Source organism: Magallana gigas, chromosome 9, assembly GCF_963853765.1.
Source record: "Magallana gigas chromosome 9, xbMagGiga1.1, whole genome shotgun sequence".
Lineage (NCBI taxonomy): Eukaryota > Metazoa > Mollusca > Bivalvia > Ostreida > Ostreidae > Magallana > Magallana gigas.
The window spans coordinates 25,530,697-25,602,785 of NC_088861.1; the positions used below are offsets into that span (position 1 = coordinate 25,530,697).

Consider the following 72,089-nt stretch of genomic DNA (forward strand, 5'->3'; position numbering starts at 1 on the left):
AGTAAAAAAAAATATATACAATATATATATATATGACAATTTCAATTCTTTACCTTTCTACAATTTTCTGCAAAAACTCAACATTCTATTTTTTACCTTCACAATGGATATCTAGCAAGTTCACCATAAATTATAAAATTTGGTGTGGATGTCTTATGACTAAGTCCAAATTTACAAAATTTAAAATGCAGTTTTTCAATGATACATGTATACGTTTTAAAAACCCCACAATTCAGAACCATGCAATAAAATTAAAACAATCATTTTATCGAACATATCAAGTTGACAATCAATCAATAGATTTTGTTCTTTTGACTTTTTATTAATTGCTGTAGTAGCTCTCGTCGCTTCATATTTTCTAGTACTGTAGAAAGAGCCTGTTCTTGAAAATATAACTCCTAAATATTTAAATTCCTTGACAATTTCTATTTCGTTACCGTTGTTTTGAAGTTTTTCTCAACATTAACTTGTAATTTCCATTTTTCAGAGTACATTTGAACACAATGAAGCTGATATTGTAGATCATCTTTAGTTTCGGACATCAGCACAGTGTCGTCCGCGTACAACATAATCGTGATTCTTAGATAACAATTTTAATTTTGTTAAATTTCTTCAGACAGGCTTTTCTGTCCTGTGAGATTTTCATGTGATAAAAAATCTTCAACCTCGTTAGGTTATAATGCAAAAGAAAACGGAGATAAATTTTCTTCATAACGGACACCATTCTGACAAGGGAAATATATGGAAAAATTATTATTATAAAATATTCTTGATCTACAACAATTAACAACAACCCTTAAAAACTTCTCCTTAATTTGAAAAGTTTTTTTTCTCATAATCCTACTCTTCACATTTTGTCGAATGCAGCTTTAAAATCAAGAAGCATTCTGAGAGTATTGCATAAGCAATACAAGTCCCCTACCGGTTTGTGGAAATTGTGTTATGCAGAATATCGAACCCGAACATTAAAAAATTTGAATATAAAAAATTAATTTTCTCGAAAATATGTCAACCAGACGCTACAAAAGTGTAAACTTGATCAATAGTTTGACATTTTGAAGCTGTTCAGCAAATTTCATATTATTCCTCAAACGCTTAAAGAAAAAGTGTGGAAAACTGAAGTGGGACAGACAGACGGACGGACAGACAAACTGACGGACGCAGAGGAAAGATATAGTCCCCTCCGGTGAAAACCGGTAGGGGACTAATAAAAGCACTCAAATGGATTGAGTAAAAAAAAAGTATTATGTTATTATATAAACTCGGTGACTTTTTGATGGCCAGGAGATGAAATACATTAATTGCGCAATGTTGTTATAAGCAGTTAGAGATAAGCACTTCTTGGCAGTTACTTCAGATTTGTTATAAAAATTTTAGAGTCTGCAAGGTATTAATCGCTAATTCACTTTTTAAACATAAAATTCTTAGAATATGTGACAAAATAAATGTCGTATTTGGAAAGTCGGAAACAATTTTTATTAGAGAACAGTTAATTTTGCACTGTGATACTATATACAGTATCTTAAGATTAATTTATTGATCTCTACTTTTCACAAATAAATGAAAGTGACTGATCACATGGAAAGTCATGCCAGATGTTCACTGAATACAAGACTCCACAGTTTTCAGATATTCCACCATCTGGCTGCCCAGGTTTCCACGCTTTGAAGTTGGGCGTATTACGTGAATGCTCCCAGTACCATACTTTTTCTGACTCCTTATCTGTAACTCCTATCCAATAGTACTGTTTTGTAACTATGGAAATAAAAAAAAACTGGATTAGAATTTAGAATCTGTTAAATGTAAGCTGAAGATTTGAATGTATGTTAATTCGTCTTATGGTAAACATTTTTTATTCTTTTTTTTTTTTAACTTTTCTCGTCATTATTTAAGTAAAATATATACTAGGATTTCACTTGAGTTGTGAGTTTTGGCAAACTTATGTTTAAATTCCGTTTCTGTTCAAAATGTTCCTCTAATTAATAGGCTTTTTGATACGTCATTTCAAAAGAAATTCGTAAAATCAATTGTGATGTCAATACTACAAAATTCATTAAAGTGGGTGGTTGGTCTTCAGATTTATCTCAATTGTTTAAATATTGCACTTAGCTCTTAACTATAATATTAAAAAAATGCTCCTTGATTTAAAACTTTAAAATAGAATACATTGTATTTTCCTATATTTTCCAACATCTTTATGCAGAGCCCCACATTGCGATCAACATACTCTAAAAATGACAACTGTCATCCAGCCCTCAAAAATGGATAATATCCAGACAGGTGAACCAATTCTTTACTTTATTTTGACTAATTATGAAAGTTCACAAATACATTCACTGGTTATCAAACTAAGTTTTTGCAACAAGAGGAAATAAGAGGCTAGAAAGAGATACATGTAGTCACATTACATTTGGAAAGAATCCAGTCCTGCTCCGCTTGGCTTTCTATCTCTATGAGGTAAGCATTCATTGCATTGCATGTATTCTGTAAAATTGCAAATAAATACAAAATTAATATGACGATATATTGAAGGCGGTATTGTGGACTAAACTATGAATAACAATGTGTTCAATAGATACACGAGTCGATTAAATTAATTAAAGGTATTCTGTGAAGTAAGAACTTCTTTAGAAGGTTAATTACATGAAAAATTAAAATTTATTTGATGGGAGGTGTATTAAGCTCAACAATTAAATTAGAAATGATTAGCAATTTCCAATATTATTTTATCCTTTTTTAACTGTTAAATGTTAAAATACGGTGTTTCTAATGATCAACCAAAGATTACACTTGTAAGCGTTCTAAACCATTTCTGTTTTAAAATAGAACACTGTGCCGGATAATTATGCCAGTGCCAAGGTGGCATTTTTGCGCCCGCTTAAGGCGCATTTCTCTAAAATTTCATTTATGTCATATGATAGACCATAGCCTAGAGAGTTAATAACCACCTTTGACTCAGGTATATCTCACCTGACAGGTGAGATATTTACCTTTAAACATAAATATCCCATAGGAAAAAAAAAATTCCCCTAGGAGAAATCATGTTCCTGTGGGAATTTTACAAAATCCTATAGGATAAAGACATTTCCTACAGGATTTTTAAGTTATCCTGTAGGAAATATTTCTCCTGTAGGAAAATATTAAATCCTATAGGAAGTTTAAAAAAAATAATTTCCTATAGGATATTAAAATATTCCTGTAGGAAAATAATTTCCTCTAGGAATTTTATTTTCTCCTAAGGGATTTTTTTTCTCCCATAGGAAAAATATTATCCTGTAGGAGTAAATTCTCCCTTAGGAAATTAAAAATTCCTATAGGAATTATTATACTAGCCAACGATGTACATGGTTAATTTAGGCTATACATCCTTAGCATGACTTAGTCCTAAATTGGACAATTTATATATCTCATTGAAGTTTTTGTCTAAGTAAATGTAGTCTGTAGTGTTGCAATAAAAAAGTATGCTGGCAATTAAATAAAGAAGACAATATTTCTAAAGGAAAACACTTTTTTTTAATCCTAAAAGAAACTGGGTCAATTATGCAATGTTCAACTACAGCTTACCCATAGTCAGATACTAGTAGTTAGTCCGAAATATCTTACATTTTCCTGGCTTTTTTATTTCAATAGTCAGGAATACCTGGAAAGTAAATTTCAACTTCGTCAAAAAGCCCAGGTAAACAACAGATATTTCGGAATTACTCATAGTGTCTGAGATTTTCTGTCCATCAAGATGATGAACCCATGATATTATGAGAATGAACTACGAAACCAAGTTTCTCCAATCCTTCAAGCAAAGTTTGCAAATTATTCAGTACACAGCAGCACACAGGTGTCTTACATTTACAATACCAAAGATCCAAAATACTTACAGCAAATGAGTTATATTTGGCGATGTTTAGAGAACTGATTCACGACATCGAAAATTAAATTCTCGGAAAATCATCAACACGAGAAACAATTTACAAATGCATGATTCAGTCCAAACAGTGTGTCAGAGGATTGCATCGTGTTTGTTTCAGATCGTTCTTTCCAGACTAATAATAACGTAACAGTAAGCGCTTAAAAGACTACGACAGGTGTTGACTAAAATCCGAACATTTAATTGGGGGAGCTAATGCACGATACTATCTGTTTTGCAGTTATTTCGTTTTTTAAAATATCATAATAATCAATCAACAAATTGTCACGAGCAGCGGCGTTCGTCGTCTTCATAATGAAAAACAGTTGTTGTTTTTTTTTCAATTTTATTTAATTTTTTTTTTCATAAATTACATGTGCCGTTTATTAGAATACTACTGGATTGCAGTGTATTCATTGTTCAGGGCTGGAGCAGCAAAATGCGATTATGAACTCTGTTGTATACACAAACGTGAAGAGGGAGTCATACTTGGTTAGCGTATGTTGACAATTAACCTGGTATTTTACACATTGGGTATATCTTAGCAATAACTGCACTCGTGCAATTCTGTTATTTGATCAGGTGTAAAATTTTCTCTTACTTTTTAGCAAGAGGTTACAACTTTAAAACCCTGTTTTACGTACTTTCCACTCTAGTGTAAGTGCATGTATTTATACCAAAGTTAAAAGGAAAGAGGAAAACCCCAATGAAAATATTTAAAGCCCCCCCCCCCATTCCAAATCGCCAGCGCCCCCCCCCCCCCAATCCAAATCTCCAGCTACCATGGCTACTGGGGTGTGTTTGAGTTTTAATTGAATTAAGTACTAGAAACCAGAGTTTAGATCGATAACATATCCAATAAATATGATTGTTGGCTCACCTTTCATGGAATATATATTTTTCACTGAAAATGCTACAAATCATCCAATTTATTAAAAATTTATGGTAAATTTTTAGTATTGATGATCATATTCAAAATGTGTGAGAACTGACTCAAGGAAACTAATTGCCATAGGTTTTATGATACTATATGTGAAAGATTTTTAACCATGTTTAAACTGCACTTTATGAAAATCAAAAGATACAGGGAGGGTATTCATGCAAGGGTATTTCTTTGTGATGTGATGCTTTTATCATAATGATATCATGAAGATACTTGCAGTATTGCAGGTTTCTTATTAGAGGAGACTCAACGGCAATTGACCTCTTAACGATTATTAATTAAAAATGTTTTACTTAAGGAAAGCCTCATGAATCTGTGTTTATATATACTAGTCTAGTGAAGTGGAGATGGTGGGTTCACTTAAATGGTTATATTTTTTCTTAAACCTCAATGAAATTGGCATTATGGTGTTTACTTTTTCTTAGAACTGCATATGCTTTCTTATTCTATTCAAAATTCCCTTTTATAGGATGTTAGTGTAAGGTAAAGGTAGCAAGGGTCAGTTTCGGATTATTTATACATGTTAATGACTGTATTTGGTGAAGTATAAGTGTTGCTAAAAGTCATGAAATAGTTTTTAATGATTATAATTAGTTAGAGAGATGTCTTCTGTTGAAATTGGTATGCAACATATGGGTCCCTAATGACTAATATTAAGTTCATGAGAATCCTGAAAGTACCGGAAAACTTTTCATCTTGCAGCTATGACTGTTGTGTTGGCTTTACACAGTGACATTGCAATTAAATTACAGACAAGGGGTAAAATATAACATGAAACATTTCATTTGAAGGGGAATAGTCAATGTTTTTACATTTTTACAGGAATTTACGAATTCTTGATATAACTGATTGTAATAAAAATGACTTTTGAATAATTAAAAGTGGTCATTATTATCCTGAAAACCTTACAGAAACAGTTTAATTATTACAAGGTGATTGGTTCAGCCGGGAATGGGGGTGTTACTAAATCAGAATTAAATTAACTTTTTTATTTTTCAATTAAGTATGATCAAATTTAAAAATTTCTACTTTAAATTACACAACCTAGCTTTCTGATTGTAAAGTGTTTTTGTGAGAAATAAACTTCCAGACTAAATGTCAAAGGTGGCAGTGGATATTTATAGTTTTGTGTGACCGGTCAAATTTTTGAAAAAGGGGGGGAGGGGGACCTGACATTTGAATGGTTACTTTAGGGGCATATATAGTCAGAATAATTATTGTTCAGTACAGTTCATTTATTCGCTCAAAACCATTTCAAACATATGGTACATGAAGAAAAAAATAACATTAAAACATAGTATTACATATAAATTGAAATTGCAATCATTTGTTGGGGAGTGGGGCACATGTCCATTGTTGATCAATATACCAGTATAATTACACTTTAGTATTGGTAGTTTTTTTTATCAAATAGGGAAAGAAAATGCTACTGTAACAATGTTGTCAAAATTTTCACTTCTGGATTTGTGCTTGAAAAGAGGATGCATGGGTCCCCTCAAATAATCGATAGGTTTTTGCATGGGTAGACAATATCCAGAGAACAGTTGCTTGGGGCTTGTTCATGCCTGCCAGTGAAAAGGTAAAAAATGTAAAATTTTTAGAAAAAAAATTGAGATGGGGCTCTTCTAGTAAATGTAATCATATGGAAATCTTAAGAGTCAGGACTATGTTTACCTTTGCATGCAGAACAATTTTAACAATTTTTAACAACCCTGCCCCCCAACCCACATGTAAGAAATACACTACCCGGGCCACTACGTGTATATCTAATTGACATTTCTTTATTCAACAGAAAAAACTGTCACAGTGGTATTTAGAAAATTAACATACATTGTATCTCAATATGCATGTATGATGTATGTGATAAAATTATACCTGTATTAAAAAAGTACAACTAGTTCTAAATACTTGTATAGTTACATGTAGATTGCTTCAGACAACCCTTTATATTCTTTAATATATTATGAGGTGTAATTATATTTAAATTATCAAATACAACTTAACTGATCAAGAACTTCTAAAACCAGTAGTCACAAATTTCAATCTTCATATTAAAAAAATGAAGTACCTTAAATTGATTGGTATTAATACAACTAAAAAGATTGATAAAAAAGCTAGCCACTATGTCATTGAATGTATTTTCCTTCTCCTTGACATTTACATGTATGTTTACTTAATGAATAAAACCATGCATAGTCATTATTTGAATTTCATTATCTAGTAATCCTACTGGTATGAATCAGGAATATCAATTTTATAAATCTGAGTGACAAGTATTCAGTTGATTGTGAAATTCTATTGTGATAATACATGTACATGTTCATCTACATGTACCATCCAAATTCACCAATAGCCTGTCACTGATTACCTGACATAATAGCATATAGGAGGTTTTGTTTATTGCAAAAAGTATGTGTTTAATTATGATCTACAATTTTGTGTGACCCAAATAAAGCTAAAGATACATGCAAATCTTAGTTAATTATAGCTGATCAAGTTTATAGACTTTTGAAAATTTAACTTGGTCAGTTTAGTATTATATATAAATAATTAGATTATGAAAATATTAATAATTTTAAGAAATAACCTCATCACTACAAATTAATGCATTGTATGATAGCATATACATGTTTCAAAGATGACAAAAAAATATCATGGTTTTTAAATTTCTGTAAGCTCTGTTTTTTTTGGAAAAGCCATTAAGAAGCCTTAATTGGAGCAAAATTGAATTATTGTCGCCCTGTACAAAAATTGCTCGGCCATATATATTCCTTATAAGTGAAATATTTCTCCTGACAAAAATTAATGATATTCACAAATCTTATCTATCATAAAAGTTTAAGTTACAGGCAGACTTATTATACTAACAGGTTTTTGCAGTAAAATAAATCTCTAAAAAATACAGCTCATATTGCTTTAAATAGTCTAATATTCTAATAATCTAAGATTTTCTATCATTGAAAAGTGGACCTAGGTGAAATTAACGTGCAGAATTTGGCGTTTGTACCTTTATAATATCTAAATAATTAGAGTAAACAAGTTAAAAAAAAATCCGTAGACCCTTCCCAAATGAAGGAAATGCAGCAAAGAAATAGCTCCATGTGCTTTTTAATAATTTTACATTTGTCTTTCAATACTGTGTTTGATTGAATAATTTAATTAGTAGCCCTGGGTGTTTTTGTTACGTAGATGAGAGTGGGCTTGCCTGAGATAAGCCAAGGAGACACACTGTGTATACCTCATTAGTACCTATTGTTCTTTCACAGACCTTGCAATTAACTAAGAATTCTTAAGTGTCTTTGTAACGGGCACGTTCTGTGTATACCAATTAACCACCCTATTGTTCTCCTAATGCTACAATCAACAGAGCAAAGGCACATACACACGACTCGTGAGAACAGGTGTCCGATCGAGCAGTGCACACGTGAAAGCAGGAACGAGGTAATCGAAGGGGGGGGGGGGGGTCTGCCATTACTCTGGATGTCAAAGAACACCCTTTTGTAAAAAAAGAATGATTTATACACTTCTATTGAATTAATTGTTGTACATATATAAACGGAAAAAAGAGAAAGTGACCACCTTCTTCCAATTTTAATTTACTACATGTAAGTCACAATCACATTCTTGCAGTGTGCGTACCATAATTATGTCATCATCACCAATTTATTTATCAGGCACGTAGCATGGGGGGGGGGGCACTTTTTCTCGCAGCAAAGATTTTGTTAAAATTGAATTATCATGGAGTTGCCCCCCGCCCCCTCCCCCACTTTTTTTTGGGAGTATGTTAATCATTGAATATACATGTAGGTAGACTACGCGCTACCGCCCCCCCCTCCCCCACGGATTAAGATTTTCGTGATTTTGGGTAGTTTATAATGGACTTCTAGCTTTTGATATCTCAGGCATGAAAAGGGCGACGCATTCTAGACTTGCATTCATAATGGATATTAAAATATATGCACACTTGGACCTTTTCATATAATCTTGATTTGTGAACAAATCCAAACGGCTCTGATCAGTAAGCATATCACTTCTGAATTGGGGATTGGGATTTAAGGTGGAATAACACATCGTCATAAAATGGCTGACCTCTGATCAAAACGACATGTTGTTTTATTAAAAGGATTTTATCGACGGCAACATGTAACCTACTTCACAGCCGAGTGGATAAAGTGTCGGGCTTGTGATCCGTACATACCGAGTTCGAATCCCGCAGCTAGGGGCTTTTGTTGTTACTTACTGAATTGATTTTTTAAGATATTCCTTTTTTTATCCCCAATTTGCAAATTTTTCGCTTATTTGACATATGTATAGTTTATTTATCATTATATCTTTCATAATCAAAGAATTTAAAGTTAATTCGAATGACTTTTTCAAGGTGTGTTATTCCACCTTAAGGCAATGGGGGTTGGAAGTAGATTTAAATTTTAAAATAATTTTGTACTTGGTACAAGTATGCGATTGAAATTAATTCCAGTGTTTATTTAGTTGAACTTCTTCTCCTTTTGGTCACCCTCTTGATATAGGGACTATAAAAAGAGCGATATTTGAATGGTTGAACGACATGTTATGTTGATCATCTATTGTATGGCCTTCGTCGGATTTTTTCTGCAAAGATGTATCGCTGTTGACCAGTGCACCCATTTCCTTTAAAAAATAATTCGGCACTCAGAGCCATTATTTAATTAATTTATGTCTTTTTAATTGTTGGATCTCACAAAATATTCATACAAGTATAGGCACGTACTCGTAGCATCGTTATTGAAAATCGGGGCAGACTCATCCAGAAAATCTTAACAAGCAAAAAGAATACAGAATATATGCATGCATTTCCAGTCAAATTCGGTTTAACCCCCCCCCCCCTAAAATTTACCGCCCGGGTATGAATACATGTACCTTCCGACGCCCCTGGGTAATTAAACGAGAATCGATTATAAAATAATAAATCATAACTGATGAGTATAAAAATAGGTAAGGGGATTTTAAAATCTGCTAGTTAAAAAAACCCAACAACATTCATTTTTTCAATAATCAGTTAATGGTCCTTTATGATATCATTCAAATATCTAATTACATGTGCCATAATAAAGTGCGCCGTAGCGCATATGGTAGCGCGTGCGCCTACGGACCCAAGGGTCGTAGGTTCGGTTCTCATTGCCGGCGTTGATTTTTCTCCAAATTTTCCTTCTGTATAATGCCACAAAAATCAGAATTATATCAATCCAGCAATGTCCAGTAACAGTTCCCAATTCTCGGCTCGATACAAATTTGACAAATAAATTCAAGCATGCATTGAAATATGTAGTATACACAGCCTTCCGTTGATATATATATATATATATAAATATATACACATGAGGGTTGTTAGTTCGCAGACAAGTTCTTAATCTAAATCATGCAAAGTAAAAATCGCTTAATCTTTTGGAAAAAAAAAATAAAGTGTGAAAAAATTCGTGTGATTTTTTGCAGACTTTTTTTTTTCATTTGGTAGTCAGTTCATAAAACATACTTCATCCTGTACACAGTAATTTTGCCGTAAATTACTTTGTCCACGAACTTCTCTAACAATCCTCGTATAGATATACACGTGTTGAAATTAAATTGTCACACGCCTCGGATCGGCTTTGTTTCTTTGCTTCACCTCTGTATATAAGTAATTTTTTTCAGCCATGATATCTTTTTTTTTCACTTCAAACATTTTATATTCAAAGTAATATATTTATTATCGGTTCTGAGCATTCTATTATCTATTTTCACATCGTAACACTCTAATGAAAAGCAAAAATCCATCAAGTAATTAAGTACCCCCCCCCCCCCCCACACACACACCCTTTCCCCGATAATTCAACATAATTATACCGATATTTATACCTTAATATTGCCGCGGACGCCATGTAACAACCTCCTGCTAAAGTCAATTAGAACTAAATATTGGTTTTACTATAAAGATGTATGAAGCATTACACACTCTGGTACTGCATGTAACGTTATAATGTGCTATTTTAAAGCACCCCCCCCCCCCCGATCTACCCCTAATCCATCGTGTTCATAATTATAGATGTAAAATTGATAATATTACGGTGTTCATATGGACAAAGAAAGTAACTCTTCAGATTTTCAAGTTTTTTGAATGGCATTATTCTTATAGTACACCACAGATCGACTGTTCTAGCCGAAACGTTTGTGCCCCGATTTGTCTGTAATAATAAATTATTACATCCGGTTTTCAACTCGGGCAAACTTGTGTTGCTAAGTTTGTATTTCTGTCCAGTTTTAAAGGTAATTCAACTGATTGCAACTCAGTTGCACTTAAAATCTAAAATACATCTTTTTGTTCTTTATTGATTGCTAGATGAAAAATAGATACTTATAGTAAAAAAAGCGAGATTTATTTGTGGTCCGAATTTTCTCGAATTACAGTGTCGGAGAGCTGTCTAATAGATTTAATGTGTAATCTCAAGTTTATGATCGCATATAGATCTATCGTAATTTTATGTCTTATTTGATAAGATTATATAATGTTGGTATATACAAACAATACTTTTGTTTTTAAACAGTTAATTATTTGTCAATTTTATATACAACCTGTCAGTTTTTGAAGAGTTGTGCACTAAGCAGGACAAGGATCGTGTTTAATTCAGATATTACTTCTTAATATGATTTACCTACAAAATTTCTATAATATTTTAGGCACACTAAAGAGACAGTGCATACCTTTTTGTGCTGACTGTCACACTTGTCATAAGAAAAAGAGATGTTTTTGGAAGACAATGCCACCATCAATGGATTTTTCTTCAATGCAGGTTGGAGAAAATCTAGAGACATTGAACTAATGCAAACATTTATAAGTCAGTCTCGAGTAACTTATCATTGAGAATCTGATTTATGTGCTTGAATTAGTTTAGTTAACACCACCTTAGATTGTCAGCATTGTGAGTATTTTAATTGAAAGGCAAAATATTAATAATTTTTCCTTTAAACAAATGGTGTAAATACCCTATATCATTATAAATCTCATGGCATCGTCTTTATAAAAAAATAAATAATTGCCACATCAAAATGAAATTTGGAAATAATATATTTGTTGAAGATTTTTGTGAATTATAGAGGCTTATATATCTTGTAGAGTAAAACAGCCTGACAAATATATCAATAATTAATGTTTTATAAAAAATCCCATGGGAGTTTTCTTTTCCTATAGGAGTACAGAAAAATGTTACTGTGGCCAACTAATTCCTGTAGGAGAGAAAAAAATCCTAGAGGAAATATTAAAGAGGATTTTTTTCCTACAGGAAATTATAATATCCTATAGGATTTCTTTTTCCCATGGGAGATTTTCTTTATCCTATAGGATTTTTTCTTCCCATAGGAAATATAAATATCCCACAGGAGGAAAATTTCCTACAGGAAAACTTTGAAATCCTGTAGGAATTGTCTTTATCCTATAGGATTTTGTAAAATTCCCACAGGAACATGATTTCTCCTAGGGGAATTTTTTTTTTCCTATGGGATATTTATGTTTAAAGGTGAATATCTCACCTGTCAGGTGAGATACACCTGAGTCAAAGGTGGTTATTAACTCTCTAGGCTATGGTCTATCATTTGACATAAATGAAATTTTAGAGAAATGCGCCTTAAGCGGGCGCAAAAATGCCACCTTGGCACTGGCATAATTATCCGGCACAGTGTTATAGGCTTACATCGAAAAAATTAATGTAATTCACTAATACGTTCAAACTTTGGGTGTCCATTTAGATTTAATTCAAACAAAACAAAAAAGGCTACTTTTCTTTTTTTACTGAATTCAAATATTTAACAATATTTAGCATTAAAAAGTTTAAAATAGAATACCCTGGCATCTATCCATTTCTGACTTTTTTCTACGACGCAGTAACAATGCCCCGCATAATGCTCCCAGGATCCTGGACAAGCTAAGCAGTAAATACACACAAAAATGTTATTTTTAAATAAACAAAATGTTAGAATGGTTAGTAAAATACAGCTGTTAATGTTAAAATGATTATAAATTCCTTAAATTTCTATGAAAAATAACATATGACTAAATAAAAAATAATTTTAGAGAATGAAGTATTTTAAACAAAACGATATAGAATATAAAACTGCTAAACTGTTTTAGGAAAAGTAATTTAACTTGAGCATTTTGTATATTTATTTAAATCTAATTTCGTTAAGTTGAAATAAGTAAAGATTACCTGGGTTGAGAAAAAAAAAATTGTGAGTAAATAACGCTTTAAATACTGCATGGTTTCTTTAGCTGTCCAGTATTTTTTAACATTCAGAAAAGATAAAGATCACAAAAAGTAATTTTCAAAAGTCACAAAAAATAAAGCCTAATGAAGTCTTTACCCCCCCCCCCCCAATATAAAAACAAAAGTAATAAACGATGTAAAATCTTTTCTCGACAAAACTTGCTTTGGATAAAATTCCTGCGACGCTAGCGAGAAGGAGACTTCAGAACACATGTAGTTCACATTAGAAATGTACAACCCATAACATGTTTGAGTTTGTTATTATACTGTTTTACCCTTGTGTGTCTGTCTGTCCGTCCGTAACAAAAATTTCTGTCGCATTTATCTCAGCAACTATTTATCGCAGATGCTTGAAATTTTTACACAGTGCTTGTTAAGGCATGCCATATTGTGGGATATATTTTTGTACCAATCAGACGTCAAGTTCCTGTTAAATGACGACTTTGCTTATTTTTTAACCAAAATTTTCAAACAAATTTTCGTCAAAGATTTCTCAGCAACTATTTATCGCAGATACTTGAAATTTATACACAGTGTTTGTACAGGCATGCCATATCGTGGGATAAATTTTTGTACTAATCGGACGTCAATTTCCTGTTTAATGAGTACTTTGTTTATTTTAGCCAAAATTTTCAAACAAATTTTCCTCAAAGATTTTTCAGCAGCTATTAATCGCAGATGCTTGAAATTTTAACACACTATTTGTTTAGGCATGCCATATTGTGGGATATATTTCTATTTCTATATTTTGCATATTCACATCAGAGCGGGGGTATCACTAGTGAGCATTGGCTCACAGATATTTTGTTGTTTATATTTATTTAAACTGGTTTTCTTCACGTAAAACCCACATGTACGTACAGACACAGATAAGGAACTAACATACATACCCATCCATTGTGGAGAGAGATTGTCGTACAGGCGCCATCCTGCTTCAGTGATTGTCATATCAGAGGGATCACATGAACAATAGTGACGGCACATCCCTGTTTTAGAGTTAAAACTGAAACATTCGGATCCATTTCTGGATAGTATGGTGCAACTCAAGAGAGACTTCGAGTAAACGTTGCCAATAGGCGGATGTACAGATACTTTGTTGTCTCGCTCTTCATTTGCTTTAAAATCTCGGGTCAATATGGCATCTGACAATGGCAGGTATGCGAAAAGCAACTGAAGACCATTAATTTTAAGCGCCATGAATGGTTAAGTATAATTGGTTACACAATTTCCAACGTTCACTACATCGGCTGTTTTCGCTACTCTTTGCAACGATTTTGTTCACAGCTTATATGCAGCACAGTGATACATTTAATTCTATATGCTTCACATCTTACTAAATAAAATACGCAGTTGTTTTTTTTTCTCTCTGATTGGGCATACAAAATTCATGAATTTCATTGGTGGATGCTACATATAGGTGTAATGCATGCCCTGCACTGCATTTTCCTTGCTTTGAAATGTTCGCAGGAAATGTTTGAAGCTAGGTAATATATTATTTAACTAATTGATGTTACATTTTCATAACTGACATAAGGGATCCATCACTTTTTTCTTTCAACCCCCCCCCCCCCCAAACAAATGGATGCCACGACCTGTGCTTTAATGAGAATTGTGAGCTCTGCATCTCCCCTATAAATCGACAACTGACACTCAAGATTTGTTTGAATACAGTATAGTATTAGAATTAGTAAAGTATTAGTATATATAGCTTTTTATTATTATTTAAAAAAAAAGCTTCCGTCTCTAGACCAAACTCTAAACAACAAGAAGTTATCATAGAACTCAATTAAAGGTATCCAATCCATATTAGGACCTAGTTTTTCCAACCTTGAATAACCATCATGTATTAAATATTCTGATATGTATTAAAAGCATTTTGGAGTAGAAAAAGATTAACCGAGAGAAATTTTAAGCAAGTATTTCTTTTAAAGGAATGATCGGCAATAGTGATATTGATAGTTAGAAGCAATCAACATGATCAGTTTTATGTAAAATAATTAAAAACGTACTGTATTTTAAAAATATAGAAAATTTTGAATTTGTACACCATAATTTCATTATTATAAACCGTCAACAAATTTAATATTTTTTGTATGTAAGTAGGGTGCAATTGATGTAAGATTTTCAAAGATTAGTGCGAATGTTTCTCGACTTGTTGCAATACTGCGGTTGTCAAAGGCAAAATCCCATCGTGAGCCCTGGACCGGTAAATGTCCGAGTAAAAATAAACTGGCGACTTTGAGAGAATAATGACGTATATCTCCGCTATTTTAAAACCCATCAACTTGAAATTCGGCATGAGTGTATCCCAGACATTACTTTTCTGAAAAATACATGCATATTGCGAGTGTTTAAAACATTAATTGATTTATTAGGCTTTTGAAGCGAGCTGGTAGTTTTTTATTTGGGTCAAAGTTCGACTCCTTTCTTTATTTATGGTTACATTGAAATTAATGTTAAAATGGGCTTGGCCCCTGTGCATTTGTGTACGCTTTTAAACAATGGTTATGCTAATTATATATGTGTATAATAATAGACATTTGCAGTACTTTTCATGGTCATTTAAGCCATATTTCAAAGAAAAATGATGTACACTTTTTTTAACAAAACACGCGATATAAAATGGGTATCACGTTGATAGCAGATTGATTGTGCTGGTGTAAATAGGCGAAAGTCTATACCTTTTAAGGATTTTGGCCCCTGAAAAACTAGAAATGTCAATCATCCAAATACCACATGGATATAAAGACGAGGACCTAATATATGATTTATTTTACTTGTGACACATGTCACAAGCCATTTGATTTTTAGAAATACAGGGCCCAAAAAAAGAAATTACAATTTTTCTGAAAATATTGTAAAAATTTGGCATGGACATTAATTTGACGAAATCAAACATATATTTATAGTTTGAATGATTACATTGTATTTAGTTATGATTTCAACAGAATGGAATTGAACACATGTAGTGACTATAAAAGTAATCTGTCAAAATTTAAATAACCTTGCTTTATTGGTGGCTTCAAATGCCAGTTCTAAATGAACACAACAGCAGATGTTAAGATTGTTACAGAATGTTGGAATAATCAAATTATATTTATTATAACGGAAATAAAAAATATCAGTAATGCCCTATTTCCGAAACTTTGTATACTTATAGACATTTGCTTATGCAATACTCTCAGGATGCTTGTTAATTCTTGCCCTTCACCATTAGCATAGGGGGAGGGGCCATGGAATCCCCATGGGTATTAACGCAGGCCATGATTGTGATATTTGACCTGTCATTGCCAGTGCTGCCAACAACAGACTTGCTGCTACGTCTGGCAATGACAACTGCTTACCCGTTTCATCGCAGTTCCATATTTTTTCAGGTTTCTCTTGGAAATCAAGATTTACAATTATTCTAGATAGGTCTTCAAAGTACTTCTCGACTACATAACAACTTAGCATTCTTACACGTACTGTGCCTTTCCACTAGTGTGTTCGGGCTTTCGGACCTTGCCACCAGTGTTCAGTTGGTGTGAAGCTTTTGAAACCCGTATTTTTTTGTTCCTTTTACAGAGAACCTAGCTCAATGAAGAAGTTGTTTTCTCGATAAACCGAAGGACTTCTCGGCACTTTCAGTTACACTGTTTATAATTCTTTTTCGATTTCATTTGAAAGCACAGGCTTTCCCCCAGGCTTTGCATCGAGAGACACTCGTTTTGTCACTCTGTCATACAAGGTTGATTTGTGGACATTGAATTTTTCTGCAGCTTTTCTGAGAGACGAGCTCCAGAACTTTTACTGCCTGCTCTATCACTAAAGGGTAATGTTTTTGGTAGTTCCTCCTAATTTTTGCCTATTAAAATTTTTATAGATAAAAACCCCAATAATAATCAATAGCCTCGGAGACATTTAAAAAAAATCAACATAGATGCATAATAAACAAGATATCTGTGAGCCAATGCTCACTAGTGATACCCCCGCTCTGATGTGAATATGCAAAATAAGCAGTCAACATTAAACAGTAAGCTGGCATCCGATTGGTACAGAAATATATCCCACAATATGGCATGCCTAAACAAATAGTGTGTTAAAATATCAAGCATCTGCGATAAATAGCTGTTGAGAAATCTTTGAGGAAAATTTGTTTGAAAATTTTGGCTAAAATAAAACAAAGTACTCAATTTACAGGAAGATGACGTCCGATTGGTACAAAAATATATCCCACGATATGGCATGCCCTAACAAACACTGTGTAAAAATTTCAAGCATCTCCGATAAATAGCTGCTGAGAAATCTTTGACGAAAATTTGTTTGAAAATTTTGGCAAAAAATAAACAGTCATTATTTAACAGGAAGTTGACGTCCGATTGATACAAAAATATATCCCACAATATGGCATGCCAAAACAAATAGTGTGTTAAAATTTCAAGCATCTGCCATAAATAGTTGCTGAGAATTCTTTGACGGAAATTTGTTTGAAAATTTTGGCAAAAAATAAGCAAAGTCGTCATTTAACAGGAAGTTGACGTCTGATTGGTACAAAAATATATCCCACGATATGGCATGCCTATACAAATACTGTGTAAAAATTTCAAGCATCTACGATAAACAGTTGCTGAGAAATCTTTGACAAAAATTTGTTTGGAAATTTTGGGTAAAACATAAGCAAAGTCGTCATTTAACAGGAAGTTGACGTCTGATTGGTACAAAAATATATCCTACGATATGGCATGCCTTAATAAACACTGTGTTAAAATTTCAAACATCTGCGATAAATAGTTGCTGAGATAAATGCGACAAAATTTTTTGTTACGGTCGGACAGACAGACAGACAGACGGAAGGACGGACAGACAGACAGACGCACAAGAGTAAAACAGTATACCCCCTCTCCTTCGGAGCGGGGGTATAAAAACACCCCAAACAAACGTAACTTAATTATTACTTAGTTTGAAAAGGAAATCTAACTTAAATAATTATATATCTGGTAAAATAGTTTTGCAAATCGTTTTTGAAAATGTTTAACTGTTAATAGACTTAATAACTACTGTATTAAAAAAAGAAAACAATTACAAATGAAAGTGAAATTTTTTTTTAATTCTCATTATTACACTGACATGTACATGTAGCTCTGACAACTCGTCAAAAGAAATGAATATATAAAACCATATAAAAGGGCTCGATGGTCATGGCCATTCTTAGATTGGACTGTATTGATCTCCTTTGGAAGAAGAGCTTTATATAAAAATATAGGAAAATATGAAAATTTGAAAGAAAATATTGATTTTTTCTTACGTAAAACTAATTTATACAATAAAGCTAAACAAATCATATCTTAAAAATTTTACTTGGATCTGTGATTAATTTGCTGACCATCAAGCCTCCATAAAAATACATTGGTAATTTCATGATACCAAGATAAGCAGCTAAGTATTTTTAACAAAATTAAGATAATTTTAATCGCATTTTACATATATATGCCTTGCATGAACCATGCACTTTTTCTTCCAAGTTTCCGCACTTATGATATAATAACCCAATGCTAATCTGAGCGTTAACCCCGTAAAACATTAGACTTTGCTGATCCCCGATCAAATGATGGCAGTACAAGTAACACGAAAATGAAAGTGGAAGAAGGTTAAGTAGCATCCATGCAGCTTAGACCAATCTTAATAGAGGATTATATACAACTGTGTTTGCAATGATAACAATGAGGCAGTGGATTTTGTAAAAATAAATTGAGAAAAAAAGACATAATAAATATAGGATAAAAGACTCTACGAAAAAATCAGCATTTGTTGGGATAAAAACTAAAAACAAAATTACAACCAATGTTACGTTTTAAAACTACTCGCATTTGACGTAGTTTGCTTTGAGGTCTAGTTAATGATTCCAGAATGTCTCTCTAGTGCTAGAACACTCATGACGTCATAATTAATGTAAAAAATCTTTTTTTCGTACTTTACGGCTCTTAAGTATTTATGTAGAAAATAAAATAATTTTTTGATATTCTAAGTTAAATCGTGAGAATAGTAATCCCAATACCTATATTCAATTTAACATCATTTAAAAGAGGAGGTCAAGAGCTTGTTTAATTTCGTTTTTGGGGAGACTGCAGGCATTCTAGATATATTTTATAAGTTGACAAAACTCCGAAATTTGTACCATAATTTCTTCATATTTCATTGAAAATGACAGTGATGAAAACATTATTTTTCATTGTGTTTACCAAACATTTAGCGGTAAACCCTGTCAAACAAAGCTCTTGTTATGAAGCATCAATGGAGGATTTTATATCTTAAATTTTATGAACCTGTAGGCACCTTTTTATTTACTAGATCTTGACCTTAAGTTAAACTAATCGTTTTTTAAAGTTTTTATTTTCATGATATAAGTATTATTCGAATAATCTTCGTATGACTATCATCATAGCGAAGTTTGAGCATCATAAAAAGATGTTTGCAGCGCGCATAAATGATTTTGGATATGCTTTAATGATTATAGATGAGCATGATATTAGGAGAAATCAACCAGAGTGTTAAATACAGACAAAGGCACGAAATCACATTATTATTATTATTAAATAATTATGAAGGAGAACATTTCATAATGAAAACAGCATAAAATTTAAATGTGAATGAACATCCAACATAGTACGTCACATGATGACAAAAGCACACCGCAAAACGACAAAAGCACATCAGATAAATACATAAAACATTTCATATCGACAAAATAACACTATTAATTCTTGATAAAAATACAACAAACATCACACAATAACAAAGGTAGCTGCAATTATGTAGCTTTTCCCGATTTTTAAATTTTTTAAAGTTTAATTTAAAGTTTTCTGGAGGGCTATAATTCCATTTGATCCCCGTAAATTTTTTAATGCAGCCTGACTTCGGTTTGAAATGATCGTTTTTGTCTTAAAATTCCCTTAGATAAATGATTTTTAATTGGTGTTCAACAAACTAACCGTATATAAATCAAAACCAGATAAAACACACCAGCATGTTTACATGCACCAGTCGACCTTTTTCTGCCGCCATGACAGATCTCGCGTGCTTTTATGGGACTGACGTCTTGAGTTTGAATTGGCCTGATAACATGAATATTGGAGTAAATAAGCGATCTTATCTCGTTCTATCAGTAAAACATCATTAAAGAAAAAAGCATAAAAAATTCTTATTTAAATTCGTCAATTGGCTGTCCAAAAAATAAAAACATTCAAGGTCAGTAAGGACTGCTGACAAATTGAACTTGTGATGTTGACATATACGCAGTATAGCCGATTTAATTTATGGACTGTATTTGATATTTTTGGATGTATGCCCCAAACAACTAGACTGTTTAGAAGGCCTCATGATTGCAGCTAAAACAGAAGCACATCACAATAAAAGCACTCAAAATCCTGATAAAACACACAACATAATGACAGAAAGCCCTACAGACCTTAACAGTTACTTTAGCATAATAGCCCATACACAGACCTGTCAAGGAATTTCATACATGTCTGTGCATTAAAAAATCATCGTTGTGGATAAAAACTAGAGGTACTGTGAGCAGCTCACAAATGATACCCCCGTTAAGAAAATTTAAAAACTCAATTATTTCCATACTAAAGAGTGTTGGATGCACCATTTTTTTAGTGACCTTGAACGTGCAAAAACTGACCAAATCTTACAATCAGGAATACACAAGGCAGTATTTTTTGTATGTTTGTCAAACTTTACCTTCTCATCATATTCCAATACCAGATATGGCCTATACAGGAATTATACATTTTTCACCAGTCTCTTCTTGAGAAAGGGATTGACCTGACACAGATGAATGATTTCTTTCCAATGACCTTGAGTTTGCTCAAATGTTTTTTGGGTCATTATCATTGTAGCTGCCCAGACGCAGCCAAGCTAAACCCAGATTAGACAGTTCAAAAAACACCAGGGTTCTGGCAGACCAGTTTATTATGTCTAATGGAAATGGTAAAAAGCTGAAACAAACATAAAAACAGAAATTACACAGGTGTCACAAAATCAACATTATTTCTTGAACACACATGTACAGATGTAAACGCACGTGAAGGGAGCCGTGCATATAATAAACATCGAATTCCTATGCTTATTATGAGAATATATGACACAAGTCAGTAGAGTACTGTTATATAGATACAATATACAAGACTCAAGATCAAGTACTATGTAGACCGAGTAGACTGACGATCGACGTATAAAAATGCTATAAATTTGACCAAACAACATCAAACTGACACTCTCCAGAACTATCATAGAATAAGAAGCAATATTCAGTTATATTCATTCAATTCTGTCATTGATAAATGCTTAATATAACATGTTTTTATGAAAGGTTTAGTGGCACTAACACTTGGCGCGAAAATAAAACAGTAAACAATTTTCCCTACATATTGTCGAAAATATCAATATATTCTGTACTTTCACTTCATAAATGATAAGCTTATTTCATGTATGCAAACAATCATATGTGTACAATCATATGCACGAAATAAAAGGTTAGAACTTACATCGTGGCACCGAAACATCTACCAAACTCAAGCGACCATGCTCACAGAACCGGAAACGTACTAATAACAATGCGGGGCACACTAATTGCCTAAAATAACCCAAAAATACGGGTGATGCTAATCGCCGCAGCATCAGAAAATACATTCAATACAAAATCAATGCACGTTACACAACACTCCCCGTCTGATATTAATAATATCACCTAATATCAACAAATAAACAAGAAAATGTAATGTTTCTATTACACATGCATACAATACAGAACATGTTCATTCACTTTCACAATCTTTCCTGCAAAGTAACACAATGTCACTTGTGGGTCGAGTAAATGTTCTCTTGTCACTGCCGACGCGCACATCAACCTTGCGAACGCGATTATCGGAACTTGGATGAGCTTTGACGATTCTTCCGACTGGCCATTCGTTTCGGTATGTAGATTTATCGGCGAGAAGCACGACATCACCCTCTTGGAGATTCTTAGACTCTTGTTTCCACTTGGAACGCACTTGAAGAGATGGAAGGTATTCAACTCGCCAACGAGCCCAAAACTGATCTGCTATGTACTGCACACACCTCCACTGTTTCTTGTAGATGTCCTTCTTATTGAAGTCGTCCAGCTGAAATGATCTCACTGTCTGATCAGTCTTCATAGTAAGAAGCATTGCTGGGGTAAGTGGACATGGACATTCAGGGTCGTAAGACATAGGTGTGAGGGGTCTAGCATTCACGATGGATGAAACTTCTGCCATAAGTGTCGCAAGTACGTCGTGCGTCAGGTTCTTCACACCCAGCAAGAGAGAATCCAGTATGCGTCTTGCCACTCCTATCATTCTCTCCCATGCCCCTCCCATATGTGAGGCATGAGGTGGGTTAAAAACCCAGTTGATGCTGTGATCAATAAGGTACCTCTGTATGGGTCTGTCGTCTACTCTGATGACATTCGCGTTCAAGTCCTTAGTAGAGCCAACAAAGTTTGTCCCTTGATCAGAGTGAATAATTTTCACTTCCCCTCTCACTGCACAAAATCGTCTAAGAGCATTGATGAAACTGGAAGACGACATCTCCTCCAACAGTTCAATGTGCACAGCGCGCACAACGAGGCAAGTGAACAGTAAGGCCCATCGCTTTGAGTTGACTTCTCCTCCGCGAGTCTTACGAGTGGCTATTGTCCACGGACCAAAGACATCTATCCCAATGTAAGTGAATGGGGGTGCTGGGTCCAAACGATCAAATGGAAGGTCAGCCATCTTCTGCTCCTCACGACGTCCTCGCAGTTTTCGACATATCACACAGTGATGAATACAGGAATTCACAAACCTTCGTCCACCAATCAACCAAAATCCTGCACTTCTGACAGCCGCTTCAGTCAATTGACGCCCTTGGTGACTGATTTTTTCATGAAAATGACGGACGATCAAGACGGAAATGTGATGTTTTGGAATGATGACAGGGTTTGTCTGCAGCATGGACAGTTTTGACTCCCGTATGCGTCCACCAACACGAAGAAGTCCGTCGTCATCCAGGTAAGGAGAGAGTTCCAAGATGGTGCTAGATCTCGGAAGTGGTAATTTATCTCTTATGGCTGCAATTTCCTTTGAGAAGTAATCTCTCTGGACTACTCTGATGACTGTTAGTTTGGCATCTTCTTCAGGTGTACGTGACTGACTCTTGGTTGCGATTTTTGAGCGAACGAATCCTATCAAGGTATGGAAGGCTCTGGTAAGACTTTTCCACGTCGAAAACTTCTCAAAGTGATCAGACAGTGGACGGGTTTTCTCTGCAACATGATCCACTAAATCGGTTTTCAGAGTTCTAATCTCCTTGTCCTCGTCAGGGTCAACTAATGGAAACTCCTGGTAACTTTCCTCTGCTTGTCTGGAGAATGAACCACTAGGACCATTTAGCCACTTGCTCTCTTGCAGACTTCCAGCTGAAATGGATCTTGTGGGCTCATCTGCTGGATTCTGTGCGGTCGGTACGTATCCCCACTGTTCAGGACTTGATGACTTCCGTATCCTGTCAACACGGTTCCTGACGTACGTGTAAAACCGCTTGGTCTCGTTTCCAATATAACCTAAGACGACCTTGCTATCAGTAAAGAATTTCACTTGACGAAATTCTACTTCCAGTTCATCCTTGATGACGTCATAAATTTCCGTTCCTAGAACAGCAGCACACAGCTCGAGACGAGGGATGGTATGGCCATGTTTAGGAGCTACCTTGGTCTTTCCAAGTACGAATCCAAAATGACGTTTACTGCTGTTGTCGACAGTGACAATGTAAGCCACTGCAGCGATAGCCAATTCAGAAGCGTCTGTGAAGATAAACAAGTTCCTGTCAGATGATGCATCCATCGAGTAAGTTCTAGGAATGTTCACTCCTTCTAATGAGCCTAGGTCATTCTTCCAGAGTTGGAATTTGCTGCGAAATTCCTCAGGTAGTGGTTGGTCCCAATCTAATGGCTGGTTCATAGCCTCTCGAAGGAGTAACTTTCCTGCAATGGTGACAGGCATAGCAAATCCTAAGGGGTCATACAGTCCGTTTATGGTCGACAGCACACCACGTCGCGTAAATGGTTTTTCATTTACCACCACGTATAACACAACATGCGGGGTGTATGTTATGTTGTACACGGGGTGTAGGCTTCCGAAGCGAGAAAACGGTGTCGAAGGTACGATATTTGTCCAATTATTCAATTAAAGGACTTATTTTGCCAAAAAGAGTATGCTTACGGAAGAAAGCATGAATTACGGAATGCATAGACACGTTTTATTCCATTGTACATGTTCTAGTTTTCTCAAACACCTCAACACAATTGCGACTGTCAGGGTGAGTTTGACCCTGACGTACGTTAATGATCAAATATCTGGACAAATGTTCCGTTTATCATCACTGTTTTGTTACTAACAATTACATACCATCAGTGTTTGATTATTCATAAATTTTCTGTGAATAAAATCAATCGAATACAGAAATATTTGCGAAAAAGTGATGTTGTACACGGGGTGTATACAACGTGTTGTACAAGGGGTGTATACAATCGGTATTTCTTGCAGAGACTAGTGCATAATATCAATGGAAAATGTTTAATGCTTATTTATTTTGATAATGTAGCTCTTTATATTGTCTTGGATTCTAGATTATCATGTATAGAGCTTGGTTAGCACAGCACACGGTAGGTACAGACTTTCAACAGTGTATATTGATAAATCTTTTGATCAAATGTTTTAAATTAGTCCAAAACTGCTTTGTAGATGGAGATAGAAATTGATCATTCAGAGGAAGTTCATGATGAAGAAGAATCCTTAATATGCGAATTTTGCTCAAAGTCATTTTAACACAGGTCGTCCTTGTATATATGGAGGGTAATCGTGTTCAAAAATCCAGACATGTAAACCTGTAAATCCGAATATGCAATCGTGCTGGTGTGTTAGCGTGAGTATGAATTATTGTAATTTTGATCGCATAACCTATTAAACTCAGAGATCAACACTTTAGAGTTGATCCCGCAGGCCTTCAATCTAATTTTTTCTACAGATGCTTAATTGCAGTTGTAAAAAGCTGTTTGTTATTTACATGTAACCTGCCACTATAATACACACTTTCCATATGTAGTCTCTGCAATTGTACTTCCGTCTTCTGAAATATCACGGCTGAAATGTTACAAATCGTCAAATGTAAAGTCTACAAGTTTGTCGAATTTTGACATGACCGTATATGGAAACAGTGACGTCACGATAGAAAAAGGCTAGCTGCAGGTAAAGGCATGCCGTAATCGCCGGAATAGGGACGGGATAAATAAAAAAAGTATATTATGTAGGCCTATAATCATATTATCTCTGAATAACAACATTTCTTAGATCTTAGAAAGTATTATTTTTCGGAAAAATAAATTATGAGATAGGTGTTAATTTTATTAAGAGAATGTATAAAAGATGTGAGTGAAGAATTCGATCGGCTTCAGATATCTTCTTAGAACTGGGAAAATTACATATAATGGCTTTGTTTAAAAATACATGTATATAGATATACACGCATTTTTATTAGAGTACATGCAACAAATTACGTATAGAGCTCGGTTAAATGAGGAAAATATCTCCAAAAGCCTCCTTATCGCTACCACAAAGTTGGGACAAGAACCCCCACCCCACCCTTGAAAAATTTCACGGGGTCGGCTCGCTGGTCAACTAAATAACTGAGTTGCAAAGTTATCGATAAGAAACAAAAAACCTATTTAAAGACATTGGTTTTGAGATTTTGATTAATATGAGACATAAGAAGCGACACCCCCTTTAAAGATGAATAAAAAAAATATTCCAAAATATAAGGTTAACTGTCGTTAAATTAAAATGTGTATAAATTATTGCTAAAAATGTTTCATTTTGCATTGTCGGCAATATATAAGGAAAAAAGCCTATTATGCCTATTATGCTGGTGAAAACTGGCATTTTTTTTATTTCAAGCAATTATTACGGGATATGAGTATGACGTCCTGAATGTCGGTTCAATACAGATTCACTTTGGGAAGTTGGTTGATAAAAAATTTCCGGAGAGCTATTAATACATATAATACAGCTTTACAGTCACTTGTGAACACGTACTGTTTACTATAAAGCAGCTACTTAATTTTGTAAAATTATAATCAAAACAGTATATATTTTAAAATATTTTATAATTAAAACTCTACCAGTTCATATACGATCAAATTCATTTGACCCACCCTGTTCCTTACTTTCAGAAATCCAATTTCCGAAGAAAAAACATAATCACAAAAACATAAACATACTAGTATACCCTTACTTTTTCTTCAAAACCTTTCAATTTATAACAATACTTAGTGCTTTAATTAATTATTATGAAACTTCGTTTCATTTATAACAGTTTTAGATTGTTTTATTATATATCTTTCATTTGCACACCATAATCATTTTGATATTTTAAAAAAGTAGCAATTTGCATACCTCTAATATATGTATAATAAATCTGAAAAAAAACAACTTCCTAGTTCATATTATATTTTGGAAACTGTACGAAGAGTTATCGGTACAATAAGGGTACCTTTTTTGGCAGCCACTCACCAGCCCGCCATTTTCACTATTTCAATATTTGGAAAACCCGGTTAAAAATTCTCTTTCAAAATTCTTAGAATTCAGAAGCAATGGAGCTACATAGGACCTCACGGGGGTCTCCGAACCCCATGCCGCTCAAAATATATTTACCTCCTAAGGAAATTTCTTGATCCGTCTCATTTCTAGAAAAGAGTACGCATTAATTTATATTCCATTTTAAATCACATGTCAAATTATTTAAGAAAAATAAGATATTAGGGATTTCTTTCTAACCCTTCTCGTATCATACCACGAGAATTTTATTACAGAAATTAGCGCATTCGTCACATCGGCAACGATTTTCATATACATGAACCTCTTCCTGTTTGGTCCAGTTTTAATCATACCTCAATAATTTTTCGATAGAAAAGGAGTAGTTCATTAAAAGCTGATTGACAGTTTAGCTGAGTATTGTGTTTATTTTTTGTCCAATCCGGCGATTACGGCATGCCTTTTCCCGCAGCAAGGCAGTTGCCATATAAGGTCATGTCAAAATTCGACAAACGTGTAGACTTTACATTTGTCAACTTTGATCATGTCAGATGTGCTATTGCCGATCCTGAAGATACATGTACAAATGCAGAAACTACGAATTGAAAGGGTTTAATTATATATACATGTAACTAATGAAAACAATAAAGCTGCAAGATATGCAACATGCGAAGGAACTGAGTCAAACCTTATGTGTTTATGCCCAATTTTTATAGATTACACGATCAAAATTACACATATTCATATTCAGGCTCACACACCTACAAAATTGCATATTCGGATTTACAAGTTTACATGTCTGGATTTTTGAACACGATTACCCTCCATATGTATAGACACCTGGAAGCTCACAAAAATTAACTGTTTAAGGAAGGAGTCTTCTCGTTATCAAACATATTTCTTATCATAAGAAATTCATGAAATTTTACACAGTCAAACGGATCATATTACCAAATGATTCTATCAATTTAATCAAATTTGACCTTTTTGTTTTCGCATAAAGGTAAGGTCAAGGTCACTACCTTTTTCCTCAACGTAAAGGATGATAAAAATAAGTGTAGCTCTTTGTAGTTCTGTAGACATTTATTTAAGATTTGAAGATTCTATTCTTCTATGAAATGATAGAATATCAGAAGGTCTATCAGCTTATACTACTAAATTGGAATAAATATTTATACTAAAATTGATATTGCGTAGCCCGCATTTCCTCTAATTTTCTTACATTTTGAAAAAATGTTGATTATTTTTTTTATGATTCAAATTATAAAATATTTCTGATTTTTATGTAAAATGACGACTTTATATAAGGATATGAATTTAAAGAAAAGCTAATATATTGACCATTTAATAAGAGAGAAAATCTGATTTTAGTGATTTTTTCACAAAAATTAATGTATAGAATGGGCGCTTTATAAAGCTTATAAAAATGTAATTTGATAGGCAAATCGTATTTTAAAAACATATTCTGAAACCCAAGTATCATATCATTAGTTCACATTAGTAAAAAAAAATCCAACATTAATGTGATTGTTTTTTAAATGCTAAAACAGACTCATTAATCTGCAGCAATTCCGAATTGCGAAACATGTGATATTTTCTTACGCCAATATTACGCCAAAAATATAGTCCTTGTTAGATTCTAAACATTGATTACCTTTTCTATGCCAAGTTGTATGATAGTAAAAATGTAAGAAAAATATACCATTTTAATTTCCTTTTATCTTGATTTAATGCACAATTAATCAAATTTACGTTTGACAAGTCGAAAACCAGAAAAGACTCCTTCCTTAAATACAATCAATGTCCAAAAACATTTGCCACGCGACATTACTGGAATCTTCATATTAGCAATGTCCATACAGAGCCAAGAAACCTCCTCTGTCCCCATTGTGGTCGAGCATACCACACTTCATGTGCATTGTCAAACCATATAAGGTTTAAGCGTAAGGGTGGGGGTAATGAATGTAGCATATGTGAACTTAAATTCAAAGACAATTACGGTTTAAAACGACATTTGTCATCTCATGAAGAAAAGGCACAGCACTGCTCCATTTGCAATAAAAACTTAAAAAAAATTTAAAAGAACATTCGAAACATTGCACAAAGGAGAAATCAGAACAGAGGTATTCTTGCCATCATTGCGACAAAAAATATGCATTGAGAAGATGGCTGAAAGTGCACATAAAAAAACCCATGAAACCACTCCTGCATATCCTTGCTGTGGTGGGAAATTGTTTAAATACAGGTCCTCTCTCAACAGACATAAGAAGGCGTGTTCAAGGTCTGGTATTTGAGTATTTTGACTAGATTAATCCTCATATCAGAACCTGTATTTTTGTTGTGTTCTACAACAGAATAAGAACTCGAAATTATTAAATGGGAATTTGACAATTTTGTTAAGCAGTTAGTTTAATAATTTCGTTTACAGATATTTTCTAATATACTTGTCAAGACTCTAGAATGTCGTTAACTCGTTATAAAAACCGATTGTATACACCCCTTGTACAACACGTTGTATACACCCCGTGTACAACATCACTTTTTCGCAAATATTTCTGTATTCGATTGATTTTATTCCCAGAAAATTTATGAATAATCAAACACTGATGGTATGTAATTGTTAGTAACAAAACAGTGATGATAAACGGAACATTTGTCCAGATATTTGATCATTAACGTACGTCAGGGTCAAACTCACCCTGACAGTCGCAATTGTGTTGAGGTGTTTGAGAAAACTAGAACATGTACAATGGAATAAAAAGTGTCTATGCATTCCGTAATTCATGCTTTCTTCCGTAAGCATACTCTTTTTGGCAAAATAAGTCCTTTAATTGAATAACTGGACAAATATCGTACCTTCGACACCGTTTTCTCGCTTCGGAAGCCTACACCCCGTGAACAACATAACATACACCCCGCATGTTGTGTTATACGTGGTGTTTACAGTCACACGAAATGTAAAAGTGTCTCTCTCTAGATTCCAGGAAACTCCTAGACTCCGCTGGATTGGGAGATCATCATAATCAAAATCCAGCTCTGTTAAATCTTTCGCCAGATCATCTTTGTCGAATGCAGCAAGTACTTCACCGGAGTTTGAGCAAAGTTTATGTAGCCGCAGATTTCCCTCTTCTTGGAGAGACTTCATGGCCTTCTTGAGAAGCGTTGTTGCCTCTTCAGCTGATCTGTGTGATGAAAGTGCATCATCCACATAAAAGTTCTTGTAGATATACTCCTTGACATCAGCGCCCACGGTTTTCTCAGCTATATCTGCAGTCTTCCTCAACCCAAGTGCAGCCACAGCTGGACTTGGTCCATTGCCAAAAACATGCACCTTCATTCTATAATCCACCAGTGGTTTGGTTGTATCATTGTCCTCATACCATACAAAGCGTAAATAGTCTCTATGGGACGGGTGAACAAGAAAACTGTAAAACATCTGTTGAAGGTCAGCAATTACTGCAATCTTCTCTAAACGGAATCTCATAAGGACTCCTACTAAATTGTTCATGAGATTCGGTCCTGTCATAAGAACGTCGTTAAGAGAAATGCCTTGACATTTCGCAGATGAATCAAAAACCATCCTAATACGATCCTTCTTCTGGGGATGATAAACTCCGAATATGGGTAGGTACCAGTATTCTCGGTTGAGTTCAGGTTCAGGAGCTATCTCCGCATGTCCATTCTTCAACAGTGCTTGCATAAATTCCAGAGCGTGTCGGTGTTTCACCGGATCCTTGCGTAAAGAGATGTCAAAGTTCCTCGCTCGGTCCATTGCTTGATGACGGTTGTTTGGAAGAGGCGGACGAGAATGCTTGAAGGGTAAAGGTGCAACCCAGTTGTGATTCTTGTCTCGGGTCATCTCACGGTCCATGAGGTCTAGAAAATGCTGATCCTCTATAGATAATGACGGTTTGTTGTCATCCTTTGTTGTTCTAAATACTGAGTCTACATGTAGATAACTGTCACAAGGATCCAAGGCAGTAGGACGTCCGTTGAACTGAGTGTGTGTTTTCATAGAGTTCAAGTCATGAGGTAAGTGCTGGCCATCCAGACACGTCTCTCCAATGATCACCCATCCTAATTTAAGTCTCTGAGCATATGGTTGGCCTGCTTGTCCAATCTTCTGATCCAACACGTAGTGAGCGGGAGTCAGATCTCGTCCAATGAGAAGAGAGATTTTGGCCTTAGAGTCCAGTTCGGGTAGTTTACCAGCAATAGACTTGAGGTGTGGGTATCTAGCAGCTACCTCTGGTGTTGGGATTTCATTCCTGTTGTTTGGAATCATATCACACTCTGTCAAGGTAGGTAAAGCGAGTCGTTCCTTTCCACACAATGATGTCACAATGAAGCCGTCTGCGCGCCGTCCAGCAGTCATGACTTTCCCAGCACAGCTGTTAATACAGTATGGCTCTGCTTCAACCTTGATTTTGAAAAAATCTAAAAGTTCGCTACTGATCAAGGAAGCGTTACTTTGATCATCTATGATTGCATAGGTTCTAATCTTCACACTGTCTTTGTGTGACAATGTCACAAGCACAATCTTTGCACACGACTTTGCTGGACCTCCCTTGCAAATCTCAGTACAGCTTGACGACACTTCTGTCCGGTGCTCCCCGCCATGAGTTGACGCTACTTGGAATGGCTGTGAGGTCTCCAATGCAGGTGATGTTCTGAATATATGCATGGCTGTGGCATGTGTCATTTCGCCGCACTCTGAACACCGAATTTTTGCGTGACAATTTCTTCTGAGATGCTTGGCAGCGCAGCAACGAAAGCAAATTCCGTTTTGCTTCAAAAGAGTCTTGCGTTCTTCGAATGGCTTGTGACGAAATACACGGCACTCATCTAATGTGTGGTTTGTCTTATGAATGATGCATAGGACACGGTCATCTTCTGTTCCATTCGTAGAGCCCACCGTTGTCTTGGCTACCGACACTCTAGTATTTCTCACTGGCGGTCCATGACTGTAAGTGTTTGTATTTATATCAAAGTCAAAGCTTGGGTCGTTGAATACTTCGGCCATGTCATGCACAAAGTCGCAGAAGTATGTGAAGGGTGGGAATAGCACACTGTGTATACGCTTGTACATAGCGGCACGATCACGCCACTTATTCTGTAAGTTGGGTGGCAATTTGGTTACCGTGGGGTTGATTCCCATAGAAGTGTCATAGAAGCTTAAAAGTCCAGCGTACTCTGGTCTCTCCTTAACTGCCCTTATTTCAGACAGAATGTCAGAAAGTTCATACATTTTCCCCCTGTCCTTAACTGTCATCTTAGGGACAGAGTTCAGTTTCTTCTTGAGAGCCACTTCCACTTTCTCTGGAGAACCATACCGGCTATCTAGGCGTTTCCAAGCTCTTTCAAGTGCTGTAACGGGCTTTCCAGCGTTTGCGACTTTTAAACTCTGTACTTGCTTGGATGATTCCTCTCCTGTCCACCGAAGTAACAAGTCTAGTTCTTCGGCCGGCGTGGCTTCGATTTCCCTTGTCACACTCTGAAAAGTGCACTTCCATGAAACATAGTGTTCCGATTTGTCATCGAACTTGTGAAACCTTGCTGTCAGTAAATCTCGCTTCGCTAGATACTTTGCCAAGTCTGTAGCAACACACTGAGAATTGTTTGTCTCTATACGTTCACTGCGGATTTTGTTGTTAGGTTTTGGTTCCTGTTCCAGATCCTCTTGTGGCGGAACGATGGGTTCTTGATTCCTAACGTACTCTGCTGTTCTTTCCTGTGTCACTGAGTCACTTTCAGTAAGTTCATACGGAAAGTCCAAATCTTCATCTTCCTCTACTGCCTGTAATTGAGCTACAGCAATGGCTGCCTCCTTCTTCGCTGATAGCCTCCTTTCCGCTGCATCCAGTTTTGCTTTCTGTAGGATTGCGTTGGCTTCGTATGCCGCCTTTTCTTCTAACAACTTCGACTCCTCCTCTAGAAACTCCAATCGTTTCTTCGCGGTCTCCGCCGCTAACTTCTGCTGTAGACGCACTGAGCTCGCGCACGATCTGTGAGAGGACACAGAAGGTGCTGGGGACCTGACCTTTTGCTTGCTGGTCTTTGTGAGTTCCTGTAGTGAATCCATGGACGGGTGTTTCGGAATATTCACAGTAGAATCCGGTACGTCACCTCCTGTAGACATCTTCGGTAGTGGATCTTTTTACTGTAGCTGCCCAGACGCAGCCAAGCTAAACCCAGATTAGACAGTTCAAAAAACACCAGGGTTCTGGCAGACCAGTTTATTATGTCTAATGGAAATGGTAAAAAGCTGAAACAAACATAAAAACAGAAATTACACAGGTGTCACAAAATCAACATTATTTCTTGAACACACATGTACAGATGTAAACGCACGTGAAGGGAGCCGTGCATATAATAAACATCGAATTCCTATGCTTATTATGAGAATATATGACACAAGTCAGTAGAGTACTGTTATATAGATACAATATACAAGACTCAAGATCAAGTACTATGTAGACCGAGTAGACTGACGATCGACGTATAAAAATGCTATAAATTTGACCAAACAACATCAAACTGACACTCTCCAGAACTATCATAGAATAAGAAGCAATATTCAGTTATATTCATTCAATTCTGTCATTGATAAATGCTTAATATAACATGTTTTTATGAAAGGTTTAGTGGCACTAACACTTGGCGCGAAAATAAAACAGTAAACAATTTTCCCTACATATTGTCGAAAATATCAATATATTCTGTACTTTCACTTCATAAATGATAAGCTTATTTCATGTATGCAAACAATCATATGTGTACAATCATATGCACGAAATAAAAGGTTAGAACTTACATCGTGGCACCGAAACATCTACCAAACTCAAGCGACCATGCTCACAGAACCGGAAACGTACTAATAACAATGCGGGGCACACTAATTGCCTAAAATAACCCAAAAATACGGGTGATGCTAATCGCCGCAGCATCAGAAAATACATTCAATACAAAATCAATGCACGTTACACAACAATCATAACACAATTTCAGGCCACAAACAATCTTTGTGTAAAGTAAGAACTTTAAATAATTCTCCATAAGAAATATTTAGAATAGACCGGACCTAAATTTTGCATTTTCCTTCCATTGACCTTGAATTTGTCCATATGATCTTGGGTCAGAGTCATTACACACCCTCAGGTGATAAGCAATATTTGTTTGAAGTTAGACCTTCCAATGTCTCACCCTTAGATATAGACTGTGATCATGAGCTTGCTCAAATGATCTTTGGTCAAAATCATGACAAACCTTCGGGCCATATGCAGTCGTTGTATGAAGTAAGAACTTAGTGTTTTTCCATAAGAAAGATATGGACCTGACACGATTACACAGACGGACGGACAGGGTGATTCCTATATTCCTCTTCCACCCCATCCAATACCTGAAATCTTGCAACAGGAATATGAAATCAATTTTGGTAAAAAAAAACCCAACAACTTTAAGACAAAGAGTACATCACCGGATGTTGAAAAGGTGAAAGACTAATGATAGGAAAAAAATTCAAACAATTTATTCATTGCTTTTACATGTATATGCTTTCATTAAAGAATAAAGATGACTATTATACATGTTTTACCTTATCCTCCCATACCCAGGAACCAGACATATCTCCACCCCCATGGCAATTAAATGGGAAAAAATTGGTCAACTCCTCACCTCTTACATATTTCAACACAGCTTCAACAATCAGTTTTCACCCTTGGACAATCCTGCACACTGTGTATGGCAATACAAGTCAGCCAGATTATATCTACAATTTTTAAATCCAGTGCAGAGTCATTCTGTATAATTTTAATTTTTACCTAACATGATGGAAAAAAATCGAACAATCAATCTACTTATCTAATTGAGATACAAAATGCATGGCTCCAGTTGACAACCGGCATAGCAAAGTCATTTGAAAAAAAATTGGGTTTGGAATATATCATCTAATGTTTATTTTAAAAAGAAAACACAGCATAGTATATATCGGTATCAAAGCTCTAAACATGGTAATCCGTAGTTATTATGCAAACATAATTGCCCTCTATATCTCACAAAGAATGGTTGCTTTGAAATTGGTCGGAACGTCATACCATTTTTTCGATATTAGACTTAGGACAGCATAGATTTCGTTTGTTCCTCCTGAGGGTTCTGGTGGGGACCAGTCTGTAAAATTTAGTTCTTTACGAGAATTTATCCAGTACCAAGTGCCCTCCGAGTCTCTGTCTGTCAATCCTATCCACATGTATTCGTTGCTACTGATCACTGAAAAGTATCAATCTAGTTATTTCATACTTTTAGAGACACTACATGACATTTGCACAAACACCATGAAATGACAATTTTCCGATAACTTAAATGAATTTTGACATACCACTTTTCACCAATGACATAGCCTCTGTGTGCGTGTGTGTGTGTGTGAGAGAGAGAGAGAGAGAGAGAGAGAGAGAGAGAGAAAGAGGCTTACTTTTAGAAATAATCCAGTTCTGCTCTGTTAGATTTTCAATCTCTACAAGATGACCTCCACTGCTATTACAAGTTTGCTTCAAATAAATGCAAAACAATTTAACGTATTCTACTTATTATTTTAAAAAAATGCAATGCAATGAAAGCAAAATGGGTTTTACTGGGCAGTTTCTGTTGAACAAAACCAATATTAAATTTAATTCTTTCTACTCCGCCGTCTTTTAGACAATATTTTTTTAGGTCACCTGAGTCACTCAGGTGACCTATTGCTATTGGTCTTCGTCCGTCGTCGTGCGTTGTGCGTCGTGCGTCTGTGCGTCGTGCGTTAACAATTTTACATTTTTAACTTCTTCTTGAAAACTACCAGGCCAATCGTTACCATTTTTGGTGTAAAGCATCTCTATGGTAAGAAGAATCTAAATTGTGAAATTCATGGCTCTACCACCCCTGAGGTGCCACGGGCGGGGCCAAATATGCAAAAAAAGCCAAATTTTCAAAAATCTTCTTCTCTACTCCCACGCATGTGAGGAAAAAACTAAATGCATGGTCATGTTGTCCATGAAGCCCTCTACCAAAATTGTGAAATTTATGGCCCCTGGGTCAGGGGTTCTGGCTCTAGGGTGGGGCCAATGTGGCCATATAGTAAAAATGTATTTAATCTTAGAAAATCTTCTTCTCTATTATCATATATATTTGTCAACAACTAAATGCATGATAACGATGTCCATGAAGCCCTCAACCTAAATTGTGAAGTTCATGACCCCTTGGTCAGGGGTTCAGGCTCTAGGGTTGGGCCAATATGGCCAAATAGTAAAAATGTATTAAATCTTAGAAAATCTTCTTCTCTACCCCCATATATATTTGTTAAAAACTAAATGCATGATTATGATGTCCATGAAGCCCTCTACCAAAATTGTGAAATTCATGACCCCTGGGTCAGGGGTTCAGGCTCTAGGGTGAGGCCAATCAAAAATGTATTAAATCTTAGAAAATCTTCTTCTCTACTCCCATATATATTTGTTCAAAATTAAATGCATTGTTATGATGTCCATGAGGCCCTCTACCAAAATTGTGAAATTCATGACCCCTGGGTCAGGGGTTCAGGCTCTAGGGTTGGGCCAATATGGCCATATAGTAAAAAAATTTTAAATCTTAAAAAATCTTCTTCTCTACTCCATACATGCCAACTTTTGAAAATCTCCATGGGGGATTTTACGCGCGACGACATTTTCCTAGAAGGAAATTTCGCGGCATTTTGTTGTGTAATTGCTTTGTATAAACAATTGAACTCTTAGAAATTCATCTGTTTCTTTATCTATTTAACATTATGATCCTAATGTGTTTATCAAACAATCTCCTCTTTCAAATGAAATCATAAATAAAGTACATTACTTTATTTTCATATATTAAATCAATCTTTATTAAATCAATCTTTAAAATCTCAACAAACAATAAATAGTATGGTATAGCAGTTCAAAAAGCACTAAGTTCTGCAACGCAGTTGGCAAACAGGACCTCTGCTCTTGTGACATCTACAAAATAAAATGAATAATTAATTAAATTAAATATTAAAAAGCATTTATGGGTCAAGTTGCGTAAAAAGTGAAATAAAGTATTTATAATTTTTTCCTGACTTAAAATTGTTTATAGATATTATATATTTAATAGCTTATTAAAAATTTTAGTAATACCTTCATCTTGCTCCAATTTTGATTTCACAAAGAAATTGGTAGCAGCTTGATGGATGGCTGTTTTCGTGTTCTTTGTAACATCATTCATTCCGCCATGGTCTACCCTAAAATCCCTAAAAAAAAAAAAAATTATTACTCATAAAGTTTAAGATAGGCTATCTATTCTTCTTGTAGATAATGTATTAGCTGTCAATCTCTCCTAGTGTCATGTGTACACAATAGAATGTACCCTGCCAATAAATATATTCAATTGTACTATATATAAGTTAAACATACCTATTGCACGGCAATATACATGGTTGTCATCCAATTACGATCCCGATAGTCATTCCGAAATCGGGAATCTGCCTCCCGATATTGGGATAAAAGTTTCGTTTTCTTTGGTGGTGAAACCCCATTCTTGTCGAAGTTTGTGTAAAAACTTAAAGTGTGGCATTTTGCTGTTCATCCTGATACTTCCCGATTAATCACTATCAAAACATGCTCCTCATTAGGTTTGCAAGCACCCAGACACAGGTAGCGTACAGGTAATTACATCAATTCACACATCCCGATATACACACACGCGATACAGGTAAACAGCAATGGCGGTCATAATCCCGCTTTTTGATTGGTTAGCGAAGACAAGCAGCGCGGGATTTGAAATTTTAGATGGAAATCGGGACTTATTGTCGTAAAACGGGTTAGATTTTTTGAGAATCGGGATTTCGGGGTATTTTGACAATCCCGATCGGGATATCGGGATTTGTATTTTTGACGACGTGAAATCGGGAGAATCCCGCAAAAATCGGGATAGTTGGCATGTATGCTACTCCCACACATGTGAGCAAAAAACTGAATACATGGTTATGATGCCCATGAGGGCCTCTACTAAAATTGTGAAATTCATGACCCCTTTGTTAGGTTTTCAGGCTCTAGGGTTGGGCCAATATGGCCATATAGTAAAAATGTTTTAAATCTTAAAAAATCTTCTCTACTCCCACACATGTGGGCAAAAAAAAAATGAATACATGGTTATGATATCCACAATCTCCTTGACCTAAATTGTGAAATTCATGGCCTCTGAGTCAGGGGTTCAAAACATGAAGGGGAGGTGGGGGCGCAATATGGCAATATAGTGTTAATGCATATAATGTTTAAACATTTTCTTCTCTATTCTCACACATCTGTATAAAAAAACTGACTAATAATTATGTTTACCAGGAAGTCCTCTACTGAAATTTTAATTTTCATGTCCCCTCAAGGATGGGTTTTGACTCTAGGGCAGGGCCAAAATGGATGTATAGATGTTAATGCATATAACATTAAAAAATTATTTTCTTTACTCCCACACACCTGAATGGAAAACTGAATTCATGATTTTGTAGACCAGATCTTTTAGTTTTTCACCGAAATAATAGGTTTCACAGTTCTTTTTGAAACGTGGTCGTCATTACAAATTTATAATTTTTCTACTCAAGTATGAAACCTAATTAATTAGATGCATATATGAGACTCCATGACAAGTTTGTGTATGGGATATATGCTACTCAGGTGACCGTTAAGGCCAATTGGCCTCTTGTTTCATTTTCAATACAGAAACATTTAGTTTGCGCGTTTGTTCTCATTCTACTACAGTATCTGTCTTCTCGGATGCTAGCCATTTTTATTCCCTCGCGCAACTTGTTGCGAGGGGGATAAAGCATTGCTGCTGTGCGTGTGTGTGTATGTATGTATGTGAGTGTGTCCATTTTAGCCTTTTTAGCAAAATTTAAAGAAAACACTCGCATGCATGTGTATCAAACTTCGTGCACTTCATAAGCATGTTCAAAGGACAGAACCTATTTATTTTCAAGGAATTATGTTATATTTATTTTAAGATATCGTTAAAATTACAACACTAAGATGTTTTATGTACGACTTCCGGTTTGTGAAAGTAAACATTTCAAACAAACAACTTGCTACTTTGTTGGATGTAAGCCCTGTTAAGGAAAGAACATTTTCACTACTGTAATGAAAAAACCCTGAGACTATCAAAAAACCCTGAGGAAACCCTGAGTGGCACTGAGAAAACCCTGAGAGACCCTGAGGTCGGCACTGAGAATACTGAGGAAACCCTGAGAGACCCTGAGGTTTGCACTGAGGGTACTGAGGAAACCCTGAGGGACCCTGAGGTTTGCACTGAGGAAACCCTGAGAGACCCTGAGGTCGGCACTGAGGGTACTGAGGAAGCCCTGAGAGACCCTGAGGTCGGCACTGAGGGTATTGATAAAACCCTGAGAGACCCTGAGGTCGGCACATAATACGTAAAATTAAAAAATCCTTCATTATCCAACAACTGGCGTAATCATATTTAAAAATAAATATAAACATGAGTAACATTGCATTAATTTGGTATAACTTTATTTTACTGATGCAATTGCAAATGATCAGACTTTCTTATTTAAACAGCATCTTTAATTAATTGTAAGGGAAAATACATAAACAGAAAGGATGAGTATGTATTCTGTACTTATTGAATGTACATTGTATACTGGTTTAACATGCGAAAAGCGAGGAACCCAATGTTTTGATTAATTTATTATTTGAAAATTAAAAACAAGCCATTTTTCCTAGTGTATAATAGGCACAGACATTGCAATAACTCTCCAATATATATATATATATATATATATATATATATATATATATATATATATATATATATATATATATATCTGTGTGTGTGTGTGTGTCAGAAAAAAATTCTGCTGATAATGTAAATAAGGTTGGGGTATTTTGATATATCAATAATCTTCCAAATAACTGTATATGTTAAACTAAACGCAGTTTTTTTTATAAAAAGAAGGTAAACACAACTTACAACGGCATCGTCCCATGTTGCTGTTTCGTTTATAAAACAATATGGACGCTCTTCATAAACTTCCAAAACGCCGGAACAACGATCTGAATAGAAAACCCCATTGTCATTGCATTGTTAACTCAAAACGACACTGAATTAACCACAGTACCGATCAGACCCAACCTAACAGAAAGTAAACCCCAACCAAACCCCAGGCCCACTTTCTGGGTTTACTCTGGGTTTACTAGAGTGGATCCAGAGTAAACCCCAAGTAAACCCAGAGTGGACACAGAGAGTAAACCCCGATCAGAAGAATACCCTGAAAGCAGACGCTACATGTGTATTCGGAATATACAAAGGGGCAGGAATCACAGGCAGTAGGATGATAAGATAAAATACATGTCTGCTTCACACTTTAGTGCGTATAGCTGACTCCAAAATCAATTCTTGAGTAAACCCAAAGTAAACCCCGAGTAAACCCCGAGTGGACCCAAATTTTCAAAAAGTAAACCCAAAGTAAACCCAGAAAGCAAACCCAGGGCTTAGTCGGGGCTCACTCTGGTGTTAGGCTGGGTCTGATCGGTACTGTATGCTATCATGATTTTCAGAACATTACTGTCTATTATTATCGAAACGAATTTAATCAAACGCCTAGCCGAAAATGTTTGTAACAAGAGGCCCATGGGCCACATCGCTCACCTGAGGAACAATAGGTATGATAAAATCAGCTTAATGGAGAATACAAACTATCTGGAAAATGTATAATAATACATGTAGATTCTGTATAAATAAAATCCATTCTTCTTCCTGGATATTCTTATGTTTATATCATAGGTCCCTTTTCTAACAGGATTAATTTATAGTCATATCACATGTTGAGTATTGCAGTTCTCCAAAAGATCCTTAACAATTGTTTATATATGGAATATAAACCTAAACTCTGAACCTTCTTGTGAGGCAGAAGAATTGTTGTGGGGCCAAAGTCTTAACAATTATAAGGAATAATCTGGCCGATTAGTTTATGAGAAGAAGATTATTAAAGATTTACTCTATATATTCCTATGTTAAACTTCGACCCCCCCCCCATTGTGGCCCCACCCTACCCCCGGGGGTCATGATTTTCACAACTTTGAATCTACACTACCTGAGGATTTTTCCACACACGTTTCAGCTTTCCTGGCTGATAAGTTTCTGAGAAGAAGATTTTTGAAGATTTACTCTATATTTTCCGATGTAAAATTTCGACCCTCCACTGTGGCCCTACCCTACCCCCGGGGGTCATGATTTTCACAACTTTGAATTTACACTATCTGAGAATTTTTCCACACACGTTTCAGCTTTCCTGGCTGATTAGTTTCTGAGAAGAAGATTTTTGAAGATTTACTCTATATATTCCGATGTAAAATTTCGACCTTCCACTGTGGTCCTACCCTACCCCCGGGGGTCATGATTTTCACAACTTCGAATTTACAATATCTGAGGATGCTTCCACATACGTTTCAGCTTTCCTGGCTGATTAGTTTCTGAGAAGAAGATTTTTAAAGATTTACTCTACATATTCCTATGTAAAACTTTGACCCCCCCCCCCATTGTGGCCCCACCCTACCCCCAGGGATCATGATTTTCACAGCTTTGAATCTACATTTCATGAGAATGCTTCCACACAAGTTTCAGCTTTTCTGGCTGATTAGTTTTTGAGAAGATTTTTAAAGATTTACCCTATTTATTCCTATGTTAAACTTTGACCCTCCATTGTGGTCCCACCCTACCCCCGGGGGTACTGATTTTTACAACATTGAATCTACACTACCTGAGGATGCTTCCGCACAATTTTCAATTTTTCCTGGCTTAATGTTTCTTGAGAAGAAGATTTTTGAAAATTTCTCAAAATTTTTCATTAATTTCTAAGTATCTCCCATTGAAAGAGGGTGTTACCCTTAAATTGCATAACTTTGAACCCCCTTTGCCTTAAAATGATTTGTGCCAAGTTTGGTTGAAATTGGCTCAGTAGTTCTTGAGAAGATGTTGAAAATGTGAAAAATTTACGGACAAACGGACGGACAGCAGATAAAATGTGATCAGAAAAGCTCACTTGAGCTTTCAGCTCAGGTGGACTAAAAAGGAAAAGTCGCGAAAAATGCCGTTTGCTATGTTCGATATTTTATTGATGTTTGCTTATCCAAGCTTTATATTGTAGAATCTGACGTAATATTTGTGCCTTGTCTAAAGATTCCTTGAAATAAATAGTAACGTGAAAATTTAATTTGAGAATGATTCGTCTACAATATTTGGAAAAGAAATAGGATACAGCTTGACAACAACTGTCATTATGGTGTTACAAACGACAGGGTAAAGACCTTAGCAGTTACATATGTTTGTGAGACAAAGAAACGAAAGTTATAAACTTTCTTAGTTAAAACTTCTCAAATTGGACACATATTTTGCTCATCCCAATGAAAAAGCATTTCAGCTCTACTAAAGAATACCAACAACTGGAAGGTCGAATGTCATGCGATATTATAAAATATTAGAAAAAACTGTAGAATAAGCAAGTTGAATCCAAAAACTCCCCTCTTTTTTAACTCATCCGATTACTTTTCAATGTCATACACTCAGTCCCTGTTTTTTTAAAAAAAATGTTTACATAAACATTCTTCTCGAAATAGAACATGTCTCCTCCGTCTTCTTACATTTGTCATTCTGTATGAAAAATAGAATATATGATAGGACAAGGATTTCTAGAGGTCTAATATGACCTTGAACTTAAAATTTGAGCATTTGTCCAAGGTCACTGCTCACCTTTTAAGGCATTCTTTGTGTGAAGTATTTGCCAGATTAATTGGGCCAACCCAGACAAGGCTTTTCCGCATACGACGCCATAACCTTAACCTTAAACCTTTTATTTGGTTTAATGTCACCTAAATTACACCCTTTACCCAAAAGCAGTATGTGGGTGACGTACGAGTCAGATAAGGCCAAGGGGAAAGAAATAAGCTCCGAACTAGTTATGTTGGACTGATCATCATTCTGCTGTATGGATTTATGCTCCTCTATGTTGCTCTTGGTCTTTCTCCCTATACCTTGCCGTAAAAGGTCCAGAGTCTTTTTGAAGCATACGCCCAAACTATCTCCATCGCCGTCTGGTAATGGTGATCCTGACGTCTTGTTTACTTCAGATCAAAAGGTCTTCATTGAAGATTTTCTAGGGCCATAATATCCTGAATATTCATCAAAGACATCTGGTGTGGAATGCCTTTATGATCGCAGATCGGTGACAGAATTAGGAGCGGAATGCATATTTTATCGCAACTTGGCGAGATACGTCTCTGTCTTTCTCCAGCATTTGGTACCATACAGAAGAATTAGTATATATAACAGCTCTGGTATTTTTATGCATATCCTTAATTATGAGGCAATCATACTTATACTTGTCGGGTATTTCAGGTACATGATATCGTTTATATTGTTTATCAACAAATACGAAAAAAAAATATGTATCCAATTAGCCTTATTTAAATTATCGATAATCTAATAATGACGTTTTAAAAACTACACGGACATTTAAAAACAAATTTGACGTAATATCAATATGTATTTTCCATACGTGAGCAACGTCAAAGTATGTTAGATAACACTAATCGTAAAAAAATAGTACCTTCACATGTGTAATTTCGAGTTTCCCATTTCTGCCCTGGAACACAAGATATGACGTTTTTACTGCCTACGCTGGTGAATCCCGGAGAACAGCCGTATGTGATTGATGGTGGCACGTACGTTCTATTTACGATGATACGATTTTCTATTGGTGGTTCAGGATCACTGCAAACTGCAGAACATACTAATAAATAAATAGATTTCTTAACCGATCTTATCCATATTTATGTATCAAATTCAGTATAACTAGGAGAGTGGGATAAGTGAACTGCTTTTCAAATCCAGTAAAACTAAATTAAAATAGTCATGGTAATTTTTTGCTTTGTTAGATTTGCAAGTAGTTTGTTTGGTATTTTGCATGGCTTATTCATTTGAAATTAAAAAAGAACACACAGTACTGACCGGACGCAACCTGACTTACAGCACACCCAGAGCTGACCCATGGCAGACCCAGTTGGGCATAGAAAACGGACCATAATTTCAGAATATGACCCTTTAATTGCTTCTGAAAATGAAAAATTATGTCTCTACTTGTGTATTTGAAATATAAAAGGGGCGGGCTTACAGGCGGTAAAAAAAGAGGGGTCTACTTCGTACGTAAAAACTTACGAAAAACAAACCCTAAGAACTGACCCAGAGCAGACGCAACATTTAAAAAGCAGACTCCGCGCAGACACAAATCAGACCCGCGGTCAGCTTTTGAGATTTGCTTTAGTGCTAGGTTGTGTAAGGTCCGTACTGTTTTTTTTTAAGTGCCCTCAGCTTATTCTTTCGTTTTCTAATCGGTCTAATATTTTGAAACGGTCATACATTACATCTCAGAGCAGCTATAAAATGAAATGGTAGAAAATATGGTCAGTGTAACCAGCTTAAACATATCTGACCACCTAGTTGATGATTGGTATTGGAAAGATGTCAGGTACAGCATTGTATCATATGCATCTGTTATTATCGGAAGCAGAAGCATTTATATGGCTAATAAGGGAAAATTTCGACTGTTTTAAGATGGTTAACTAAGTAAACTAAACAAGCATTCTGAAAGTATTGCATAAGCAATACACGTCCCCTACCGGGTTGTGGAAATTGTGAAAACAATGCAGTTATGCAGAATATCGAACCCGAGCATAAAAAAATTGAAATTTTAAAAAATTAATAATTTTCTCGAAAATATGTCAACCAGACGCTATTAAAGTGTAAACTTGATCTGTAGTTTGACATTTTGAAGCTGTTCAGGAGATTTCATATTATTCCTAAAACGCATAAAGAAAAAACGTGTGGAAAACTGAAGTGGGACAGACAGACGGACGCAGAGGAAAGCTATAGTCCCCTCCGGTGAAAACCGGTAGGGGACTAAAAACGAGATTGATTGAATGACCCCGAGACACTTGCCTCACAAAGAATCTAAACTAATTAAAAAAACTGAGAAATTTTAAAGGATGAAGACAAATATATATAAAGATTTTATTTTGGAAATCCCTATATTTGTTTATTCGGAACTGATTGGACAGCTTCACATATTTTTTTCAACAATATTTTCTGGGTATATATAGCAATGTTGAATCAATGTACATGTAGACCTAAAATTTCGTCTTTTTTAACATGAACGGAATAAGGGAGTAGTTATGACACAGCGGCATTTTTGATTAAATGGTTTCACTTAAAGTAAAACACATGTCAAAATGGTAAACACTTACCGAAGGGAATGCAGACCGAATCACGAAATGCTGTTCGAACACATTTTGAGTAAGAATTGCAAGTCACATTTCCGCAGGTTTTGTTCACCTAAACAAAGACAAAACAAAAAAATCAGTGGCATTCCTTCGCACGGTATGTTATTTATATTTACAACACATGGGTTTCTCAGGCTTTTTCAGTTTCTAAATTCCAATGTACCCTTCCCCCTACTCCAACCCCCCCCCCCCTCCAAAAGGTTTCTGATATTCGACCATTGATCATAAATGCAAAGGGTTTTACTGAAAAGAATTAATGACCCGGTTAAAAAAACAAGAGGCCCATGGACCCCACATCGCTCACCTGAGCAACAATGGCCGTTCAAAAGATATTGTGCCATATGGCCCTTCGGTAAAATAACAAAATATAAATATTGTTAAGTATTCGAATTTTACCCATATTTTTGCACACACGTAATCTTTGACATTGTACCTTTATGGAATACTATATATACAACGAATGAGAAAACCCACAGGGTTTGTCCTTTTACCATGCCAAATAAGTGTACGAAGTTTGATAAATATTCGTGCAAGATTTTTTTTTAAACTGGTTTCCAAGCTGAACACACACACGCGCACAGCAGCGATACTATATCCCATTCACAAAAAAGTTGCGGGAGGGGGTAATAACAAACATTCAAACACACATTAAGCTCTTAACTCACCGTATTGTTGTTCTGTCACGCTACTTTCGCTCTGGGCGATTGATAACTCTTACTCAGAAATTTCGAATGATAACTCGTATACAAAGTTGATTATGACATTGATTTAATGAAATAATAATTGGCAATAGTATTAATATTTTGGAAAGGCACAAGCCTTCATCTTTGACTCTTTGCTAAATTACAAACCATACAGTGACACACGGAGCATGGTCATTGCAATCTAAGAGCGGAGGGTAAGTGTCGGAGATTATCCGGCTTATCTTTTACCTTTAAAATAATGCAGATTCTACCGGATGAGCATGATCTTACATGTACTTTTATAATGTCAATTTCTATTTTATTATGTGGTCCCTTGAAATTTCAAAAAGTGTTGCTGAAAATATTTTGAATTTACCATAAAATTAGTTCAACCAATTTGTTTTTTTCTTCTCTGTGGTGTGTTTTTATGTAAATTTAATGATGATTCATACAACAATTATATTTTTGAGGCCTTATTTCTTATAAAAGTTATGCAAGACAAATCTGAATATATAGTGTGACGAAGAAATAAGGATTTTTTTATGGTTTTCAATACAAAAGAGTTCTACCCTATTTCAGCCTCTATTAAATGGCGGGGAGTTCAATCTCTCTCACTTCAAACATGCATAAAAGCATAATGTCTTTTATTTTTGAAAAAAGCCTGACAAAATGTTATAATCTAAACTACTCTATTAATATAAATGAAAATATTTGTTTTTTACTTTCCTTCTCCTTTAAACCCTTGTTAATTAAATATCACATGGTCAAATCTATTTTTGAATTCTCAATATCACGGGTTCTATAAATTCCCTCTCTTTGCTTTATTAGTCCCCTACCGGTTTCACCGGAGGGGACTATAGCTTTCCTCTGCGTCCGTCAGTCCGTCTGTCCGTCCGTCCGTCCGTCTGTCTGTCCGTCCGTCAGTCCGTCTGTCTGTCCCACTTCAGTTTTCCACACTTTTTTTCTTTATGCATTTGAGGAATAATATGAAACTTGCTGAACAGCTTCAAAATGTCAAACTACAGATCAAGTTTACACTTTTGTAGCGTCTGATTGACATATTTTCGAGAAAATTAACTTTTTATATTCCAATTTTTTAATGTTCGGGTTCGTTATCGGGTTCGGTGTGTACCTGAATAAACGAGGTCAGTATCATGAGTATGTAGTCAGTAATAATATCGTGCGTTACTTGTACCATTCCTTTTCCTGTACCATTCCTTTTATCATTTCTAACAAACAAATAAATTCTATAAAATAGTGTCAAGCATTGTGTTGTAAATTTAATCGGCAGGTTTTTTTTATAGTAATATTACAATCGGGTTCGTTGTCGGGTTGGGCTGTTTAACTGTTTCGTTTGATTCGGGGTACAGAAGACGGTAAGAAATGATATTGTGCATAACAGTGCATTGTTTTCACAAATTTTTACCAGCGAATACAGAATAGACTTGGCGAAATTACAGGAGATGAAATAAAGAGTATTATTTTACATATTTTGTATTTAATTTCTATATCACCTATATAGTTTTAATTTCCTCTGTTCTTTTATCTCTGATTAAAGCATGACATCTCGTTTACAATAGCTCTGAAATAGTTGTGTGCTTGGTACCTTTCATAGAATAATACAAACCGGTAGGGGACGTGTATTGCTTATGCAATACTCTCAGAATGCTTGTTCTTTTAAATCTGAACACCCTACTGACCAGAGGTACATGTAATGCATCCAGAAGTGTATAGACTTGTTTAAATGTTAGTAATAGTTTTATATTATCTTATCCTATTGTTTTATATTTCATGTTATTTATAATATTGCTCATTAATGAAGCATATCATATTCTGTTGGTAAATAATCATACTGATAATATTATGTAAATAGATGTAAATTATCATGAGTAAAAACTTAGTGTTTGAGCAATGCTCAATACAGTTATTTTACATTACAGTTTTATTTATAAAAACGCTTAACGTAAAAATATGTATAAATTAAAAATTCTCGGATTCGATTTTTAATTAGTTGATAGTATGATGATTTGTAAACACTAATTATAATGGAAATGATTTACCGTCTTTGAGAACAGAAAGGGGACCACCAAAGATACGGTTCAATATATCTGAGTGAAAGAAGATTTCGTCACTTTTATGCTCTATACCCAGAAAAATTGACAGTAAATGCTACACATTTCTAATGGAGATTTTTAATGGGAAAATCTAACATTTGTTTCTGTTCTGAAGTTCTCGGATTTCTTTGAAAACTTTTGAACGTTATCATCCGGGTACTTTCATGTAGTTTGCAATGCAAAACTGTGAGGAGACTTGATGTGAGCACTAAAACGCGTGCAACGAATGCGAGAGCTTGTGCAACGTATGCGAGAGATCTTGCGAAAATTCCAATCGCAAAGTGTCGTAAAGTGATCGTGCGCCAATTGTGAAATTGGCTTTAGGAATAATCGTGTTGATACATTTCCTTCTTTTCGTGACTGGATATCTTTTAAACTCAGGGGTATTTTATAAATATGGAATAATCAATAATCAAAATGTGATCCGATGATATCTTGAGATATAGTTAACTGTTTTTTCTGAAGAAAAATTATTTTTTTCGATTGTGTGTAAATTAAATGCACAACTGTAAACATAGAGGCAATTATGATGCATTGTATGAACTTACCGCACGAGGAATTTCCTTATAAACGTAATCATCGTCGTTTATCAGAGAGAGATTGTTGTTCTGTCTTCCACTGTTTAACTCACAAACAAGTTGCCTGCGGTTGTAGTTGATAGACAGACATGCCCCGTAAGCTTCACATTCCTTAAAACACATCTGTTGTCCAATCTTTTCCAAAACCATGACAGGGGTCATTGGTAATTTTTTTCCTAATTCATAGCCTTGTCCGAGTGTTGTACATTTAGCACATTTGGTTAATGTCATGCAGACACACACAACAACGACGATAATATCCATGCACGACTTTTTAGACATGTCTATTACCGTCAGTAGTGAGGTTTTTACTATTATTTTTTGACCGTTTCTTTTCTATCTCGTGGACACAGTCTTTGGAACTGCGTGGATAAATAGTTTCTGTTCATGTAATTTAAACAAAAAACGGCATAAGATTCTTTGGAACTGTGTGGTTAAATAGTTTCTATTTCCATAAGATCTTACGAAAACGCAAAACAAAAATATCAAGCACGAATGAATCTCAATCTAGTTAATAATTAGAACTGTATTCTGCTGTATCTAATTGGAACCTTAAACCTATAGCTCCAATTAGTAGCTGCGATGTAACTTGCGGTAAATTCGATTTTTTCTCTTATTAAAAGAATATTTAATAGATTTACATAAACCGGTAATCGGGTTTCAGTTGCTTTATTAATAAATTTTTGAAATAGAGGAAAGGAAAACATGCCTTACATTAAATAACATAGCATCTGTGTAAATATAATAACAATGGCTTTGTCTAATGAGGAAATCGCTCCGCCAATGAAAACTTCGGGGGACATGAAATTTAAATTCTTTGTAGAGGGCTTCTGGTCTACAATATCATGAATTCAGTTTTCCTTACAATAGGTGTGTGGGAGTAGAGAAGATCATGTTTAAACATTATATCCCCCAATGACCAGAACCCCTGACCAAGAGGCCATGAATTTCACAATTTTGGTAGAAGACTTCATGGACATCATAACCATGCAATCAATCTCTTACCATAGAGATACTTCACACCAAAATGGTTACAATTGGCCTTTTAGCTTTAAAGAAGTTGAAAATGTAAAATTGTCAACGAACTACGACAGACGAAAACAGATAGAAATAGGTCACCAGAGTTTACTCATGTGCCCTAAAATGGCATATTAGAAAGACATGCAGTAACACGGTCGGTGAAGAGTTGTACATGTATTCTGTTTTGAGCGTCATTTACATGTCATTCAAAATAAAATACATATTGGCCTCTGTGATCAGTCATAGTAATAAAAATGTTCAACTAATCTGTCTATCCAAAGTTATTGCTTCAATCACGTTTTGACTACTTCTAATAAAAATACATACTTTTGAGAGAAATATAGTTGAAATTGATAAAAGGTGAAATATCTTTATTGACCCATAATCATTTTCGACTTATTTGGTCATCTGGTCCGTTTTTGTCCTCACGAAATAAAAGCAGTTTCGGTCTTGTAGGGCTTCTTTAAGTGACCTACTGTTATGAGCTATTCTTCTTGATAAGAGGTACTTGATGAATCATCTTCTCTAGGCAAAGGTTTCTGATCCGCACCGCTCCTCACGAACCCTTTGCATACATGTATCGTGCTATCATAAGTCGGGATTTTTGTTTTCGTCATGTGATCTCCTAACCTATGTTTAAATCAGCCAAATAATGAAAGATGCCGTACTTCAACGTACCCGATGCAGTTATGGCGCATCCTCTAGAAACATTGATAATGACATGTTGAATGAACGTTTTAATGCCCAGTGTATTCAATGAATAAGAATAATGTGAAATGTTCCATATAGTGGAAGTCTCTGTTGATACACACTCAGGTGTTCTTTTTTAGTAAAGCACCATTGAAAGAAACATGAATCATGGAGGCTCAAACAGAATAAAAAATATAAAAAAAAAACCAAGCATTCTGAGAGTATTGAATAAGCAATACACGTCCCCTACTGGTTTGTAGACATTTGTGAAAACAATGCACTGTTATGCAGAATATCATTTCTTACCGTCTCAACAGACCAACCCGATAACGAAACCGATTGTAATTATACAAAAAAAAACCTGTGGATTAAATTTACAACACAATGCTTGACACTATTTTATAGAACTTATTTGTTTGTTAGACACATTAAAAAGAATGGTCCAAGTAATGCACGATATTATTACTGACAACATACTTTCCCAGTTTATTTGATATACACCAAGCCCGATAACGAACCCGAACATTAAAAAATTGGAATATAAAAAATTAATTTTCTCGAAAATATGTCAACCAGACGCTACAAAAGTGTAAAGCTGTTCAGCCAATTTCATATTATTCCTCAAACGCATAAAGAAAAAAGTGTGGAAAACTGAAGTGGGACAGACAGACAGACGGACTGACGGACGCAGAGGAAGGCTATAGTCCCCTCCGGTGAAAACCGCTAGGGGACTAATAAGGGTTTTGATCTATTCATGTTAAAGGCACTAGTGAATAAACAGTAAGAAAACGTCGTCGATTTAATCAGATATGTTTTGCATTTTTTGATTGGTCGAAAGGTTTCAGTAAACCCCATTCAAAATCCAGGAAAAAAATCCCGACTTTTGATAACGCGATATGCCAAGGGCTCGTGAGGGGCGACGCGGGTCAGAAACCCTTGGTTAGCGAAGATGATGATGAATCAGCAGACTAGCTAGAATTTTCTGAGCTGGACGACCTGAGCTGCTTTCGCCTCTGTACCTTGTACATTTGTAGCCTGTACGCGTCTTTGTTGTCTAGGCTGCCTATAGACATTGCTGATGTATTTACTAAGTATCTCCTTGGGGTGAACTCAGACTGCATCAAAATGCATGCCTGTTTCACCCACACTAAAGGGTGTCGAGAATTGAAACGGGGGACCCTCGAAGAATGAAATGCATTGATTTACTGCAATGGTCTTGTCTCCAGAGGTAGTTTGTGCCCCATATTTAGCAATCATTACGATTTGGTCAAAAACTATTTTTCAGATTTTAATGTTTACAATGCTTTCGTAAGGCATTTTAAATATGTAACTTAAAAGTAAGTGTAATTCGTTGAGTTATAAGCAAGTCACAGAGCTTTCAATTGCATACAAAGCTTTTGTTTACATTTTAAATGTTGAAGTGAAAGTCTAGTTTAAGACCTAAAATGGGTGTGTTAAATGTGAGGAACTCTTTATTTATGCTTAAAATGAATAAATTTAAAGATCAATCGGCTTGAAAAAGATTTTTATTGTTATATTGAACCTATGAAGACAAAAACAGGGCACGAGCCTTGTTTACATGATAAAGAATTGTGAGCTCCGTATCTTGCTTATAACTCTACGACTGACTCTCAAATTTCATTTGATCACTAAAAATGCACCTGTTAAACATTGTAAACAATAAAGACAGAAATACAGAATTTGACCAAAATTGTGACCAAGCCCTTTTAAATAATGGTTAATATCCCCATCAAAAATCAGTTAATGGGCTTTATAAAATCAATGTTTTATTAAAGAGTTGAAAACATTTTTATGTTTAGGGCCTGTTATATGTCAGATACCATTCGATTAACACCTAATAAAAACATCTGCTGCCATGATCACTCAGTTTTAAATATCATACTCCTTTACGTCACATCCGGTTTCAAAAGTACAAATAATAGAGGCCCGGATAAATCCGGATAACGATATTACAAACATGAAACGTTCAAGGTAGGTCGCTGATTTGCTTTCATCATGATTTCTGTACTCATTTTTGACGATTCAAGCAGCCATTTTGTGTACAAAGGTTAGGTTGTAAATTACAAGGGGGACATTTCGCACTCTTTACTTTATATAACCAACTCCAAAGGTTTTAAAAAAAGATAAAAATATCATTTGTTTCTTTGGATTTTGAAATGCATGTATGTATCATAGGGAAGAATTACAGGAACAAAACATTTACGTTGATAATTTACATATTTCTTAGAGGTAAAAGTAATAAAAAAACAAGTGAAAAGCTGTCAATGTGACAGCAAACCGGGTTTTCTTTTATGTGAACTGTATCCATAATCCATGTCAACCTAATCCAGTGAAATGAAGTACCCTATATGCAATATTTTGCCAAAAAATGACTAAGTTCAAAACTGGTATTTTTTCATAAATTATCGGAAATCAAAATCCTAGCAATATGCACACCTCTTATATACATATATGTACAATTGATCTGCAAATGAACAACTTCCTATCTTGAAAACTGTAGGAGGAGTTATCCGTACAATGAGGGTACCCTTTTGGCAGCCGCCCGCCCGCCAGTTTCACCATTTTAATAACCGGATTTTTCCGTTGGAAAACCCGGTTAAAAACCCATACACATATCAATTCGTAAATGGGAGTGTGTGGGGTGTCAGGGTAATGGGGGGCCAAATTTCCGTTATATTATATTAGTAAGAATTTTATTTATAAATGTAATAAATATTTATCTCCTCTAATTACCAAGGTCAACAAAACGTACAATCGATCATATGGAAAACATACTGCAGAGAGGCTTCAAAAATTGGACGTGAAGAGAAATGTAAAGCGAGCCAAACAGGTCGCTGTTAAGGCGAAGAGGGATAGGATAAAGGCGAAGGAAAATCGACATTCTGTACCAGCATTAGAAGAACTTAACGAAGCAACAACATAAGATATTTTGATAAATAAAGAGGAGGTTCAGATTCAAGAAGAAATTCATTTACCAGCAACTTACAAAAAAAACCGGACGGTGACCTCCCCTGCGTCAACTTAAAGTTCAATTATTGTTTTTGGTTTAGAAACTACAGAATAAGCGTTTCAAATATATAATGAATAGATGAAAATACAGAATCTAAGTAATTATTTGTTTCTAAGAGGTACGACATTTTGTGTGTTTATTTTCAGCTGCAGAAAGAAATATTATCCAAATTTCGGTAAAAGATTTTATTAAAACATTGAATCACTTTGTGACACTTGTCATGCGAGAAAATTGCTACGCCTGCCGTACCAAAGCTTACTGGTATCGAAGTTCATGGACTAATCATGTGTTTTAACCTTGCTCGGAAGAATCAACATCATGCAAACGTGCAGTTGATGAATTCCTGGCATGGATGAAAAAACACAAATCGCCGCTTCTTGTTGACCCAATGCAAAGTTCGATGAGCGCATCCTAGTGTCCACTATATGCAAACTCAAGATTGATGACCACTTAAATTGCGGTACAGTAAATCTTTTCAAAAAGAATACCCACAAACTGGAAACCGACCTATTGGAGCAGCAGTTTAAAAAACAAGCACAACGCCGAAGTCGACGTCTACATATTGATAACGCCATTGAAAAGAGTGTCAAACGTACAAAAAAAACCTGATGCACATAACATTTTCACCTGAAAGTTTTCTCGTTAACAATCAAAAAACTGATCTAAAAATACACTTGTCAAGTTTCAGTGGTTGGTACTCCCTAAAACAGTGCAGCGCGCGCAATCTAGCCGCGCGCAACGAAATGGCGAATTTCACAAATCTTTAACTAGCAAACAGGCAGGAACGGAAGGGATAACAAGTATTCCTTTTAAAGGAATGATCGACATGTAATGTAATTGGTCAGCTCTGTTAAGGTTCCTCGACACATAGAAATTTTATTTTATGGATCGATAGAGAATCTTTTTTGAAACATGATTCCACAAAACAGAGATCAATATCGGCTTTCAGTTATTTTATACGAATTTTTTTGTATTTTTTCAGTGAAATAGGAAAAACTGTTTTGCAGACAAACAGAATATATTAGAGCTTAACACTTGTTGTCAATTAATGTGGTATATGATTATAAATAAATTCATGCCAAAGATCGTTTGGTCAAGTGTTTAATTTTTTAATTAAAAAAATATTTCTGAAAATCAAAATTTTAATTCTTTAATATCTTTTTAATCTATGGATAAAATTTTAAAAATAACATATAATCACATAAACTATTTACTAAACAATGATATTTTACAAAGAAATTGAAATGAAAATGTGAAATTTTGGAAAAATTGCTATTTATCAAATTTGAACCGATCCCGATTGAAAAAAAAACTGATCCCGATCAGAATTATTTTAAAATTGAAATTTTACAAATAAACTGCAGTTTTTTTCTAAGTAATTGATATAAATTATAAAGTTAGTAAATAAGGAAACCATTTTACAGCTAAACAACCTGAAATTTTTGCAAAATTCTGATTCATTCTAACTTTATGTTATTTCGTTCGGGATCAGTTTAATTACAATCGGGATCGGTTCGATTTTAAAATTTTCCATTTTTTCTTTAATTTCACTATTTGGTTTCAATTTCTTGTTGAAATATGATTTTACAGCATTTGTTAAATGCGAGTAACGGTTTATCTGCAGTTTTTATCCATAGATTTAAAAAATATCTACAATCCTTTTTTTTTATTTTCATAAATATTTTTTTTTACAAAAATATTTCAAAGTTTATCTGGCCGTTTAGATATGTATTTATAGATAATTGTATTGTGTATTAATTGATAACAAATTTTTAGCTCTAATATATCTTGTTCGCAGCTAAAACGACGTTTCCGGTTTCTATCAAAAAATACAAAAAAATTCATATAAAATAATCAGAGGCCAATATAGGTGTCATTTTTGTATAATCATTTCTCAAAAATGATTCTTCATCGATCCATCAAATAATGCATTGGTGTGTCGAGCCACCTTAATGTTGTACGATATCATAACGCTACATGCAGTGAACTGTATAAAGCACCGTTTTATTGATTTCCGAAATGGCAAGGCGTGAATGAGCTTTACATTTAGTAGGCGAATTATACTTCCGACTGATATTCCTACGCATATGTGAAAAAACCGTGATTTGAATCATTATGTATGTAACTCTATAATGTTTTATTTTCAGGGTAAACTGATAAGATTACCGTTTTAGTAATACGTCTAATTAAAGATGTAAATAAGGTTGTCATTGCATAGTAAATAAGATATGCCGAGGGGTAAATTACAAAACTCTGTTTTTGAAAACTTTCAATGTTTTACAATTCAAATAATGCATAATGAATTATCGTTTATGTATGTGAACTTACAAAAACGACGCGTTATACATGTATCATGAGGGTTAAGCTAGTAAACCTCTTTTTCTTGACATGTCAGACAAAATATTTGTCAACGATCTCGATCTTTTTATGCTTTCAAATTATACAAAAACTTATTATGTAATCAAGGCTCGTGTCCTGTTTTTATTTACATGGGTTCATTATACCAGAAGAATGTCCACGGGTATCGTTGATCCGCAGCCATGGTCAGAAATCCGCACATATATCTTCCCGACTCTTTGTTAGATTGGAGAGAAAAGAGATGTGCATTCGTATGATTGCGACCGAATAATGAATTTCGGAGAGCATGAACTCAATTTAAAACCGCATGCTCAGATGCTGTTGATAACAAATGAGCAGGAGTGCAGTCATACACTGTATACATGTAGAACGCTACATGCGCGTCTCCTCACATACAGTCATAAAAAATAAATGAGCAAACTAAATTTACTAAATGTATTATTAGTGACCAGGAAACTATTTTTCTCCATTTTTTAAATTGTGATTCCACTTTGAACCTAAAAGTAATATTCCCCTAGCTGACATCCTTAGCTTTTTAAAATGCTAACCTTGTTTAATGTAAATGTATACCCAAAGAATAAGAATGAGAAACAACGAGAATCAGAAACCTTCAACTATGCAAATGCATTTATTCACGTCCCTTAATCTAAAACATGCAATCAACGGAATACATTCTTTACTCTAACAAGGCTAAAACTCCCCAGGAAATAAAATACTCTTAGAAAGAAAACAAAGATAAAAAGGAAAACGAAATCGATTAATACTTGATTTATTTAGCTTCTGATTGAAAACAATGTGCACAGATCAGTATTTTATTTAAATAACTCCAACAAGATTCAGTTGCACAAATGGTATTAATAGTAATGTTATCGTCAGAGAGATTATCACACCATCGTCATTTCCTCTAGATCGTATTTACATTGCTTCTATTGCTAGAAACATTAAGAATAAGATTGAACCTGAATAGATCACTCAATTAGAATTAAACCAACATTGCAGGTGCGGGAATGTTATTAATTAAACTTCCAGATTTTAGGTGCATCTCCACCTGTGCAGAATAAGGGTTGTAGGTACCAAAGATTGGCCAAAGAGGTTCCGAAAAATCTAAGTTACGAAACGTGTAGATGATGTGTTGACTAGAGCAATCGAGTATCGTCCACTGACGGTTATCCGTATCTACAAGAAACCCGTATGACATATCAATGCCTGTTCCTGCGATGTCGGCAGAAACCGGAGAATGTAATAGAAGCGTCCTCTTGTGGCGGAATTTATGACAGAGCTGTTTGTGTTCCGTACATCTCTCGACAGAAAAAGACCACGCGTACGTCTGAGCTCCGACATAGAAACTGTTATGTATGCTGTCCCATCTCCCAATACCAATTTCAAATAGCAAAGCATTGCGCACGAGGTTCACATGAATTCTATAGGTGACGTTTACTTCGAAGTAGTATCGCCCTGGAGCTTTGAAGGGTTTGCTGCCGACAACACCGTAGTACTTCTTTAGTTGTTTCTCATTGTACGACTTTTCGTTGATAACTTTTTCTGAGTGAGCTTCATGGGAAAATACATCAGGGCGGCCGCGTGCTTTTGACGTGTCCTGTTTTACATATCTGTTGTCCTCCCAGGGAAAAGTTGGAACTAAAAATATATATATATATATATATAAAATCCTTTCTCTCTCATTCTGATATATATATATATATATATATATATATATATATATATATATATATATATATATATATATATCAGAATGAGAGAGAAAGGATTTTAATTTTCATTTATCTCTTTTATTTATTATATTGCTTTATTTCTTACATTTCCCCTAATTATAAATTTCATCGAATGTATGCCAACCTCTTGGCTTCTTTAATCCACGAAGTGCCTTCTTCTTAATCGTCGTGACGTCAGAGCGAAGAAGTCTTCCATCTGCCGTCACATCACGTTCTATGTGAGCAGTTTGTATGTCAAATGTAAATCCTGGACCTAACGAAACGAGAAATAATTTTACCTACAAGACTTGTTTGGAAGAGCTAAAACCGAGCTCTTTTCGCGTGCATAAATACTTACAATCGATGTCCCCAAATCGTTTGTCAATATCACCTAAATAAAAAAGATAAACATTTTCTTTTTATTACATTAAGATAGGATTCGAGTAACAAAAACATGTTTTATTTGTCCATATGTGTATATTTCTTACCAGGAGACTTGACGGTAAAAATATATCCATCTTCTTTGACCAGGCGATGTAATATCTTTACAAAGGCACTGTGTTTGCCGAGCTGGTTGGCTGTGTAGTAAACGCGGTAACATCCGTCTACCGTGTTAGCGTCTTTCACAGTCGCAGCAGCCATCCGACCTTTTGGGTCCTGAATTTCTACTTGGATGCAGTCGACTGAGTCTCTTTGAGGTTTGCCCTTATTATCATACAAAAATAGCTTCATTACTTCAGTTTCATTGTTATTAGGGATATCAAATGCCTCTGCCATTGTCTTCGGAGGATAGATGGCAGTTGATCGAATCTTTCCCATATCAAATACGAAAGCTTTAAATTCAGTTCCAAGATGGTCTTTATCAAACGCCAAAAACGAATTTTCTAAGGGACACGATTCAATCTGCTTGTCTTTCAATATTGTGAGTCGAGATGAAACAATACCAGTTAATGAGACAAACTCTGCAGGCATAGCGTAAGTCAAGATATGGGATGAAAAATCTTTTCCGGCGTTCATCAATGTTAGCGTGTATTTCAATTTTTCTCGCTGTTTCTGCAACATGGATCGTTTATCTTTACATTTGCTCTTCAGCGTGTCCTTTAGTTTCCGCCTCCTGTCTTCTAACACCTGTATGCTTTCGTCTATTTCCTTGTCGATGTCTTTTGCAATATCCGTATATTTGTTGTCCAAATTCTTCATTTCATTCTCCGTGTCCACCATGACATTTTTAGTGAAGGTTATGCGATCTTCCACGTCCTTTGTCAGATTACTAATTATAACCTTTTGGTCTTCGAACACATCAAGCAAACTTCTTGTGCTGTGACCACCTGACTCGACGTGACAAAATACGGTACACATCTTACAAATAGGTTTTCCACAACCTTTACTTGTGCAGAAAAATGCGAGTTCTTGTCCATCGTGTCCAGTAACGTTACACGTCTGCTGTCGAAGAAAGGGTTCGATCCCCGAGTTGGTTAGCTGATCTATTGGCAGGATATCATGGTCACGGGATATGAAGTTTCTTAAGTGAGCTTTACGGCAATCGTGACACATAAATGAATAACAATTTTTGCAGAAATATCCTGCATTTCCGCTATCAGGACAGTCTCTACATGGAATTTTTGTTTTCCTTTTTAACTGAACGAAACCTTTAAGTGTAAGTCTAGTGTGCTCTTTGGGGAAGTTTAAGACCCTGTTGTTGGGAAGCGCATGCTGTGTCTTGCAGCTAGGACAGTAAACAAACCTGTCCCGAACGTGTTTTTCCAAACAACGGTTACAGAACGTGTGCAAGCATGGTAACACACGCGGGGTGTGCTCATTATCGTCGAACTCTGACTTGCAGACCTCACAATTCAAAAAGTCGTCCTTTAAGTCGTCGATCTTTCTAGAGGCAGACTGAAGAATAGGGATACTGGGAATATTCTAAAAGATGAAAATAAAAACAAAAACACATGAATAGGTTATTGTATTTTAGCCAATGAAAATTATATTAAACATTACTGTAAAATTGTCATATCAAGAAATTTCATTTCTTCAATTTATATGTTCGTGTATAGGTTTTTGTGATCCCAAGCTACATAATCAGTTTATTACATTCTGACATTTATTTTACACAACACATTCATGTATATATGTCGACAAAAACCAATAAAAAAACAAAAGGGAAAAAACCAAAACTTTATCATTACCAGATCATCTTATTATACTCTTAAAAATTCACAGATCATGAGATATTCTAGCTTTTAAAAGAAAAATATTTCATCCGGGAAACATTTATCATATCGTTTATAATGAAAAGTCCTCGTGGACATTTTATTTGGCTGTGGATTCTTGGATATTTCCAAGGTATTAATTAACATTACTGGCGTGCGACCAGTTCTCGCCGAGTACCATTTCTCGCCAGTACATTGTGACGTCATTTTATCAACACATAAAATTATATACGAAAAATGACGTCACAATGTACTGGCGAGCAATGGTACTCGGCGAGACTGGTCGCACGCCAGTATTTGATCTTAAAAGTTATCATTCATATAAAAAATTAACCATAAAGCATTATTTTTGCGGCAATGAAATCTTGCAAAAGAGAAGAATAAAAGAGCGATGCCGTATAAAGTAAAATGGTACTTTCCTTAATTTCATCGACATTTGGTGCATCATAAGGTGCGTTTCTCTCTTGTGTGTTCGACAACTCAACTGTCTTTTGTTTCATAGAATGCATACTGAGAGGCGTTTCTCTTCCTGTCTTCTCCGTGGGTTCTTTCGGTCTAGAAACAACTGTCTCAATATCGGTTTGCTCGGAGGGGTCTATCTCAGATAAAGGAAGGAGACCACTGGCGCGTGTTTTCCTCCCCTTGTTTGTCATGATGAGCGTAGGTTTGGGTTCAGACCTCCTAAAGCTGATTGGTTCTCTGTAAACCAATGACTCTCGCTTGTCTGTGTGTGTTTGGGATCTGTCCCCGCTATGGTCTCGGATGTCACGTGTTTTTCTCGTGTGAATAATACCAGTCTACAAAAATGTTTTCGTAATAGATAATTGTATAAATATTGTCCAATTAAATTGAACCGTTTTACTTATATGAGTTTTTCAGCAAATGATTTGCAATGTCTTATATACAAAAAGAGCGGTGAGAAAGATCAAATGAATTTATTATTCAAATCGCAAAACATTTTGTATTACAAATCTTTTTGAGAAAAAAGTTATGAAGACTTTAGGAACAGACTTAATATATGCAGTTGGATAGTTTTTTTTTCCATTAACATAAAGCATCTTTTCCTGTTGTTACCCTTAAAGTTTCCAACCCGGAAGCTTGCGACAGTCTGCTGTAACCAGGAAGTCCGGTCAGATCCCGGACATCGGTTCGTCTCGAAACCAGGAATGCAGGCTTAAAACAGTCAATACAGGTTTTTTTTTTTATTAATTTCCATGTATTTTCGAAGATTTAAGGGAAAACATTAGGTAGAAAACGTAAGCTGGTGCAATAAAGTTACATCTTTTGTAAATATACACAAATTAAAAAAAATAATTGTAGACCAGCTTTCTCAACCCCCTTTCCATTCAATTTGAGCTCGAGAGCATGTGAGGAGTTAAAAGGAAATTAGTATTAAGATAATATTGAGATTTAGGCCATATAAAATTTGAGATTCTCATCCTAATTTGCAAAAAAAAAAAAACAACCTGGGCGGGTGGGCGGATTTTATTTATTATTTTTAAAAAACCCACCTTTTTTTGTCAACGTTTATGTTCTAGCAATAACAACTGCTCTATTCTTTTTAGTTGTTAATGCTGGTATGAGTACACAAACCCAGTTGTAATCTTTTAATTCCATTTTATTTCCACTTAACTGTTTATGCATGAAGACATTTGTATCATTGACTGGAATCACACGGTAGTCCACATGTTTAGGCTGTCATTAAAATGCTTTGATTTTTTGTGTACCTAACTGACTTTTATCCCCGAAAAATGTTTCAATAATTTTTTTTTCAAAACAAAAAATAAAATTCTTCGGGAAGGGCGGGTATAAGAATCTAAAAATTAATGTTATGTGGCCTAATGAATATTTTTTACTCCCCCCCCCCCCCCCCCCACACACACACTTAAAAAAAACGATGCTTTATTGTACGTGTCCGAGATACTATTAAAAACTAATCACAGTAAGTTTTTGTTATTTTTTTTAGAGTTTATATAAAGTCGCTAAAGTGTGTGTGAGAATCTTCAAATCGGTTCTTTCAGGAAAGTTTTCCTGTTTCTTACATAGCAATGTTTCGAGATGACAGAACTCTGTTACCTGTCTAACAGTTGGCACTTTGCCAGGGCGTCGTCATGGAACTCGAAGCCAATATTTACATGAAGTAAGAGTTATACTAATTTATATTAATTTACTTTTACCCAATATCCAATTAAAATATAAAATCAAGCAAGGACTACGTGGTTTATATAAATAATTAAAAATGTAATTAGCAAAAAACCCCCAATTTTTTTGGTTTTAAATTGGTGTATTTCGCCTAAAAGAATGTATGTCCCAATAGTCAATTGACAATAAACTCTTGATTTCTACCTTAAATACTTATGACCGAATCTGTGTATATTGATACATATTTTTAGAAAAACATGTCTATCAGTACATTAAGAACCTACGTAACAAAAAATATCAGATCTTGCAGATAAAACATCAAACGATATCGATTATCAAAAAAAAAGGCCGCAGTGATTGATTTTTTTCTGTAACCACTAGTGTGATTCTACTGTAAAGCAAAAAACCACATACCTGCATTCTTCATCAGCCTTAAGATGAATTGTGTCTTAATTTTCGTTGTAAGAACTTTCTCTCATTTAAAGTCATAAATAAATTGAGAGCATGGTATTACTTCAGAGAGTATAGAAAGACAATGACAACACCTTTTCCTTTAAAATTGGGCCATGAATTGGGAACCGCGCAAAGACTCAATCATCCGCAGCGTTGCGCTTTTTCAAAAGTACGAGCGTTTTCTGTTATTTGAATACTAGTATCACGTTGCTTTAAAAGTTAAAATATCGTGTTTTAATTCAGAACACCCTTCTGTCCAATTGCATTAAAATTCCGTGAATCTGTTACAGTTTAAGTAAAACACATTACTGATATGCATTAATGTATGTTTTAGTGCATACATGTACATATAACAAATTTTGTTTTTATCAAATTATAAAATTGATTTTTCATGAGATATCTGATTGTAAGTGCGGTTTATGTATTATTCTGTAGTGATTGTTTCCTTTATATACAACAAGCCGACTCCAGATAAAGAATGTTATTGTCTAAATAGCTGCATAGTTTTGTTAATTGTGAAACTACAGTTACATTAAAACATCACGACGGTAAAAACCAGAGTGTGATACTACTATCAAGTTTTCTTTCTTTGATGTTCGATTAATACGGGAAAATGATATTTTACATGTGGATATTATTATAAGGCATTTTAGCATATCTTTTCTCTCTCTCTCTCTCTCTCTCTCTCTCTCGATCGAGCGTAACGTTGAGTGCTCCTTCACAATATTTTTAAACAGATGAAAACATGTATCTGTTGAATACCAATTCAGGACAATAGTACACTGATTAAAATAAACTCCGTGTGTTGTTACCTGTACTATGATGATTCAATTAAGTTCAATCACAACTCTCCAGGCTTTTTCCGGCGGAGATGGAAATAACACCTCGAATGTATTACAAAGGCGTCCGTCTATTTCAACCCCCCTCCCGCCATTTTATAAAATTTGATATAAATACAACACATTTTACGGTCTGTTAAGATACGAGCTAGACTTTATTAAAGTAAATAATATAAAATGTATCCTAAAAAATACCATAAACGCAACAAACAAGGCTGTGTCAACGATACTCATTTTAATGGGAAGCGACTCCATTTTGTATAGAATTCTATATCAGGTAATGTTTGTACATTTGGAGTGTTTATCCGAGCCTGCCGGAACGACCCGAGAACATGTGACTGAATTAAGTTATCCAACTTGCAGTAATGGTGGATTATAATATAGTTGGATATTGGGATATGTAATCGTTTGAACACATAGTAGTAATTACACCAAGTATACTAAGCTCTCCAATTAAATAGCAGTGAATATTGATACAACATTACATTGGATTTTCTCAATATCGGCGACAATCAAAACCATACAGCATCCGCTCAACATCGGCTGATTATACTATCACGGCTCCATATTTATTTCTTCCCCTGTAACCTCTAAAAAATCGCCCCCCCCCCCCCCCCCCCCCGGGAAAGGGCTGTTTTTATATCGTCTAATCTTATATAAAAGGTGACTTTCTCTCTTACAGATCCTACACAAAAACAAAAGGACAAAGACACCCATCCATTTGAAAAAATGTCCAGTGTAAAATATTTACCAGACAGTGGTGTTTTAAAATTACACACTTAAGGACGACGGACCTAATACGCTTTGCGCAGATATATCGCTCACCTAAAAGGAGTGATTGTTACGAACATCGATTTCTCAATATTACGTCACAATCACTAAATCGCTCATGCACCTTGAAGGTCATCAATACACAAATATTGCATGTAGTGGGCGACCTTGCTCTTATTTGATATGCTGAAATACGTTTTCCAACATTATTTAACATTTTTGTTAGGGGATGTCAAAGTTCTGTAGTGAGTTTTACATTAGCTCTCGATATTTATTTTTTTTTCTCGAAAAAATGTATAGCAAACTTTAAAATATTTTTAAATGATGTCAATTCAAAATAATAATATTAGAATAATGTTTCGAATTGGAGGAAAATCTATTGCAGAATTTTTTAAAATTATTTTTTCTCTTCCAAAATGGCTTTTCCCATTATGTCCAATTGAAAACGAAAGAAATACACATAATTTTTGTAATAGTCCCTACCAAACATTTAATTCGATTTTCATGTTATTTTTTGATTGATTTTGATTTATCTTTAGTAACTCTAACTCATATAAAATTTCCATAAAAATCACTAGTGTAGAAGTGAATTGGGTCCGCTCTCCTTAAAATTAAAAATCAAAAGACGTCGTTTAGAGGTCAAAAGGGCAATGGTCAAGGTAATATTCTGTTTGTGTGTTACACTTACGTTTCCATATATCTTAAAAAGATTTTGCTATGAAAAACAAACCGCCGTAAAGTCTATAATAATAAAAATGTATGAAACACTTATGCCCCCCTTCCTTGGAAACATCTGCGAAGAAAAGTTCATGGCGCTTAACTCTGTCAAAAATCTTCTTGTCACGTGGTATACACATTAAAAGGCTGTAGTTATTCATAATCGATTTACCCCATCACTTTTACTGAGTGTGTATAATTTCCTGTATTATACTCCATACGTTCTACGAGTCTTTTTCTCACGTGGCAGAAGGGTATATAAAGCGGACACGGATAAAACCTTTGGTATTTGTTTGAGCTACAAGTCTTCCAAGGCTTGACTGTTAATAAAGCTTAGTACCGTTATAATTGATCGGGGTAGCAGTTTTTCTCAGAATTAGCTTGTTAAAAAATGAAATTTGACAATGTATTTATAAACGCAGCACTTATACTGATAAGGATTGGCGGATTTAAAGTTCATGACACGAATGCATTTTTTAAAATTTCAGTACTACAGTAAACATACCATGAAACTGGTATGATATGAAATGGAAATATTTGACGAATTTTTTAAAGTATTTTTATAGAATTTATAATGGCTAGCAATTTTTTCAACTTCTTGTAATCTACATATATGTCCAAAAACTGATGCTGACTTGTTAAGTGTATAATCTTGTAAAAAAAATGGACTAGACAAGGATCTCGATGACAAAAATGTACATTCTAGTTACAAAATAGAGGTTACACGTAGTTCATTCGTCCTAAATAATGTTAATTTAACCATTTAGTGATTTATAAAGACGTCTGTCGTGCAAAAGGATATTTTACAACAGTGCGTCTAATGATGCGTGTCATTAAGCAATAATAGTAAGTGACAAAGCCTAGCTGATTGAAAATTTAAAACCTAGCTCAAGAAACTTTTACCTAACGTTGGTGAATAATTCAGAATTCGAAGTGGGTGGTATATTACAAAGAGTTGAATGGTTTTGCCGCAGGAAGATATAACAACAGCTGTACATTGTTTGACACCAAGAACTTCCTTCAGACTTGCTTCTGTACAGTTAATAAATCAAAAGGCATAGAAATAGCTGGTGCTGTTATTCAGGAGACAGCAATACAGTTATCTAAATAACCTAACATCGTTCCTGTCACGTCATCTTGAAGAAAGGTCGACTTGACAGATGACAGGCCTGTTCTTAATAGACTCCTTTAATAGATCAGCTACAAGAGTGTCAGAAAAGACATGGCTAGAATAGACGACCACAACTAGCAGTGGAATACTAGAAATCATAGATGAAAACCACATGGGTACTAGGAAGTACCCACAACTTTTATTTTTTACTTTTACAATCCTATCTTACTCTATCGTGTATTTGTGTGAAAACGAATTTATAAGGAACAAGGTTGCATATAAATATGTATGTCGATTATATTTAATCGTACGTCGAGTTTAAAACTGCGTTAACATAAACTTGTATGTTATATACTTCCTTATTTTATGCATTTTTCAAAATAAGAAAAAAGGTACATGTAGTTTTAATATATATAATATTTATTTAGAAAATAAAATGTATTTTGATTGTACCCGCTTTTTCCGTGTGATTGGTAATTGATAATGTACCAAATGGATACTATATATCACCGATTGATACCACATGGGTACTAGAAACCATCGCTTATTACCACATACATACTAGGAATACCACAAGGATCCTAGAAACCATCGCTTATTACCACATACATACTAGGAATACCACAAGGATCATAGAAACCATCGCTTATTACCACATACATACTAGGAATACCACAAGGATCCTAGAAACCATCGCTTATTACCACATAAATACTAGGAATACCACAAGGATCCTAGAAACCATCGCTTATTACCACATAAATACTAGGAATCATCGCTTATTACTACATACATACTAGGAATACCACAACGATCCTAGAAACCATCGCTTATTACCACATAAATACTAGGAATACCACAAGGATCCTAGAAACCATCGCTTATTACCACATAAATATTAGGAATACCACAAGGATCCTAGAAACCATCGCTTATTACCACATAAATACTAGGAATCATCGCTTGATACCAGATACTAGAAATCATCGCTTATTACCACATGAATACTAGGAATCATCGCTTATTACCACACGGATACTAAAAACCATCGCTTATTACCACACGGATACTAAAAACTATCGTTTGATACCACAAGAAAGCTAGAAACCATCGCTTGATACGACACGGGTACTAGAAACCTTTCCTTGATACCACACATACACTAGAAACCATCGCTTGATATCACATGAATACTAGAACAACATTAGAAAGGCTAACAACATCCGAAAGTCAAATAAGAAAACACGAAAAGACAGTTTTCAAGTAGATAAATAACACTTGCATTTTTTGTTGATGTGTAAGTTGTTGTTAACGTTTTTTTAATTTCATGTATACTTAAAAGTTAAGACATTTGTAAATACTATAAAATGCCTTCCCAGTCTTTAATTAGCCACCGTACGTAATTAACATATCGATATTCATGAACCGCAAAGACTAAATTATGAAAATTATTTAATCCGATAATGTTTGATTTCACGAAAGGAGATTCGAGACCTAACAAAAGTTATCATTTGTAGCAATGACTGTTGATGTTTTGGTTGGATATCTTGTAGAATGAGCCCAAAAGCACACGGTATCCACTCATATTTCCCTCTTTATGAAATAAAAGAGAATATTGGATACAATCTAAGTGCTGATTATAACGCTGTATGTACAGAATGATTAAAGTTTGCTTGCAAACGCAAGTTAAGTACATCAATCACTTTATTTTGGCAAACTGTGTACACGGTGTAATAAATCTGAGCTTCGATCATATTTTTGCTTACTTATTGTCATTGAAGCGGTCACGGTCCAGTGTAAGTAGCTATTGTTTGAAATTTATTATCCGGATGGTCCATTAATCCATATTACTGTTCAAACGTTCGTCGCTATCTATCTATATAACTACCTATCTATCTATCTATCTACATTGTATCTATCTATCTACCTACATTGTATCTATCTATCTATCTATCCATCAATCCATCCATCCAAAAGTTTCAGTAGTCGGAAGATCCAAATAATGTGAATTCCTGAAGTTTTGAACCACTTCAAAATATACTAACTAGAATGTATCATTATACCAAACTTCTGTATTTAAAATTCCGAGAAATCTAATTGGTTTTCAGATTGGTACATTTGAAATTAATTTTGTATGACGAAAATACATTGATGTTTCAATTCAAGCTCAGAGAACTCGTTTATTGCAATTCCCTGCACCAATTTAGATTGGTTTACACGGAATGGTACATTAAGAAATGAATATTTTATACATGAAAACATCTTGTATTCAATTGAGAGTTATGAAAATTCTTTTATTGAAATTCCCTGCGGTAACTTTGATTGATTTACACGGAATGGTACATTAAGAAATGAATATTTTATCATAAAAACAACTTGTGTTTTGAAGAGAGTTCAGAGAATTTTTTCACTGAAATTTACTGCACCAACTTGTATTGATTTAGTACAATGGATATTTCATTAATTACATGCATGGAGTGCTTCTAATATTTTTAATATTTAGCAAACAATTTTCTTTTAAAGGAAGTGAACATGAAAAAATTATCAAGGGCTCAAATTTGTCTGTTTGATGTGTATAATGATATCTGAAAACCGTTTAGACAGAACTTTCCTCAGTAAGATGATATACCACTTAGAATAACCAATTCTCGCAACCCATGAGCGCTGCCATAGTGTTAAAATCATTACCTCCCTGCTGTGTTATCTCTAAGCATCTAAGAGAGGGCAACACTGATGCTGACGTCAGTGAGACACATTGCATTTTTACACACGTATAGTTACCAGGCACGTAGCATCGTTTTTGAAAGTGGGGGGCCAGACCCATCCAAAAAATCTTGACAAGCAAAAAAAAAAAAAAAAAAAAAAAAAAAAGGAAAAAAAAAGGAAATTTCAAGTCTTCCAAAAATCATCAAAATCTTAATCCGTGGGGGGAGGGGGGGGGGGGCTCAACTATACTTCCAAAAAAATTCTTCCCTACCAAAATGTTTTTTCCTCCAAATCTTGAAATTCCTAATCCGTGGGGGGGGGGGGGGGGGGGGGGGGGGGTAGTAACTTCAATTTGACTACTCATTTCCTTATTTTCATATCAATTTTTTACTAACTTCCAAAAAAGTTGGGGGGGGGGGGGCCAACTCCATTATCATTCATTTTTTTATATGTAAATTTTAAAAAATTTGTTGCTGCGAGAAAAAGTGGGGGGCCAGGCCCTCCCTGACCCCCCCTGATGCTACGTGCCTGAGTTACAGAGATAAAATGCCATCACCAAAATATGAATGAAACTTGAAATGGATGTAAAGAGTTATAATTTTTAAACAGGGTTTATAGAGGAAGATTTTGGATCTCAGAATGATGCATTCCCACCAGCAGTTAATGTGACATGTAACTCTAGTAGAATGGAATGTCCGTGGATCAGTGTTATTGTGACCTATTTTTTCTTGCACTCGGGAATTTCTTGTTTATGAGTTTGAACATTATGTGTGCTACATAAATGAGCACACAAGGTGCATTGCTCAGCATCCTGATTTTTAACCGGGTTTTCCAACGGAAAAATCCGGTTATAAAAATGGTGAAAATGGCGGGCGGGCGGCTGCCAAAAGGGTACCCTCATTGTACGGATAACTCCTCCTACAGTTCTCAAGATAGGAAGTTGTTTTTTTGCAGATCAATTGTACCTATATCAGAGGTGTGCATATTGCTAGGATTTTGATTTCCGATAATTTATCGAAAAAATATCAGCTTTTGAACTTAGTCATTTTTTGGCAAAATATTGCATATAGGGAACCCTCATTGTACGGATAACTCCTCCTACAGTTCTCACGATAGGAAGTTGTTTTTTTGCAGATCAATTGTACATATATCAGAGGTGTGCATATTGCTAGGATTTTGATTTCCGATAATTTATCGAAAAAATATTAGCTTTTGAACTTAGTCATTTTTTGGCAAAATATTGCATATAGGGTACCCTTTTTGTATGGATAACTACTCCTACAGTTTTTTAGATAGGAAGTTGTTCTTTTGCGAATCAATTGAACATATATCAGAGGTATGCATATTGCTAGGATTATAATTTCAGATAATTTGTGAAAAAAATACCAGCTTTTGAACTTAGTCAGTTTTTGGCAAAATATTGCATATAGGGTACCCTCATTGTACGGATAACTCCTCCTACAGTTCTCAAGATAGGAAGTTGTTCTTTTGTTGATCAATTTTACATAAATCAGAAATGTGCATATTGCTAGGATGTTGATTTTCGATTATTTATCGAAAAAATACCAGCTTTTGAACTTAGTCATTTTTTGGCAAAATATTGCATATAGGGTACCCTTATTGTATGTATTGTATTGTACTTTTCCTACAGTTTTCAAGATAGAAAGTTGTTCTTTTGCAAATCAATTGTACATATATCAGAGGTGTGCATATTGCTAGGATTTTGATTTCCGATTATTTATGAAGAAAATACCAGCTTTTGAACTTAGTCTTTTTTTGGCAAATTATTGCGTATAGGGTACTCCATTTCACTGGATACGGGTTGACATGGATTATGGATACAGTTCACATAAAAGAAAACCCGGTTTGTTGTCACATTGACAGCTTTTCACTTGTGTTTTCTAATCTAGTACCCCAACCTTGCAAGGATGCATCAGTTTCAACCCAAAAATCAATTGGTATTGATCCAAATATCTTTTCCATTTAGAGATTGTATATTTCTACACCACCATTTTATCTCATTAATACTTTCAACAGAACAAGTCATGAACGAATTATAATCATCATTATTCAATTCTAGATTTTGATCTTTATCTCTTTCTAAAGTCCTGTAATGCAAAGGTCCTTCGAAAACTGTATTACAAGCATGAACCAATAAACCTATCAATGAGGCAAATTGGCGGATTTGAACTCTTGGATTAGACAAAAATAACTGACTTTGTCTTAAAAAAAAATTCAACCTTTTCATCCGTCAAATAAACTTTGAATTCAACTGAATCAATTATAACTCCAAAGAAAACAATTCTCTGTGAAGGAACGATAATAGATTTGTTTACCATTTATTGTGAAGCCAAGATTGTTTAATTCTGACATAACTATATTTGTTTGTTCTTGACATGTAGAAAATGATTGATTCATGATCAGGGAATCATCAATATAATAACAAAATATTATGCCATTTTCCCTAAAAAATGCATATACTGGTTTCAATATCATTGTAAATATTCTCGGACATGATGTTAATTCGAACGTTAGTACTACAAATCTGTAAAATTTTCCATTCGAAGAAAAAGTTAGAAATTTCTTGTAGTCTGGATGAACACTGACATTAAAATATGCATCAATTGAAGAAAGATAATCATTTTTCTGAATCAGTTCTAAAAGATATGTCAAATTTTCCTGTTTGAAATGATAATATTTAACAAATTCATTTCAATATTTCAGGTTTATGATTGGCTTGAGATTACTATCTTTGTTCGGTACAAGGAAAATATTTGAAATACAAGCATCCGAAATATCTTTTACTTCTTCAATTGCATCTCTATTAACCAACTGTTTTACTTATTTTGATACCATTTCAGATTCTACTGCATTAAATTGAATTTCTTTCGGAAAAGTTGAAAAAATTCAATTTTATAACCTGGATCAATTATATTTAATATCCATTCGTCTTTTGTAAATTTTTTCCAGTAATGTTTATTAGGTTTTCTCACCTTTACTTGTTGTAACTGTACTGCTTTTTCATTTCACTTCTGTTCTGGAAATGTCCCCTTTGCCATTGGGAAGGGTATGATGAATACTGGCGGTTTTTGCCTCTGTATGGGTTTTGGATGGGTTGATATCCTTGGTTTTACTTGTAGTTTTTTGCTTGAGTTGTATTTTTAAATTTTCCATCATAGTTTGTTTCATTCCAATTGGTTTCTTAGTAATATCACCCATTTCTTTAAGTTTGGAGACACAATTGTCTCCAAATTGCGATATCGAAAATTCAAAACATTTTTGATTTCATTTCTTCTTTTCAAAGAAACATTGTAGAACGCATTGCCAAGCATACTTATTGAATCAGTTCTTTGATTAGTTGCATCAGTTATTGTGTCCTCCTTAACACTTCGTGTCCCGGGTTTTATCGCCAAACAATTCATCTATATCTGAGTAATTTTCATGGTCGCTTCCCATGAACGACAGGACATCGTCCTGGTTTACGGTAAAGTACACAACTTTATTGCTAGCGCTCTCGAGCGCTAGCAACTACGTTAGTCCTTTTCACTGGAATACGCATGCTCGACTCCATAGTGGGGAATTATGGGAATACTTTACTACTGTAGATAAACTGTACCATTTGAATTCCGTTTTATCATATTCACATGAAGTTTTGTGTTTTATTGTAAAAATCAAAAAGTACCAATAGCTAAAGGTCTTATACGTTATATTTAACTAGACTTTTACTCGTGCGTGCACGGGTTGACATTGCATATGATATCGGGCATTTACAAAATATATACATCGAAACACCGTATATTGTTTACATTTGCATAACGAAACTTCAAGCCTACAATAATGCTAT

The 72,089-nt window shown here is 34.9% G+C and overlaps 4 protein-coding genes, 2 long non-coding RNA genes and 1 other non-coding gene across 7 annotated transcripts; 1 reads left to right on the plus strand and 6 right to left on the minus strand.

Annotated features, from left to right (window-relative positions):
• Positions 1-240: 240 nt before the first annotated feature.
• On the minus strand, positions 241-14,566 carry LOC105345413 (uncharacterized). The gene is made up of 4 exons (XR_010709767.1): positions 14,005-14,566; positions 12,696-12,775; positions 2,409-2,484; positions 241-1,755 (listed from the first exon to the last, which is right to left on the minus strand). It is a non-coding gene; the product is annotated as an uncharacterized protein (transcript).
• LOC136271609 (uncharacterized) lies at positions 11,052-11,678 on the plus strand. The gene is made up of 2 exons (XR_010709548.1): positions 11,052-11,123; positions 11,535-11,678. It is a non-coding gene; the product is annotated as an uncharacterized lncRNA (long non-coding RNA).
• A 6,486-nt stretch (positions 14,567-21,052) lies between the features above and the next one.
• On the minus strand, positions 21,053-24,228 carry LOC117684894 (uncharacterized). Its single transcript, XM_066071702.1, has 2 exons — positions 21,646-24,228; positions 21,053-21,096 (listed from the first exon to the last, which is right to left on the minus strand). The coding sequence occupies exon 1, from the start codon at positions 24,157-24,159 to the stop codon at positions 21,916-21,918; it is 2,244 nt and encodes a 747-aa protein (XP_065927774.1). The 5' UTR covers positions 24,160-24,228; the 3' UTR covers positions 21,053-21,096; positions 21,646-21,915.
• Positions 24,229-28,998: 4,770 nt separating this feature from the next.
• LOC117686239 (uncharacterized) lies at positions 28,999-33,741 on the minus strand. The gene is made up of 3 exons (XM_066072435.1): positions 33,560-33,741; positions 29,602-33,010; positions 28,999-29,090 (listed from the first exon to the last, which is right to left on the minus strand). Exons 2-3 carry the CDS (start codon positions 32,882-32,884, stop codon positions 28,999-29,001), a joined length of 3,375 nt encoding a protein of 1,124 aa, XP_065928507.1. The 5' UTR covers positions 32,885-33,010; positions 33,560-33,741.
• On the minus strand, positions 33,742-49,084 carry LOC117691243 (aggrecan core protein-like). Its single transcript, XM_034476850.2, has 6 exons — positions 48,453-49,084; positions 45,072-45,159; positions 43,379-43,549; positions 39,745-39,827; positions 35,213-35,288; positions 33,742-35,010 (listed from the first exon to the last, which is right to left on the minus strand). Exons 1-6 carry the CDS (start codon positions 48,762-48,764, stop codon positions 34,790-34,792), a joined length of 951 nt encoding a protein of 316 aa, XP_034332741.2. The 5' UTR covers positions 48,765-49,084; the 3' UTR covers positions 33,742-34,789.
• On the minus strand, positions 36,389-37,709 carry LOC117683889 (uncharacterized). The gene is made up of 3 exons (XR_010709433.1): positions 37,179-37,709; positions 36,903-37,015; positions 36,389-36,743 (listed from the first exon to the last, which is right to left on the minus strand). It is a non-coding gene; the product is annotated as an uncharacterized lncRNA (long non-coding RNA).
• Positions 49,085-56,334: 7,250 nt separating the features above from the next.
• On the minus strand, positions 56,335-59,729 carry LOC105344930 (E3 ubiquitin-protein ligase TRIM45). Its single transcript, XM_066071703.1, has 4 exons — positions 57,782-59,729; positions 57,652-57,684; positions 57,439-57,567; positions 56,335-57,219 (listed from the first exon to the last, which is right to left on the minus strand). The coding sequence occupies exons 1-4, from the start codon at positions 58,845-58,847 to the stop codon at positions 56,564-56,566; spliced, it is 1,884 nt and encodes a 627-aa protein (XP_065927775.1). The 5' UTR covers positions 58,848-59,729; the 3' UTR covers positions 56,335-56,563.
• Between the last annotated feature and the right edge of the window lie 12,360 nt (positions 59,730-72,089).

Excerpts from the sequence above, each read along its gene's own strand:
- LOC117684894 (XM_066071702.1), bottom strand. The coding sequence starts at position 24,159 with ATGCCTGTCACCATTGCAGGAAAGTTACTCCTTCGAGAGGCTATGAAC.
- LOC117686239 (XM_066072435.1), bottom strand. The coding sequence starts at position 32,884 with ATGTCTACAGGAGGTGACGTACCGGATTCTACTGTGAATATTCCGAAA. Across the intron at positions 29,091-29,601 it reads GCGAGAAAACGGTGTCGAAG|AACACAACAAAAATACAGGT; the intron begins GTACGATATTTG and ends ATTCTGTTGTAG.
- LOC117691243 (XM_034476850.2), bottom strand. The coding sequence starts at position 48,764 with ATGTCTAAAAAGTCGTGCATGGATATTATCGTCGTTGTTGTGTGTGTC. Across the intron at positions 35,289-39,744 it reads CAACATGGGACGATGCCGTT|CAAACTTGTAATAGCAGTGG; the intron begins GTAAGTTGTGTT and ends ATTTATTTGAAG. Across the intron at positions 35,011-35,212 it reads GAACTGGATTATTTCTAAAA|TGATCAGTAGCAACGAATAC; the intron begins GTAAGCCTCTTT and ends GATACTTTTCAG.
- LOC105344930 (XM_066071703.1), bottom strand. The coding sequence starts at position 58,847 with ATGTGTCACGATTGCCGTAAAGCTCACTTAAGAAACTTCATATCCCGT. Across the intron at positions 57,685-57,781 it reads TTTTACCGTCAAGTCTCCTG|GTGATATTGACAAACGATTT; the intron begins GTAAGAAATATA and ends TTTTTTATTTAG. Across the intron at positions 57,568-57,651 it reads ACGATTTGGGGACATCGATT|GTCCAGGATTTACATTTGAC; the intron begins GTAAGTATTTAT and ends TCGTTTCGTTAG.